Source organism: Rutidosis leptorrhynchoides, chromosome 6 (genome assembly GCF_046630445.1).
Source record: "Rutidosis leptorrhynchoides isolate AG116_Rl617_1_P2 chromosome 6, CSIRO_AGI_Rlap_v1, whole genome shotgun sequence".
Taxonomy (NCBI): domain Eukaryota; kingdom Viridiplantae; phylum Streptophyta; class Magnoliopsida; order Asterales; family Asteraceae; genus Rutidosis; species Rutidosis leptorrhynchoides.
The window spans coordinates 376,055,034-376,127,122 of NC_092338.1; the positions used below are offsets into that span (position 1 = coordinate 376,055,034).

Here is a 72,089-nt window from a genome sequence, read left to right on the forward strand (position 1 = left end):
TAGCATGTAAATTACTTGGATTTGTTTAAATCTCATGTTATATAAGTTGTTTGTGGTCCATAGTTGCCTCATGTTTATTAATTTAGGGCCTGTTTACTTATAACTTAATGGACTTATTTGGTTGAAAAGATTATTCGGTAAGAAATCTTAGGTGTTTACTTTCACCTTAATTATTAATTTTAACTAGCCAAGGAGATGTCTGGGACACCACAAAAACCCATGTACACCCCATACAGCCACTCATGTTCCCACCTTTACCCTTTTATCTTCTTTCCATCTTTTTTTTTTTCTATCCTTTTTTCATCTTTTGTTCGTGTTAATCATAAAAGAATGAGTACTCCGACTTGATTAAGAAAACTGGAATTTGAAGATGAAAGTACACCGATGACCGAAATTGGCGGGTGTTTTCCGATGATGGATGTGTCACCAGCGGTTACCGAAAAACGTGACAAATCTCAGTTAGAAAAGAAAACGAAGAATAAAGTGAAGAAATTGGAGATGAAAACCCATTCGCTTTTTGAACAGCTAAGGACTAAGGTCCTGGGTTTTAACTATCACTAAAATCCCTTATTTTTTACATGTATCATTATCATCTACTGGTATAATCTTCTTCACCATATTAATCTTAAAGAATACGCAGCAGTCCACATTGAATACACAACAGTCGATTTGTGATTTGGTGGATCTTTGGTTCTGTTTTGATGTTTTGAATACTGATTTGTGATTCTTGTTTTTGCGATTCTTGCTGTGAAAATTGAAATTGATCTTGTTTTTCTTCACATGGTTCCGTATAAAAATGGAAATAGATTGATTCTTGGAAGAGCTTCATTGTTTATACGGAGTAATTATTATGGAATATGGACACATTTATTTATGCTGATTAAAAGATACCAAATTGTGATGTTATTACATTTGTAGTCATTTTTATAGCATTTAAAAATTAAATTAATGCTCCAATTATTTTGTCTGAGGGTATAATAGTCCTTTTTATCATTCAGACGATTTATTCAACACAAAAAGTAAACATGATCATTCATTCACTGATTAATGGATATGGTCATTCTATATACATTCTGCCATCTTTATCCATATGTGACTTAATGAGATAACAAGTAAACAGGCCCTTAGTTTTCATGCATGATTTATTAATACAACAACAAAACTCAATCCCGCACCTGCGAGGTATGGGAGAGGTGAGATGTAGGCAATCCTTCCTCTACTCTAGCGTAGAAAAGAGGTCGTTTTTCTAACCACGGGTGGAGAAACAATTCTCCACCCACAAGAAGAGAAAGTCATCTCTCTCTCTACTCCAGGGTAGAGAAATTGCTTCCGTGAAAATCTCCGGCATGATTTATTATTATTATTATTATTATTATTATTATTATTTTCGAAAAGCGCCTAATTAGTAATGTTATTACATATCATATACAAGAAAAAGAGTCATTTTTTCTATAACAAAGATGAATTATTCGTTTTAAAATTTAAAGAAATTTTTATGTCATTTTCTCACAACTTTTCAAATTTATGTTACTTTTGTTTAGCTTGTTAAACAATAACTTAGTTGTTATGAAGGGGTGTTTCGATTTGTGTTATGAAATTTGATTATGCGTTTAAAATAATGATAATTAGATAATCAGTCGTAGTAAAACGTGTTGCACATTTATAGTGTTGGTTTTGATTATTGATGATGCGCGTAACCGCACAAGCGCTATGCACGCATCACACATGGCAAGGACGTGGTTACGCCACTATTTAGTGGGTAAATTACTAGTGTAAGGCGAATAGAAAAAAAACAATCTTAAGGCAGGTTGCGCACGGAATAACCATCATCGCGCGAATAACACTGTGTGAACTCGACATGCGCATAAAAGAACAAGTATGGGTTGAATAAGATAAAGATCATTACGAATGGCCGACAGGATCCCCACAACGTACGAATAACAGAAACTAGTATGACAGCATGATACAGCAGGGACCACACGTGTACATAACTTTATCTGACCAAATAGTACAGCGTGGCAATGGTACGTCTCTTTTGTCTTCTGACGTGGCATTAAAAGACAATGACATCCACCTATAAATAGACATAATACAACCCAATCTTCACCATGCCCATCTTCATTCTACAAACCTTTCCAAAAAACACACAATCAAATGTTCATCACATTCTGAGATCAATTAATCTCTCATCCACCCGCGCAATACATATAGCATCCAACCCACGGCTTCAGGTAACATTCGTTGAACATAGATCCTAACGCCGTCCCTGAGCCATCAATTCCGGCTAGACCGAACGACGGTGGGCTACGTTTAACCACCCCTTCCGAGATCATCATCTCGTATCAGGATTATTCACGGTATTCCTGACCGGAGAGTTAAACCCAAAGGGCCCTTAAATCCCCCTGATTTATCGATCAAGTGTAGACCGAACCCTGTGGATCATTTTATGCTTAATCAAATGGCGTCATCTGTGGGACAACAGACTTAAAAGGTTTGATAAATCTTTTTTCTTTTTTGTGCATAACATTCGCTAGTCCTCTTTGTTTCAGCCTTAGTCGCGCGCTATTAACAAGTGAAAGAGGGCAGACACCTGTATGACAAGCATCTTTCCATAGAGGGGTGGAAAGCGCAAAGCCAGTCAGATAAGCGAAAGGGAAACTGCAAAAATTTCCTTCCCCGTCATCCGACTGAACAACACTTCTTGCGAACAGACCATGGTACAATGATACCTACCCGAGTCAGGGTACGGGATAAGACGTTTGCATATGGACACAAGCAGTAGCGTGGATATAATGTACGAACAATGTTTCAGATAGTTACCGGAATTCGTCAGACGAACTATCAAACCTTCAGCCATGTTCCTCTCAGGGTTCTCAGGAGAATCGGCATGGCCAATAGGAACTTTGGATCTAAAGTTTAAGTTAAGAGATTACAAGGACAAACTTAAGAAATGAACTGAAGACGTCAAATTCTGCATTGTGCGCTCGCATTCGAGATACAACGCCATATTGGGAAGGATATCGCTCCAAAGGTTCGGGGCAATACCATTGACAATTCATGGGTTGGTAAAGTTTCTAACAAAACAAGGAATTGCTACACTCGAGTCAAAACCACTTGAGGCATTATGCGCCTCGGTTACGATAAAAGTTGAGGAAAAATCAAAAACTCAGACACCACAAGGCTGCATTGTCATAGTAAACCCCACCCACCCAGATCAGAAAGTAAAGATAGGAGCAAGCCTGACAAAAGAGACTTAAGTCAAACTGCGCAATATCCTCATGGACAACCTAGATGTGTTATGTTTGCGAGACGCATATATGACAGGCGTTCTGCGAGAAATTGTGCAACATCACCTTAACGCGAGCATCAACATGACGCCAGTTCGACAAAAGAAGGGGCCCATGGCACCTAAAAGAAGCAAGTGGTTGCGTAGGGAAGTGGATAAGTTGGTTAAAGCAAACATCCTGCAAAAGGTAAATTATCAAACATGGGTGGCAAACCCGGTCCTAGTCCCCAAGGCCGACGGGTCATGGCGCTTATGCGTCGATATCAAAGACATTAACAAGGTGTGCCCAAAAGATTATTACCCACTACCCAAAATTGATTGGAAGGTTGAGTCCCTCATAGGATTCAAATACAAATGCTTCCTAGATGCGTACAAGAGCTACTACCAGATCCAGATGGCACAGGAGGACGAAGAAAATACTGTGTTCCGTACAGACCATGGCATATAGTGTTACACAAAGATGCCATTTGGACTGAAAAACGCTGGGGCCACATATCAGCGCATGATCGATGCAACTTTCGCTAAACAAATCGGTCGTAACCTTGAAGCGTACGTTGACGACCTGGTCATAAAAAGCATCAGTGAAGAACAGTTATTAGCAGACATCCTTGAAACCTTTAACACATTGCGCAGCGTTAACATGAAACTTAAACCATCAATATGTAGCTTCGGGGAAGAAGAAGGAGCATTCTTGGGACACATTTTCACTACAAGAGGAATTAAGGCTAATCAAAAAAAGATCGAGGCCATTGAGCGCATGACGTCCCTGAAGACCAAAAAGCAGGTCCAAAGCCTCAACAGAAAACTTGCTACGCTAACTCAATTTTTGTCAAAAGCAGCCGAGCGCTCTCTTCCTTTATTTAGTGGTGTATGGATAATATCTAGTAGTGTACGAATCACTCCCATTTTTTACGAAAAGCAAGGTAACTTTTAATATATTTCCTCCGTCCCAATTTAACAGTCCCGGACAAAAAAAAAACAGTTTAAGAAAAAATGACTGACAAATGTCTTTTTGTCTACTTTCCAGTTTTACATCTTACTACTTTTTACTTACGTTTTTGTCTTATTAAAATAAAGTAAGGATATATAATAGTATTTTAACAAGTTATTCTTATCTATTTATAGAAGTTGACTATTACTTTGAGACAGACAAAAAAGAAAACCATGACTATCTAATTGGGACGGAGAGTATATATTAACAAAGATAGAAAACGACTTGAAATTCCAGCTTACAACAACAACAACAACAACAAAACTCAATACCACATAAGTGGTGTATGGAGAGGTGAGATGTAGACAATCCTTTCCCTATCCAAGAATAAAGACAAGTCATTTCTCCACCCATAGTGAAAACACTCTCAAAAGTAGAGAAAGTCATTCCTTCTCTATTTGACGAATGGAGAGATTGCTTCCGAGTGGACCTCCGACCAATAAGTAGGGAAAAAAATTTTAAAAATAAAATAACATTAAAAATAAAAAATAAAACTGAGACGTCATGAAAATAGTATAATCAAATTTCTATGGGTTTTAAATCATGCCTGAAATTTAATTTAGGCTTTAAGAGTCAGTCACATCGCCAATAAATTGACGCTTGCTGTCGTTTTGATAACTAGAGCCGCATATCTCACTTACAATATGTGGATGACACAATGTTCTTTGAGAAATGGATTAAAGGGAATATAAAAAACTTGATGAAAATCTTGAAGTTTTTTGAATTAGCATCCGAACTTCGAGTGAATTTCCAAAAAAGTAAGATTTATGGAGTCAGTGTACATGTAATGAGGTTCTTCATATTGCAAATAGCTTTGGTTGTCAAAAAGGTGAATTTCCATTTATGTATCTTGGTCTTCCGATCGGGGCGAGTATGAAAAAGTTAAGTGATTGGAAACCGGTCATTGAAAAATTTCATAAGAAATTGTCGGATTGGAAAGTTAGAGCGATATCATTTGGTGGACGATTGACACTTGTGAAATCGGTTTTAAATAGTCCTCTATTGTATTATTTCTCAATCTATCGTGCCCCGACGTGTGTGATTAAAGAATTTGAGTGCGTGAGGAAAAAAATCTCTTTGGGGCGGGAACATTAACGATAAAAAAAATATCGTGGGTTAAATGGGAACATGTACTCTTACCTTATAATGAGGGAGGTCTAAATATTGGATCTCTCGATTGCAAAAATTAGGCCTTACTAGGGAAGTGGAGATGGCGATTTCATAATGAACCTAACTCAATTTGGGTCAAAGTTATCACTAGCTTATATGGCCTAAATGGGGGGTTCGAAGTTGATTCTTCTCATCGACAACTCCCTAATAAAGGAACGTGGCAGAATGTTATCAATGCAGGAAAAAGGATCGAGAATATTGGGTTGGCTTTCAACGATTCGTTCATCAAAAAGTTGGGAATGGTGCTGCAACAAATTTCTGGGACGATACATGAATTGGTGGCGAAAGTTTAAAGGTTAAAATCAAAAGACTATATCAACTAGAATCGATAAAAGAAGCAACGGTGCAAGATCGAGTGCTGAATGTTGGAGGGACCCGTGTCGGGATTTGGAGCAGGAACAGAACGCCTAGTGGTCGCGCATTGGGAGAATTGGAGCAGTTAACTAACCTGATTTCCTCCTTTTTGTTTCATGACAGTGAAGTTGACACATGGAGCTGGAATTTTTCGAGTAACAGCAGGTTCACGACTAAGGATTTGTGTGAAAAAATCGAGGAAAAGATCAATGAAGGAGCTGCGACAAATATTGAAACCATTAGGAATTATTTGATTCCAAAAAAGATCGAGATCTTTATATGGAGAGCAAGATTGAGACGGTTGGCGGTGTGGGCAGACTTAGATAAACGTGGTTTGGATATTGACTCGGTACTTTGTCCCGTGTGCAACAATGACATCGAGACGGTGGAACACGCGCTAATACTTTGCACCGATGCAATGGAAGTGTGGGATAAAGTCTTCAAATGCTGGGGTTTCACTCATGTATCCAACTTTAGCATTGGTGAAACTTTCCTCGGAAGATCCACACAACAACTATCTCCCCTTCAAACGCAAGTATGACAAGCAGTCGAGTGGGCGTGCGGATACCTCATTTGGAAGAATCGGAATGAAAATATTTTCAAAAATAAATATTGGAACGGGGCACTAAATGAGATTCAAGTTAAATCATTCGAGTGGATTTCAAGAAGAATTAAAGGGAAATCGATTGATTGGCTATTGTGGTTAACGAATCCAAAAGAATGTGTTGTTTAGTTTAGGTTTGGGAGTGGATGCTCCCTCAACATCCATCTATGTTTCGTGATAGCTTTTTCTTGTAATCATGTTGTAATGACCATTATTGGTCCAAGTTGTATGGTTTGTTTATGCAATAAAGTTTCTTGGCTTTTCAAAAAAAAAAGAGCCGTATTGAAATTGCACCTTATTACAATTTATTTAAGCACAACACAACAAACGATATATACAATCAAAAGGGTGAGAAACATGATAAGTATGCTTCACATTATTTTATTTTTTTGAAAAGCAAATAAGATTTATATTAATCAACGAAAAAGGTACAAATTTGCCATTGTGGCAACTCAAATACAATACAAAGTACACTACTAATTATCAATAACACACGAGCAACAATTGCAAAGATTGCAACTAACACGATAAAGGATTAGAAAACCAATTATGCCACTCGAGCTTATACCGATTTTGTCTTCTCGAAATCCAATCAAATGTAAGTATTTGAATCTCCATGAGTAGTGAAGGAACCGCCTTGATTTTGTTCTTGAATATCTTTTCATTACGGTTCCTCCAAAGTAAATAGCATACAACCCAACAAACCGCTTGCCACCAATGTCTTTTGTTGTCGTGTGACGATCGCTCCAAATCCATATGGACGAACACGTCATTCATTGATTTCATTGCGAGGTATTTGACCTCTATATGATACGTTTTGTAAACATTGCATTCTTTTCAAAAGGTACACAATAAATGAATATCAATTTCTAAGGTTTTCAACGTTTGATGATTTCTACATATAGACAATCACCATAAATAATAGTTTACCATAATACATCCGTTGACAATGAAGTCAAAATAAGATACACGGTGATGATTTTGTGAATGCAAAGTTTTCTTGAATAAAGCATGTATGACTCCATGCACATAGCTTGTATCACATATAAACAAACAGTGGAAGACTTCTAGAAACCTGAGAATAAACATGCTTAAAATTGTCGACACAAAGGTTGGTGAGTTCATAGTTTTAATGTTGCGCATAATCTGTATATAAAGGTGGATCACAAGATTTCAGTTGTTCAATCCAGAAACGTTTATCAAAATATTCTACGAAATTGAGCACCCTGGTAACTAAACTTAATGTATATATAATTTGTACCCTTTGTATAATCATCTTAATAATACACGCAAACCAACGTGTACGCTTCTCAAATAGCATACGTCCGTTAAAAGGCTAGTGCTCTAGCTCGGACGGGGATATCAAGCCCTATGGATCCATATACTACTACTCGCGCCCACCAGTTCTTATAACTGGCAGTTAACAGTTACCAAAGCTAAGAGATTTTCGGTTCAAACTCAGTGTAGAATTTAGTATGTACTTGTATCCATTGCGTTTAAAATAAAGTGCATGTATTCTCAGCCTAAAAATATATATTGCAAAAGCAATTAAAAAGGAATCAATGAAACTCACCTTAGCAGCATATAAAGTCGTTCACCAAAATGTGATCGAAACTCGAATTACCAAATAACCGTAGATCTCAACCTAGAGAACATATGTTGGTCAATAAATGTCTATCAAGCTAGGTCAGGTCATAGTGTATCACAATCCTAATGCTCGAGATCGACATACAAAAGTTATCCAAAGTCGTTTCAAAAAGTCAATTTTGACAGTTGTTTAACAAAACGAGACGTACCTTATATAAGGATTCATTTACTCGGTTGGTAATATTCAAAAATCCAATTTATCAATCTCGTAAACAAGTTGTTTAAATCTTAATTGCAGATTCAAAAGCAATTTCAATTAACGTCAATCATAATTCAGTTGATCATATCTTTTAACCCGTTCATCGAATTTATTCGATATCTAAATGAAAAGTTATTGATTTTTCGCCAGCTTTCCGAAAACATGTATATCATATACCTTTTACCAGTAATATATGTATTTAATTCATGATTCATTATAAACTGTTTACCGACGAAATTTAGTATACAAGTATGTATAAATATATATTCGAGCACTAGACATGGATACACTATTAATATATAATAGATAAGATATAAATGCTTACATATCAATATTGTGATTTAATATTGTAGGAAGGTACGTAGACGTAACGGAGATGATAAATACTAGATTTGATTCACAAATATACCCCCGAACATTACCCATAACCTCCTTGGCAATAACCCATAATTTCCTTAGCTTTATCCCGCTCATAAAACTTGTTTTGAATTTATTCGAGCAAAACCTCGTCGTAGTATTTTATGTGTAATACTAATAATAAGAATAATATTAATAATAATAAGATTTAATATTATTAATATTCTTAATAATAATAATAATAATAATAATAATAATAATAATAATAATAATAATAATAATAATAATAATAATATAATAAGTAAATAAATACGGAGTAATGGAATGAATCAGAAACAGATATGCTCGAGCTTTTATAGGTGTGGCCTGAATTCAGACCCCATGCGATCGCATGGTTCTGAAGGCCATTTGCCATGCGATCGCATGGCCCGTTTTTCCAGCTCACATATTTTTGTAATTTAGCTCGTCGACATAATTTAATATAATATATTTAATTTATATAATTAATTATATATTATATTAAATTCACATGCATAGTTGACTTGTAATTTTCGTTCCGATAAGTCATACGTCGTTCCGGTTCCGGTTTTTCGAACGTCCTATCGTATACTGAGAAAACTTGTACTTTACATTTCGTGAATCGTACCTTTGTCAAAATATAGTCTTAAATCATCCATAAACTATACCACTATAGCAAAGTTACTGTAGCAAAAATATACCACTGTAGCAAAGTAAGTCATTTTTTACTGTAGCAATTCACTGTAGCAAATAGTGATTTTCAAAAACACTGTAGCATTTTGGGTACTGTAGCAATTTGAAAATGTTACTATCGTTTACTAAATTATATATATGTATATATCTTTTTAATATACATAAATCAGTTTTTAAATACACATTGGAAGTTATTTATAAATAAATTTTAATATTAAATATTTCAACTTATCATATATATTCAAATAGATATTTAAACCAATAAGTTTAATGTACGGTATCAAATAATTAATACATTGTTACCTTTTCAAGATATAGTATATATGTATCTATTTACATATAATTGTTCGCGAATCGTCGAAAACAACCGAAGGGTATTTAAATATATAAAAGTAGTTCAAAAATTTTGAGATTCAGTTTTACAGACTTTGCTTATCGTGTCAGAAATGTTAATCATACAAAGATTAAGTTTAAATTTGGTCAGAAATTTTCGGGTCATCACATGTCGGTAGCAAACGAACCGAAAGTACCGCTAAAAATGTCATCGAACCCGAAAAGTGTCATATTGTATCCCCACCAATTAAGGACTTTGTTCCACACTTCTTGAGCAAAATGACAAGAATAAAGAATGTGTTCAACCGACTCAATACCCCATCACATACCGGGCATCTCACGCTATGCAACTCGATACCCCTTTTGTGTAGTTCAATCCTAACAGGAATGTGCCCCCTTCTAGCTCGCCAAATGAAGATTTCCACCTTTTTTGGAACTAATATATTTCTAAAAGTCTCTAAGGCAGAATTTTCTCGAACCAATGTGATACTATCGATGAGATTAGACATCACCGTAACCGTATACCCCCTGTTTGCGTCTGCAGTCCACTGCCATCTGTCTTGTTTTTCTCGATCCAGATTAAAGCACGTAACTCTTGAAGCTCCACAGCAGTACGCCCAGTGGGATCACGAGACCAAGACCAACCAACCGAAAGCCCACCATTTGAGAACGAAACCATCATTTGCACTGTTGCTTCCTTGTCGAGTGATAGTCGAAATACTCTGTTGAACCTTTCCCTGAAGCGATCATTACCGTTCCAAGTGTCATCCCAAAAAGATGTATCCGCCCCATTCCCGATAGTGCGAGTGAATGAACTAGAGAAAGGGATCCCTAGTCCATCCACCAGTTTTCCTGCATTACAAATAATAGACCAAAGACTAGTGTTTGGTTACGGGCAAGCCCGTTACCAACCACAAGTCCCCCATTAGAACCATAAATGCTACGAATCACCGAGACCCACAAAGTGTTGGCTTCAGTTTTGAACCTCCACCACCACTTACAAAGAAGAGCAAGATTTTTACAATTAAGAGACATGATATTTAGACCTCCTTCTTCGTAAGGAAGAAGGATTGTTTCCCATTTAACCCACGACAATTTAGAATTTGAGCCCGACCCACCCCAAAAGAACAAACGTCTCACACTCTCTAGACATTTAAGCACATGAGGAGGGGCACGAAAAAGCGAGAAGTAGTAAAGCTGTAAACTAGAGAGAACCAATTTAACAAGTGTCAATCAACCACCGAATGATATCATTTATGCCTTCCACTCCGCTAACCGATTGTTGAACTTCTCGAGAACTGGCGACCAATCCTTCAATTTCTTCATCTTACAACCCACGGGGAGACCCAAATACATAAAGGGTAACTTACCCGCTTGACAAGAGCACCATGCTGCAAGAGCTTCCACCTCGGAATTACTAATACCAACCCCACATATATGACTTTTATTGTAAATCACCTTTAACCCTGACGCTTTTTCAAAACATTCCAACAAATACATTAAGTTACAGGCGTTACGTTTACTCCATTCCCAAAAAAAAAATCGTGTCATCCGCATATTGTAAATGAGAAATAATAATTTTCTCATTGCCAACTTCAACCCCTTTATACATACCTTTATCCACCGCCACTTTGGTAAGAATGTTAAGACCTTCCACCGCGATAATGAAAAGAAATGGGGATAGGGGGTCACCTTGCCTAACACCCCTTCTTAGACTAAATTTCCCTGTCGGTGAGCCATTAATTAAGATTGAGATTGAAGCCAATTGAAGGCAAGATGACATCCACTTACACCATTTAACCCCGTAACCCATACAAGTCATAACCTCTTGAAGATAGTTCCAATTAATCGAATCAAAATCTTTCTCGAAATCTACTTTGAAAATTAGACCGTGTTTTTTGTTACGTTTGAGATCGTCTACCACTTCATTCGCCACTAACACACCGTCTTGGATAAAACGCTCACTAAGAAAGTGTGACGCCCCGTACAAAACCATCGTGTACGATTCGTCAACAACAGGATCTTTACACGGTCAATTACTACATGCTGTTTGAAAACCAGTTTTGTATTCATAAAAAGATAGCGTTTACAAAAGATAACATGACACAAAGGTCGTTACAAAGTCATTATTTGAAAATAACATAAGTTACGAATGCAAGATAAAAGTTTCATGATTGAGACATCTCTAAGTAATGCAGCGGAAATCTAACACAGCAGGTCCATAACAGCAAGTCTATAACACCAAGGCAGCAAGTCTAACAGCGGAAGCAACATCGTCTAAGCACCTGAGAAATACACGCTTAAAAGTCAACACGAATGTTGGTGAGCTATAGTTTGTAATCAGTAAAGTAATGTAGACCACGAGTTATCGTATTCAAAACAGTATGAAAAGTATATGCTCGTCCGTGGGCACCCGGTAACTAACTTAACGTAATAGTAATACCCCCTAAAAGTACACTTGGTGAGTGCGTATGTCCTCGAAGTATCAAACACCCGTTAAATGCTAGCGCGACTAGCCCGAGTGGGGATGTCAAACCCTATGGATCCATATCTAATATTCGCGTTCACCGGTTCAAAAACCAATGATTAAACGTTACCATGCTAAGGGGAATGTTTATGCCGTTATGTAACGACCCGCACTTTTTCGATCGTTCTATACTTATAAGATTAATATTTACATAAATTAAACCTTACCAACATGATAAGCAATCCAAATTGTCGAGATTTATATTTCCGAAAAGAGTTTACACAACGTGTGACCGTCTAGTTTGACCGATGATATCACGAACTATATAACATATGATAATTATACGTTTGTGTATATATATGTATATATACATATTTAACATGATCTAAGAATGTTTTAATATCTCATTTTATATTAATAACAATAAGTTATAAGCATATTTTAAAACTACTAACTTAAGTTTTCAAAACGATAACTATACGTAATGTTTTTCGACGTAAATACTTATAACCTATATTACTTATACATGCATCGTATAGATATGTATTTTATCACTTTTAAAGGGCTTACATACATAAAACAATATAAGTATATTTACAAAAGATAGCTATATTTGAATCCTCGTTCCGTTTCCTCAAAGATTTCTATACATATACCTAGAGTATATGTACCCGTATCATACGCAGCTTCTAGATGTATTTACTATTGGTATATACCAATAAAAATCTGCTCCTTAGCAGCCTTAAATGATTAAGAAACATGTGGAACCAACCATTTGTCAAGTAGCATGAATTATTTAGCAAGAAAACAAAGTTAGGTATCTTTTTTTTCCTTTATAACCTAAAAACGTTTTTATGCATGCACACCATTTCTTCACCCCATTTTCTCATACTTACACTTCCATTTCTCTCTCAAAATACTCTTAACTTCATACTTGATCATCTCCAAGCATTTTCCCCATCATTTAGCTTCAAAAACCTTACTTAATCACCATAAGAAAACCATACAAAAACACTTCAAGAAATCCTTCCAAGAACACAAACTTACTTCCAATCTTTCATCCAATTCCATTACCCTTTTGGTTCTAGCTTTTTACTCCTCTTTTACAGCAACCTTGTCCAAGGAACTTGAGGTAGAATCTATGTTCATAACCTTATTCGATTCATATATATATAGCTATCTTATTTTGTGGTATAAAATTTTAACAACAAGAACATAGTTTGAATGTTTTCAAACTTGTTTGCAAACTAAATAGATCCTTCTAACTTAACTTTTAAAATACTTCAAGACCTGTAATATATCATAAATATATGCTAATTTAACAAGGTATAACTTGGTTTTTCAAAGAACACCTTAAAAACTGAATTTACGACGTCGGAGTGCAACCGGGGGCTGTTTTGGGTTGGATAATTAAAAACCATCTTAAACTTTGAATTGGAGGTTTATTTTCTGGAAAAATGATTTTTACTATGAATATGATAACACATAAAAATTTCATGATTTAACTCAAAGTATAAGTATTTTTAGAAAAATAATCATTTAAGGTTGTTTACATGATGGAAAATGATTAACTTCATAAGTTTCACTAAAGTTTGACCTATGACCTGTGATTTCGAATACAAACTAAGGTATTTACAGTTCATAGTCTTAAAGAGGGACTCGATCCAAGGAAGTGACAAGTTGAATCAACGAAAACGGAGTTGTAACAAAGAAACTATGACCAAAACGAGATCGGATATCTAAGACTTGTTTAACTTCGGGATTAATTGGGAAAAATTAAATAAAATCACATATTTCTAAGATAACATGATATTTTATATATATGTACTTATAATTCAATTTTATATGGTTCAGGATCACCCGCAAACAACACGAGAAGATTAATCATAAGATCCCATGTTTGTACGCAACACGTCATTTGACAACACCGGTACTTTATGTACGCAACACGTCATTTGACCACACCGGTACCGTGGGTCAAGATTAATCTCGACCAATACATATACGATGGGGTTTTATTTATTTCATTAGGGGGTTTATTTATTTCATTGCGGGTATATTAAACATCTAAAAATGAACCATTAAAATTGAATTACTAACAACGAACTGCTAACTACGGACTAAGGAATTATTCAAAGTATTAAAAGTATAACAAGTATATATATGTGACGTTTGTTTAAAAAGAAAAGGTATTGATATATTATATATGGATAGGTTCGTGATATCAACCGGAGACCAAGTCAAATTATATATATCTTCAAGACAACAGTGAGTATATAGTCCCACTTTTAAACTCTAAATATTTCGGGATGAGAATACATGTATTTTATGTTTTACGATATGGACACAAGTAACTGAAAAATATATTCTACGTTGAGTTGTACCACTGGCATACTTCCCTGTAGCTTGGTAACTGTTATTTACAGCGGTATTGTAAACGCGAATCCTGTTGATAGATCTATCGGGCCTGACAACCCCAACCGGACTGGACGACCAGTATTCAACGGTTGCACAGTACTTCGTTTCGTGACTACACTTGGTACGGTGTAGTAAGATTTCATAATAAAGGGAATATTCGACGTGATTAAATGTTAAGTATGGTTACCAAGTGCTCAACCACTTAGAATATTTTTATTAAAATGTTTATATATGAAATCTTGTGGTCTATATTTATATCGCTGCCGGCATTAAACCTATATCTCACCAACTTTATGTTGACGTTTTAAACATGTCTATTCTCAGGTGATAATTAGAAGCTTCCGCTGCATCATGTTGAATCTAAGCAGGATCTTGCGTACGCATATTTGTGTCAAAAATAAGACTGCATATCCAAGAACTTGTGTTGTAAAATATGCTAGAAATCGGGTTGTTATTATCATTTGTAAAGTTTGTAAGTCGAAGATTATCGCTAAACGATAATCATCTTTATTTTGTCCAAAGCTTGTATCAAAAATAAGGATCATGGTTTGTAATGTATAATATATGCAGTTTTTCTTTAAAAAATGTCGCATATAGAGGTCAATACCTCGCAATGAAATCATACGTTATCTAACACGTTCTTATGGTTAAGGACGGGTTATGACATGTGGTATCAGAGCGGTGGTCTTAGCGAACCAGGTTTGCATTAGTGTGTCTAACTGATAAGTCGTTAGGATACTGTAACGACCCGCACTTTTTCGATCGTTCTATACTTATAAGATTGATATTTACATAAATTAAACCTTACCAACATGATAAGCAATCCAAATTGTTGAGACTTATATTTCCGAAAAGAGTTTTACACAACGTTTGACCGTCTAGTTTGACCGACGATATCACGAACTATACAATATATGATAATTATACGTTTGTGTATATATATGTATATATACATATTTAACATGATTAAAGAATGTTTTAATACCTCATTTTATATTAATAACAACAAGTTATATGTGTATTTTGAAACTACTAACTTAAGTTTTCAAAACGATAACAATACGTAACGTTATTTGACATATATACTTAAGACTTATAATGTTATACATATATTGTATAAGTAATGTATTTAATTACTTTTAAAGAACTTAAATACATAAAACCATATAAGTGTATTCACAAAAGATAGCTATATTTGAATCCTCATTTCATTTTTCACAAAATTTCTATACGTATACCTAGAGTATTTGTACTCGTATCATACCTAGCTCCTATACGTATTTACTAATAGTAAATACACATCAAAATCACCACCTAACCAGCCATTATTCATGCCCTTAGAGCTAGGTAATTACTTTTGGATGAATACTTGACTAATTATACAAGAAAACAACTAAAACTTTTGTCCTTGTACACCATCAAAAACGCCACCATCACCACCTTAAATACTTCCATTCATTTCCCATTTTTGATTCACTTTCACTTCAATTATCTTAGCAAAAACACACACTCTTTCAAGAACTCTAAACTCCATAACACTTCAGCAACTTACCAAGAAGATCTAGCTTCAAAAACCATACTAAAACACCATAAGAAAACCATACAAAAACACTTCAAGAAAACCCTCCAAGAACACCAACTTACTTCCAATCTTTCATCCACTTCAATCACCCTTTTTGTTCTAGCTTCTTACTCCTCTTTTACAGCAAACTTATCCAAGGAACTTGAGGTAGAATTTATGTTCATAACCTTATTCAATTCATATATATATATAGCTATCTTATTTTGTGGTACAAAAGTTTAACAACAAGAACATAGTTTGAATGTTTTCAAACTTGTTTGCAAACTAAATAGATCCTTCTAACTTAACTTTTAAAATACTTCAAGACATGTAACATAACTTATTTATATGTTAATTTAACAAGGTAAAACTTGGTTTTTCAAAGTATAAGTATTTTTTAGAAAAAATGGTCATTAAATGATTTTGTTGTAACAAAAATGTTTAACTTCATATGTTTCACTAATGTTTCACTTATGCCGTATGATTTTGAATACAAACAAAGGTATTTACAGTTCATAGTCTTAAAGAAGAACTCGATCCAAGAAGATGGCAATTTGAATCAACGAAAACGGATTTGTAACGAAGAAACTATGACCGAAACAAAATTGGTTATCCTAGATCATTTCAACTACGGGATCAATTGGAAAAAAATGATATAAATCACATATTTCTAAGATAACATGATATTTTATATATATGTACTTATAATTCAATTTTATATGGTTCAGGATCACCCGTAAACAACACGAGAAGATTAATCATAAGATCCCATGATTGTACGCAACACGTCATTTGACAACACCGGTACTTTATGTACGCAACACGTCATTTGACAACACCGGTACCATGGGTCAAGATTAATCTCGACCAATACATATACGATGGGGTTTTATTTATTTCGTTGGGGGTTTTATTTATTTCATTGCGGGTATATTAAACATCTAAAAATGAACCATTAAAATTGAATTACTAACAACGAACTGCTAACTACGGACTAAGGAATTATTCAAAGTATTAAAAGTATAACAAGTATATATATTTATAACGTTTGTTTAAAAATGAAAACATATTGATATATTATATATGGATAGGTTCGTGATATCAACCGGAAGACCGAGTCAAAATATATATATCATCAAGACAAGAGTGAGTATATAGTCCCACTTTTAAACTCTAAATATTTCGGGATGAGAATACATGTATTTTATGTTTTACGTTATGGACACAAGTAACTGAAAAATATATTCTACGTTGAGTTGTACCACTGGCATACTTCCCTGTAGCTTGGTAACTAATATTTACAGCGGTATTGTAAACGCGAATCCTGTTGATAGATCTATCGGGCTTGACAACCCCAACCGGACTGGACGACCAGTATTCAACGGTTGCACAGTACTTCGTTTCGTGACTACACTTGGTACAGTGTAGTAAGATTTCATATTAAAGGGAATATGCGACGTGATTAATTGTTAAGTATGGTTACCAAGTGCTCAACCACTTAGAATATTTTTATTAAACTGTTTATATACGAAATCTTGTGGTCTATATATATATTGCTGCCGGCACTAAACCTATATCTCACCAACTTTATGTTGACCTTTTAAAACATGTCTATTCTCAGATGATTTCTAAAGCTTCCGCTGCATCATGTTGGATCTAACCAGGATCTTGCGTACGCATGTTTGTGTCAAAAATAAAACTGCATATCCGAGATGTTGTATTGTAAAATATGCTAGAAACCGTGTTGTTGTCATCATTTGTAAAGTTTGTAAGTCGAAGATTATCGCTAAACGTTAATCTTCTTTTTATTGTCTTAAGCTTGTAACAAAAATAATGGTTATGGTTTGTAATGTATAATATATGCAGTTTTCTTTCAAAAATGTCTCATATAGAGGTCAATACCTCGCAATGAAATCATACGTTATCTAACGCGTTCTTATGGTTAAGGACGGGTTATGACATGTGGTATCAGAGCGTTGGTCTTAGCGAACCAGGTTTGCATTAGTGTGTCTAACCGAGAAGTCGTTAGGATACATTAGTAAAGTCTGGACTTTGACCGGGTCTGATTTTTTAAAAAAAAAAAAAAAAAAAACCATTGCTTATCACTGTTGGTTAAAATTTATGTGTAAATATTATGTAAGTACTAATGGGTTAGTTGTTGTGTGATAGATGTCGGGCTCGAAACTTATTATCACATTCAGCGACTCCGAATCAGAACCTTCATATGGTGTTCCAGTCATTAACATATCCGATGACGAAAGTGGTATTTTTGGGGAAGACTCACAAATTCCGGATGAACCAACTATAGAAATATCGGAAAGTGAACCCGAAGAAGAAAGTGAACCCGAGGAAGAAATACTAGAAATTACGAAAGAAAAATTCGATCAAGGAAAGAAACGAAAAGCGAATGAATTAGAAAATTCAAATCCCGAACTTAGTGAGAATGATGTGGCACCAATTCCACTCAACACTACCACCCCTATTCCCGCTATTCCTATTAGTGCTATCCCCGCATCTAGTTCTTCGGCTCCTCAGCCAAAACGTAGGGAGACAGCTAGGATTCGCGTTGGGGGATTCCCTGGACATAAATGTCTTGGGAAATAGACCAAACGATGCGCTGCCGAAATTAAACCATGGAATCAAATAATGTTTTGTATAATATTATTAGTGTGGTTTATTTAATGTTCGATGTAAGATAAGCATATGTAAAATAGCGAAGTATGAAATGCAATAATTTTCCATGGTTAAGTATTATTTAGATTGTAGTAATTGGTTCTGTACTAAGCTATTAAATATGAACATTAACGGGTAGGTACTACCCTAGATATAATTATAAAACGCTAATAAGAAGAAAAGGCTTTTATAATAATACCTGGTTCATATTATTAACAAGCTATAATGTACTATAAATACACACTACATCTATAATAATCCATGTGAATGATTATTTTTTTTCATTAGGAAATGGCGCGATTAAATCGAATGACGGAACAAGAACTCGAGGAACTCATCAACCAGCGAGTGAACGACAGAATGTTATGGGTTGAGGCTGCAAGAGCTGCTGCAGTTAATCCAAATCCTCGTGTAGGATGCTCCTACAAGACGTTTCAAGCTTGCAAGCCATCATCATTCAGTGGAACGGAAGGACCGATCGGTTTAACCCGATGGATAGAAAAGATGGAGACGGTGTTTAAAATCAGTGGTTGTGATGAAAAAGACATGACCAAGTTTGCATCGTGCACTTTACAAGATAGTGCACTCACATGGTGGAAGAATTATGTGAAGGCGGTAGGAGGAGATGTAGCTTATGATACTCCATGGGAAGAATTCAAAGCGATGATAATCACCGAGTATTGTCCAAGGAATGAGGTTATTAAGTTAGAAGATGAGTTACGAAGTTTGAAGGTGGTTGGTACTGAAATCACCAACTACAATCAGCGATTCATGGAATTGGTTTTACTATGTCCTGAATTGGTTCCAACCGAAGCACGGAAGATTGAAATGTACAAAGGTGGTTTGCCCAGAAAGGTCAAGGCAAACGTTACGGCGTCGAAACCTAAGACAATTCATGAAGCTATAACCATGGCGAACGAGTTAATGGATCAGGTCATTCTGGATAAGAAAGCATTCACTACTGAGGTGAAGGTATCGAGTAACAAAAGGAAGTGGAACGGAAATTATGATCGAGGTTATCAACAGCAATCTTTTAAGAAACCAGAAACCCCGAAAGGTGCGGGTAGCGGTTCAGGCTTTGGTTACAAAGGACAAAGTCCTTTATGCAACCGTTGTCACAAACATCATTTTGGTTACTGTAGTGTGTTGTGCACTAAATGCAATCGACAGGGACATCTTGCTGAAGATTGTAAGGCTCTCGTTACAAATGCAAATGGTAACAAGACTCCTGCCACCAACGCAAATAGAACTGCTTTGGCTAACATTACTTGTTTTGGGTGTGGAAAACAAGGTCACTATAAGAGCCAGTGCCCGAATCAGAATGGCGGACCTGCACGTGGAAGAGCGTTTGTTATTAATGCTAGAGAGGCACGAGAAGACCCGGAGCTTGTTACGGGTACGTTTACCATTAATAACTTATCAGCATCTGTCTTATTTGATACTGGCGCCGATAGAAGTTACGTGTGTATAAATTTTTACACTAAATTGAATTGTTCATCATTACCTCTAGATGCTAAGTACATGATTGAGTTAGCTAATGGTAAACTAATTAAAGCCGATAAAATTTGTCGTGATTGTGAAATAAATCTAGCCGGAGAAACGTTTAAAATCGACTTAATACCCGTAGAATTAGGAAGTTTTGATGTAATAGTCGGCATGGACTGGATGTCCAAAATAGGAGCTGAAGTTGTGTGCGCCAAGAAGGCAATTCGCATTCCTCGTAAGAATAAAACGCCAGTAATGATTTATGGAGAGAAGGGTAACTCAAAGCTAAAACTCATTAGTTATTTGAAAGCTCAAAAGTGCTTGAAGAAAGGGTGCTATGCTATCTTAGCACATGTTAATAAAGTTGAAAAGAAAGAAAAAGAGAGGTGCATCAACGACGTGCCTGTGGCAAGAGATTTTCCTGAAGTTTTCCGGAAGAATTGCCGGGATTACCTCCATTTAGATCGGTAGAATTTCAAATAGATTTAGTACCAGGAGCTGCACCAGTGGCTCGTGCTCCATATAGACTTGCACCGTCCGAGTTAAAAGAACTTCAAAGTCAGTTAAAAGAATTACTGGACCGTGGATTCATACGACCGAGTACTTCACCGTGGGGAGCTCCAATTTTGTTTGTTAAGAAGAAAGATGGATCTTTTAGGATGTGTATAGACTATCGTGAATTAAATAAGTTAACTATCAAGAATCGATATCCACTACCGAGAATTGATGACTTATTTGATCAATTGCAAGGATCATGTGTTTATTCGAAAATCGACTTAAGATCGGGCTATCATCAACTACGCGTCAAAGAAGAGGACATTCCAAAAACTGCTTTTCGGACACGTTATGGTCATTACGAATTTTTGGTTATGCCGTTTGGATTGACGAATGCGCCAGCTGTATTCATGGACCTCATGAATCGAGTTTGTAGTCCGTATTTAGATAAGTTTGTTATCGTTTTCATTGATGATATTCTTATCTATTCCAAGAGTGAGCAAGAGCATGAAGAGCATTTAAGGTTGATACTGGAGTTGTTGAGAAAAGAACAACTTTATGCTAAATTTTCTAAGTGTGCTTTCTGGTTGAAAGAAGTGCAATTTCTTGGTCACGTTGTTAATAGCGAAGGAATTCAGGTTGATCCAGCAAAAACTGAAGCTATTGAAAAATGGGAGACTCCTAAGACACCAACGCAGATACGCCAATTTTTGGGTTTAGCCGGTTATTATAGAAGGTTTATTCAAGATTTTTCCCGAATAGCTAAGCCGTTGACAGCGTTAACGCAAAAAGGGAAGAAATATGAATGGACCTCGGAGCAGGAGAACGCATTTCAAATACTGAAGAAGAAGTTAACTACGGCGCCTATATTATCGTTACCAGAAGTGAACGATGATTTTGAAATATATTGTGACGCTTCGCGACAAGGTTTTGGTTGTGTTCTTATGCAACGGAAGAAAGTTATTGCATTTGCATCCCGACAATTGAAGATTCACGAGCGAAATTATACGACGCATGATCTAGAATTGGGAGCAGTCGTGTTTGCATTGAAGATGTGGAGACACTACTTGTATGGGGTTAAATTCACTGTGTTTACTGATCATAAAAGCCTTCAACATATTTTTGATCAGAAACAATTGAACATGAGGCAACGTAGGTGGGTCGAGTTAATAAACGACTATGATTGTGAAATTCGTTATCATCTCGGAAAGGCGAACGTGGTGGCTGATGCTTTAAGCAGAAAAGAACGAGAACCAATTCGAGTTCGAGCAATGAACATAAAAATTCGTATGAATCTCAACTCACAAATCAAAGAAGTTCAACGAGAAGCACTCAATGAAGAAAACATAAAGAATGAAATAATGAAAAAGTACGAGAAACAACTTGTTGTACGGGAAGATGGAATTCGATATTTTGCAAATCGTATTTGGGTACCGAAGTTGGGTGGATTAAGGAAGTTGATATTGAACGAGGCACATAAGACAAGATATTCGATACATCCTGGAGTTGGAAAGATGTACCAAGATCTTAAGACGCATTATTGGTGGCCTAATTTGAAGACAGACGTTGCAACATATGTTGGGGAGTGTTTAACTTGTTCCAAGGTTAAAGCAGAACACCAAAAGCCGTCAGGGTTACTTCAACAACCAGAAATCCCAGAATGGAAATGGGATGGTATTACCATGGATTTCATCACGAAGTTACCAAAGACTGCCTGGGGATACGACACCATTTGGGTGATTGTTGATCGTCTCACCAAGTCTGCACATTTCTTGCCTATAAAGGAAACGGATAGAATGGAGAAACTATTACGATTGTATATAAAGGAAGTTGTTTCAAGGCATGGAATACCTATTTCCATTATATCCGATCGTGATAGTAGATTTACATCAAAGTTTTGGCAATCACTACAGGAGGCCCTAGGAACTCGTTTGGATATGAGTACCGCGTATCATCCGCAAACCGACGGGCAGAGTGAAAGAACGATTCAGACTCTTGAAGACATGCTCAGGGCATGTGTGATCGATTTTGGAAACGGATGGGATAAATATCTACCGTTAGCAGAATTCTCGTATAATAATAGTTATCATGCGAGCATTGGAGCTGCGCCATTCGAAGCATTGTATGGAAGGAAGTGTAGATCTCCTATCTGTTGGAATGAAGTAGGAGATCGACATTTAACTGGTCCCGAAATCATACACGAAACGACCGAGAAGATAGTACAAATCAAGGAGAGATTGAAAACAGCCCGTAGTCGCCAAAAGAGCTACGCCGATGTTCGAAGGAAACCATTAGAGTTTCAGGTCGGGGACATGGTTATGCTAAAGGTGTCACCTTGGAAAGGTGTGATACGTTTCGGCAAAAGGGGTAAACTGAACCCAAGGTACGTAGGCCCGTTTAAGATCATCGAACGCATTGGACCGGTAGCTTATCGGCTCGAGTTACCGCAACAACTCGCCGGAGTACATAATACCTTTCACGTCTCAAACCTTAAGAAGTGTCTTGCAAAGGAAGACCTCACCATTCCTCTTGAAGAAATCCATGTCGACGAGAAACTACAATTCGTCGAAGAACCAATTGAAATCATGGACCGTGAAGTTAAACAGCTCAAACAGAGCAATATACCGATTGTTAAGGTTCGTTGGAATGCTAGAAGAGGTCCCGAGTTTACTTGGGAACGAGAGGATCAGATGAAACGAAAGTATCCGCATTTGTTTCTCGATGACGCAAAATAGGTACAAATTTTAAAATTTCGGGACGAAATTTATTTAACGGGGAGGTAATGTAACGACCCGCACTTTTTCGATCGTTCTATACTTATAAGATTGATATTTACATAAATTAAACCTTACCAACATGAAAAGCAATCCAAATTGTTGAGACTTATATTTCCGAAAAGAGTTTTACACAACGTTTGACCGTCTAGTTTGACCGATGATATCACGAACTATACAATATATGATAATTATACGTTTGTGTATATATATGTATATATACATATTTAACATGATTAAAGAATGTTTTAATACCTCATTTTATATTAATAACAACAAGTTATATGTGTATTTTGAAACTACTAACTTAAGTTTTCAAAACGATAACAATACGTAACGTTATTTGACATATATACTTAAGACTTATAATGTTATACATATATTGTATAAGTAATGTATTTAATTACTTTTAAAGAACTTAAATACATAAAACCATATAAGTGTATTCACAAAAGATAGCTATATTTGAATCCTCATTTCATTTTTCACAAAATTTCTATACGTATACCTAGAGTATTTGTACTCGTATCATACCTAGCTCCTATACGTATTTACTAATAGTAAATACACATCAAAATCACCACCTAACCAGCCATTATTCATGCCCTTAGAGCTAGGTAATTACTTTTGGATGAATACTTGACTAATTATACAAGAAAACAACTAAAACTTTTGTCCTTGTACACCATCAAAAACGCCACCATCACCACCTTAAATACTTCCATTCATTTCCCATTTTTGATTCACTTTCACTTCAATTATCTTAGCAAAAACACACACTCTTTCAAGAACTCTAAACTCCATAACACTTCAGCAACTTACCAAGAAGATCTAGCTTCAAAAACCATACTAAAACACCATAAGAAAACCATACAAAAACACTTCAAGAAAACCCTCCAAGAACACCAACTTACTTCCAATCTTTCATCCACTTCAATCACCCTTTTTGTTCTAGCTTCTTACTCCTCTTTTACAGCAAACTTATCCAAGGAACTTGAGGTAGAATTTATGTTCATAACCTTATTCAATTCATATATATATAGCTATCTTATTTTGTGGTACAAAAGTTTAACAACAAGAACATAGTTTGAATGTTTTCAAACTTGTTTGCAAACTAAATAGATCCTTCTAACTTAACTTTTAAAATACTTCAAGACATGTAACATAACTTATTTATATGTTAATTTAACAAGGTAAAACTTGGTTTTTCAAAGTATAAGTATTTTTTAGAAAAAATGGTCATTAAATGATTTTGTTGTAACAAAAATGTTTAACTTCATATGTTTCACTAATGTTTCACTTATGCCGTATGATTTTGAATACAAACAAAGGTATTTACAGTTCATAGTCTTAAAGAAGAACTCGATCCAAGAAGATGGCAATTTGAATCAACGAAAACGGATTTGTAACGAAGAAACTATGACCGAAACAAAATTGGTTATCCTAGATCATTTCAACTACGGGATCAATTGGAAAAAAATGATATAAATCACATATTTCTAAGATAACATGATATTTTATATATATGTACTTATAATTCAATTTTATATGGTTCAGGATCACCCGTAAACAACACGAGAAGATTAATCATAAGATCCCATGATTGTACGCAACACGTCATTTGACAACACCGGTACTTTATGTACGCAACACGTCATTTGACAACACCGGTACCATGGGTCAAGATTAATCTCGACCAATACATATACGATGGGGTTTTATTTATTTCGTTGGGGGTTTTATTTATTTCATTGCGGGTATATTAAACATCTAAAAATGAACCATTAAAATTGAATTACTAACAACGAACTGCTAACTACGGACTAAGGAATTATTCAAAGTATTAAAAGTATAACAAGTATATATATTTATAACGTTTGTTTAAAAATGAAAACATATTGATATATTATATATGGATAGGTTCGTGATATCAACCGGAAGACCGAGTCAAAATATATATATCATCAAGACAAGAGTGAGTATATAGTCCCACTTTTAAACTCTAAATATTTCGGGATGAGAATACATGTATTTTATGTTTTACGTTATGGACACAAGTAACTGAAAAATATATTCTACGTTGAGTTGTACCACTGGCATACTTCCCTGTAGCTTGGTAACTAATATTTACAGCGGTATTGTAAACGCGAATCCTGTTGATAGATCTATCGGGCTTGACAACCCCAACCGGACTGGACGACCAGTATTCAACGGTTGCACAGTACTTCGTTTCGTGACTACACTTGGTACAGTGTAGTAAGATTTCATATTAAAGGGAATATGCGACGTGATTAATTGTTAAGTATGGTTACCAAGTGCTCAACCACTTAGAATATTTTTATTAAACTGTTTATATACGAAATCTTGTGGTCTATATATATATTGCTGCCGGCACTAAACCTATATCTCACCAACTTTATGTTGACCTTTTAAAACATGTCTATTCTCAGATGATTTCTAAAGCTTCCGCTGCATCATGTTGGATCTAACCAGGATCTTGCGTACGCATGTTTGTGTCAAAAATAAAACTGCATATCCGAGATGTTGTATTGTAAAATATGCTAGAAACCGTGTTGTTGTCATCATTTGTAAAGTTTGTAAGTCGAAGATTATCGCTAAACGTTAATCTTCTTTTTATTGTCTTAAGCTTGTAACAAAAATAATGGTTATGGTTTGTAATGTATAATATATGCAGTTTTCTTTCAAAAATGTCTCATATAGAGGTCAATACCTCGCAATGAAATCATACGTTATCTAACGCGTTCTTATGGTTAAGGACGGGTTATGACAGATACATTAGTAAGTCTGGACTTTGACCGGGTTTGATTTAAAAACCATTGCTTATCATTGTTGGTTAAAATTTATATGTAAATATTATGTAGTACTAATGGGTTAGTTGTTGTGTGATAGATGTCGGGCTCAAAACTTATCATCACGTTCAGCGACTCCGAACCAGAATCTTCAGATGGTGTTCCAGTCATTAACCTATCCGATGACGAAAATAATATCTTTGGGGAAGACTCACAAATTCCGGATGAACCGACTATAGAGAACCCGGAAAGTGAACCCGAGGAGGAAAGTGAACCCGAGGAGGAAAGTGAACCCGAGGAGGAAAGTGAACCCGAGGAGGAAAGTGAACCCGAGGAAGAAATACAGGAAATTACAAAAGACGAGTTCGAACTAGGAAAGAAACGAAAGGCTAATGAATTAGAAAATTCAAATCCCGAGTTTAGTAAGGATGATGTGGCACCAACTCCACTAGACACTACCACCCCTATTCCCGCTATTCCTATTCGTTCTATCTCGGCATCCAGTTCTTTAGTCCCACAGCCAAAATATAGGCAGACAGCCAGGATAAGCGTTAAGCGATTCTTTGAACCTAAACGTCCTAGAAAATAGACCAAACGATGCGCTGCCGTATTAAACCATGGGATCATATAATGTTTTGTATAATATTATTAGTGTGGTTTGTTTAATGTTCGATGTAAGATAAGCATATGTAAAATAGTGAAGTGTGAAATGCAATAATTTTCCATGGTTAAGTATTATTTAGATGGTAGTAATTGATTCTGTACTAAGCTATTAAGTATGGACATTAACGGGTAGGTACTACCCTAGATATAATTATAAAACGCTAATAAGAAGAAAAGGCTTTTATAATAATACCTGGTTCATATTATTAATAAGCTATAATGTACTATAAATATACACTACATCTATAATATTCCATGTGAATAATTATTTTCTTTTCATTCTTATAGAAGAATATGGCGCGATTGAACCGAATGACGGAACAAGAAATCCAGGAACTCATCAATCAGCGAGTGAACGACAGAATGTTATGGGTCGAGGCTGCAAGAGGTGCTGCAGTTAACCCAAATCCTCGTGTGGGGTGCACTTACAAAACTTTTCAAGCTTGCAATCCCTCATCATTCAGTGGAACAGAAGGACCGATCGGTTTAACCCGGTGGATAGAAAAGATGGAGACTGTGTTTAAAATCAGTGGTTGTGTTGAAAAGGACATGACCAAGTATGCATCGTGCACTTTACAAGATAGTGCACTCACGCGGTGGAAAAATTATGTGAAGGCTGTAGGAGGAGATGTAGCTTATGATACTCCGTGGGAAGAATTCAAAACAATGTTAATCAACGAATATTGTCCAAGGAACGAGGTTAGGAAGTTGGAAGATGAGTTACGAAGTCTGAAGGTTATTGGTACTGAAATCACCAACTACAATCAGCGATTCATGGAATTAGTTTTGCTATGTCCTGAATTGGTTCCAACCGAAGAACGGAAGATTGAAATGTACAAAGATGGTTTGCCCAAAAAGGTCAAGGCAAATGTTACAGCATCGAAACCTAAGACAATTCATGAAGCTATAACCATGGCAAACGAGCTAATGGATCAGGTCATCATGGATAAGAAAGTATCCAATACTGATGTGAAGGTATCAGGTAACAAAAGAAAGTGGAATGGAAATTATGATCGAGGTAACCAACAACAATCTTTTAAGAAACAAGAAAACATGCAAGGTGCGGGTAGTGGTTTAAGCTTTGGTTATAAAGGACAAAATCCTTTATGCAACCGATGCCACAAACATCACTCTGGTTACTGTAATGTGGTATGCAACAAATGTAATCGAAAGGGTCATCTTGCTGAAGATTGTAGGGCTCTCGTTACAAATACAAATGGTACCAAGACTCCTGCCACCAATGCAAATAGAACTGCTTTGGCTACCATTACTTGTTTTGGGTGTGGAAAACAAGGTCACTATAAGAGCCAGTGTCCGAATCCAGAGAAGAATATCGGACCTGCACGTGGGAGAGCATTTGTTATTAATGCTAGAGAGGCATGTGAAGACCCGGAGCTTGTTACGGGTACGTTTACCATTAATAACTTATCCGCATCTATTATATTTGATACTGGTGCTGATAGAAGTTACGTGTGTAGAGACTTTCACGCTAAATTGAATTGTTCATCATTACCTCTAGATGCTAAGTACATGATTGAGTTAGATAATGGTAAACTAATTAAAGCCGATAAAATTTGCCGTGATTGTAAAATAAATTTAGCCGGAGAAACATTTAAGATTGATTTGATACCCGTAGAATTAGGAAGTTTTGATGTAATAATCGGCATGGACTGGATGTCCAAAATAGGAGCTGAAGTTGTGTGCGCCAAGAAGGCAATTCGCATTCCTCGTAAGGATAAAACGCCAGTAATGATTTATGGAGAGAAGGGTAAATCAAAGCTAAAACTCATTAGTTATTTGAAAGCTCAAAAGTGCTTGAAGAAAGGGTGCTATGCTATCTTAGCACATGTTAATAAAGTCGAAAAGAAAGAAAAAGAGAAGTGCATCAATGACGTGCCTGTGGCAAGAGATTTTCCTGAAGTATTTCCGGAAGAGTTGCCGGGATTACCTCCATTTAGATCTGTAGAATTTCAAATAGATCTTGTACCAGGAGCTGCACCGGTTGCCCGTGCTCCATATAGACTTGCACCGTCCGAGTTAAAAGAACTTCAGAGTCAGTTAAAAGAATTACTGGATCGTGGATTCATACGACCAAGTACTTCACCGTGGGGAGCTCCAATTTTATTCGTCAAGAAGAAAGACGGATCTTTCCGAATGTGTATAGATTATCGTGAATTAAATAAGTTAACTATCAAGAATCGGTATCCACTACCGAGAATTGACGACTTATTTGATCAACTCCAAGGATCATGTGTGTACTCAAAAATTGACCTAAGATCGGGCTATCATCAATTACGTGTCAAAGAAGAAGATATACCGAAAACTGCTTTTCGGACACGCTACGGTCATTACGAATTTTTGGTCATGCCGTTTGGATTGACGAATGCGCCAGCTGTATTCATGGACCTCATGAATCGAGTTTGTAGTCCATATTTAGATAAGTTTGTTATCGTTTTCATTGATGATATTCTTATCTATTCCAAGAGTGAGCAAGAGCATGAGCAGCATTTAAGGTTGATATTAGAGTTGTTGAGAAAAGAACAGCTATATGCTAAATTTTCTAAATGTGCTTTCTGGTTGAAAGAAGTGCAATTTCTTGGCCACGTTGTTAGTAGCAAAGGAATTCAGGTTGATCCAGCAAAAATTGAAGCCATTGAAAAATGGGAGACTCCTAAGACACCAATGCAGATACGCCAATTTTTGGGTTTAGCCGGTTATTATAGAAGGTTTATTCAAGATTTTTCCCGAATAGCTAAGCCGTTGACAGCGTTAACGCAAAAAGGGAAGAAATATGAATGGACTTCTGAGCAGGAGAGTGCATTTCAATTACTGAAAAAGAAGTTGACTACGGCGCCTATTTTATCGTTACCAGAAGGGAACGATGATTTTGAAATATATTGTGACGCTTCGCGACAAGGTTTTGGTTGCGTTCTTATGCAACGGAAGAAAGTTATTGCATACGCATCCCGACAATTAAAGATTCACGAGCGGAATTATACGACGCATGATCTAGAACTGGGAGCAGTCGTGTTTGCATTGAAGATATGGAGACACTACTTGTATGGGGTTAAATGCACTGTGTTTACTGATCATAAAAGCCTTCAACATATTTTCGATCAAAAACAGCTGAACATGAGGCAACGTAGGTGGGTCGAGCTGATAAACGACTATGATTGTGAAATTCGTTATCATCCCGGGAAGGCGAACGTGGTGGCCGATGCTCTAAGCAGAAAGGAACGAGAACCAATTCGAGTACGAGCGATGAACATAAAAATTCGCATGAATCTCAACTCACAAATCAAAGAAGTTCAACGAGAAGCACTTACTAAAGAAAACATAAGAAATGAAATAATGAAGAAGTATGAGAAGCAACTCGTTATACGGGAAGACGGAATTCGATATTTTGCAAACCGTATTTGGGTACCGAAGTTGGGTGGATTAAGGAAGTTGATATTGAATGAGGCACATAAGACAAGATACTCGATACATCCTGGAGTTGGAAAGATGTATCAAGATCTTAAGACGCATTATTGGTGGCCTAATTTAAAGACAGACGTTGCAACATATGTTGGGGAGTGTTTAACTTGTTCCAAAGTCAAAGCAGAACACCAAAAGCCGTCAGGATTACTTCAACAACCAGAAATCCCAGAATGGAAATGAGACGGTATTACCATGGATTTCATTACGAAGTTACCAAAGACTGCCTGGGGATACGACACTATTTGGGTAATTGTTGATCGTCTTACCAAATCTGCACATTTCTTGCCTATAAAGGAAACGGATAGAATGGAGAAATTATTACGATTATATATAAAGGAAATAGTTTCAAGGCATGGAATACCTATTTCCATTATATCTGATTGTGATAGTAGATTTACCTCAAAGTTCTGGCAATCACTACAGGAGGCACTAGGAACTCGTTTGGATATGAGTACCGCATATCATCCGCAAACCGACGGGCAGAGTGAAAGAACAATTCAGACTCTTGAAGACATGCTCAGGGCATGTGTGATCGATTTTGGAAACGGATGGGATAAATATCTACCGTTAGCAGAATTCTCGTATAATAATAGTTATCATGCGAGCATTGGAGCTGCGCCATTCGAAGCATTGTATGGAAGGAAGTGTAGATCTCCTATCTGTTGGAATGAAGTAGGAGATCGACAATTAACGGGTCCCGAGATCATACACGAAACGACTGAGAAGATTGTACAAATCAAGGAGAGATTGAAAACAGCCCGTAGTCGCCAAAAGAGCTACGCCGATGTTCGAAGGAAACCATTAGAGTTTCAGATCGGTGACATGGTTATGTTAAAAGTGTCACCATGGAAAGGTGTAATACGTTTCGGCAAAAGGGGTAAACTGAACCCAAGGTACGTAGGCCCGTTCAAGATTATTGAACGCATTGGACCGGTAGCTTATCGACTCGAGTTACCGCAACAACTCGCCGGAGTACATAATACCTTTCACGTCTCGAACCTTAAGAAGTGTCTTGCAAAGGAAGATCTCACCATTCCTCTTGAAGAAATCCATGTCGATGAGAAACTACAATTCATCGAAGAACCAATCGAAATCATGGACCGTGAAGTTAAACAGCTCAAGCAGAGCAACATACCGATCGTTAAGGTTCGTTGGAATGCTCAAAGAGGTCCTGAGTTTACTTGGGAACGAGAGGATCAGATGAAACAAAAGTATCCACACTTGTTTCTCGATGACGCAAAATAGGTACAATTTTAAAATTTCGGGACGAAATTTATTTAACGGGGAGGTAATGTAACGACCCGCACTTTTTCGATCGTTCTATACTTATAAGATTAATATTTACATAAATTAAACCTTACCAACATGATAAGCAATCCAAATTGTCGAGATTTATATTTCCGAAAAGAGTTTACACAACGTGTGACCGTCTAGTTTGACCGATGATATCACGAACTATATAACATATGATAATTATACGTTTGTGTATATATATGTATATATACATATTTAACATGATCTAAGAATGTTTTAATATCTCATTTTGTATTAATAACAATAAGTTATAAGTATATTTTAAAACTACTAACTTAAGTTTTCAAAACGATAACTATACGTAATGTTTTTCGACGTAAATACTTATAACCTATATTACTTATACATGCATCGTATAGATATGTATTTTATCACTTTTAAAGGGCTTACATACATAAAACAATATAAGTATATTTACAAAAGATAGCTATATTTGAATCCTCGTTCCGTTTCCTCAAAGATTTCTATACGTATACCTAGAGTATATGTACCCGTATCATACGCAGCTTCTAGATGTATTTACTATTGGTATATACCAATAAAAATCTGCTCCTTAGCAGCCTTAAATGATTAAGAAACATGTGGAACCAACCATTTGTCAAGTAGCATGAATTATTTAGCAAGAAAACAAAGTTAGGTATCTTTTTTTTTTCTTTATAACCTAAAAACGTTTTTATGCATGCACACCATTTCTTCACCCCATTTTCTCATACTTACACTTCCATTTCTCTCTCAAAATACTCTTAACTTCATACTTGATCATCTCCAAGCATTTTCCCCATCATTTAGCTTCAAAAACCTTACTTAATCACCATAAGAAAACCATACAAAAACACTTCAAGAAATCCTTCCAAGAACACAAACTTACTTCCAATCTTTCATCCAATTCCATCACCCTTTTGGTTCTAGCTTTTTACTCCTCTTTTACAGCAACCTTGTCCAAGGAACTTGAGGTAGAATCTATGTTCATAACCTTATTCGATTCATATATATATAGCTATCTTATTTTGTGGTATAAAATTTTAACAACAAGAACATAGTTTGAATGTTTTCAAACTTGTTTGCAAACTAAATAGATCCTTCTAACTTAACTTTTAAAATACTTCAAGACCTGTAATATATCATAAATATATGCTAATTTAACAAGGTATAACTTGGTTTTTCAAAGAACACCTTAAAAACTGAATTTACGACGTCGGAGTGCAACCGGGGGCTGTTTTGGGTTGGATAATTAAAAACCATCTTAAACTTTGAATTGGAGGTTTATTTTCTGGAAAAATGATTTTTACTATGAATATGATAACACATAAAAATTTCATGATTTAACTCAAAGTATAAGTATTTTTAGAAAAATAATCATTTAAGGTTGTTTACATGATGGAAAATGATTAACTTCATAAGTTTCACTAAAGTTTGACCTATGACCTGTGATTTCGAATACAAACTAAGGTATTTACAGTTCATAGTCTTAAAGAGGGACTCGATCCAAGGAAGTGACAAGTTGAATCAACGAAAACGGAGTTGTAACGAAGAAACTATGACCAAAACGAGATCGGATATCTAAGACTTGTTTAACTTCGGGATTAATTGGGAAAAATTAAATAAAATCACATATTTCTAAGATAACATGATATTTTATATATATGTACTTATAATTCAATTTTATATGGTTCAGGATCACCCGCAAACAACACGAGAAGATTAATCATAAGATCCCATGTTTGTACGCAACACGTCATTTGACAACACCGGTACTTTATGTATGCAACACGTCATTTGACAACACCGGTACCGTGGGTCAAGATTAATCTCGACCAATACATATACGATGGGGTTTTATTTATTTCGTTAGGGGGTTTTATTTATTTCATTGCGAGTATATTAAACATCTAAAAATGAACCATTAAAATTGAATTACTAACAACGAACTGCTAACTACGGACTAAGGAATTATTCAAAGTATTAAAAGTATAACAAGTATATATATGTGACGTTTGTTTAAAAAGAAAAGGTATTGATATATTATATATGGATAGGTTCGTGATATCAACCAGAGACCAAGTCAAATTATATATATCTTCAAGACAACAGTGAGTATATAGTCCCACTTTTAAACTCTAAATATTTCGGGATGAGAATACATGTATTTTATGTTTTACGATATGGACACAAGTAACTGAAAAATATATTCTACGTTGAGTTGTACCACTGGCATACTTCCCTGTAGCTTGGTAACTGTTATTTACAGCGGTATTGTAAACGCGAATCCTGTTGATAGATCTATCGGGCCTGACAACCCCAACCGGACTGGACGACCAGTATTCAACGGTTGCACAGTACTTCGTTTCGTGACTACACTTGGTACGGTGTAGTAAGATTTCATAATAAAGGGAATATGCGACGTGATTAAATGTTAAGTATGGTTACCAAGTGCTCAACCACTTAGAATATTTTTATTAAAATGTTTATATATGAAATCTTGTGGTCTATATTTATATCGCTGCCGGCATTAAACCTATATCTCACCAACTTTATGTTGACGTTTTAAACATGTCTATTCTCAGGTGATAATTAGAAGCTTCCGCTGCATCATGTTGAATCTAAGCAGGATCTTGCGTACGCATATTTGTGTCAAAAATAAGACTGCATATCCAAGAACTTGTGTTGTAAAATATGCTAGAAATCGGGTTGTTATTATCATTTGTAAAGTTTGTAAGTCGAAGATTATCGCTAAACGATAATCATCTTTATTTTGTCCAAAGCTTGTATCAAAAATAAGGATCATGGTTTGTAATGTATAATATATGCAGTTTTTCTTTAAAAAATGTCGCATATAGAGGTCAATACCTCGCAATGAAATCATACGTTATCTAACACGTTCTTATGGTTAAGGACGGGTTATGACACGTTATATAACCCACACATATGTAAAGTTTAAGTACTCGTGTCAAGTAAGTAAAACATAAAAAGTGCATGTATTCTCAGTCCCAAAAATAGTATAAGTAAAAAGGGAAGCTATAACTCACAGTGAATAAGCAGTAAAAGTCGATACGAAACGTATGCAGGTAGTAAGTCGGTCCGAAAGGTCGTCAACCTAAGTCAAAGGTCACTAGGTCAGTATGTTGTCCCAAAAGGTTAAAAGTGAATAAATTAAGTTTAAGTGTCATCATCGACATCATCATTATCATCATCATTCATCAACACTAAGGTAAGTTTAACAAGAATAGAGATCGAAACAAAAGGCTGACTTCGGACAGCTTTTACGACCTCTATACAAATCGAAAAGACGCGTAGTCAGTTGCTATGGCTCCGTATGTGAGTCCTCTAACCGCTGACCAATTTTCAGAACCTAACTCGTCTTCGTTTGACCGTGGCGACGGTTTAAGTGCGAGTAGGTCAAAAATTTCAGCACAACGTTACAAGGGCGTAGTGACTTTCGGAAGGCCATAAATCCTAAACCGTGTATCGGATTAAGTTGAGGTGATAATGCTAAAAACGAACATATATTTCATAGCATTATTCCTCAAGAAAGACAAGCTTTTAGTTGCAATTGTTCTATTTACAAGTAATATTCGTTTAAATAATAAAAGGTGAAGACAAAAGACAGATTCGACGAATTGAAGACGCAAACGACCAAAAAGCTCAAAAGTACATAATACAATCAAAGTGGTTCCAATTATTGATAAGAAACGTCTCAAAATTACAAGAGTACAGGATTCAAATCTCAAAGTACAAGATATTAAATTGTACGCAAGGACGTTCGAAAATCCGGAACCGGGACCAGAGTCAACTCTCAACGCTCGACGCAACGGACTAAAAATTACAAGTTAACCATGTATATAAATATAATATAATATATAATTAATTCTTAAAATTAATATATATATTATAATATATTTATAATTCGTCGGCAAACAAAGAGTCAAAGCTGGGTGAGCTGTAATTTCAAACTCCGCGACTTGCGGAGTTTGAAGAAGGAAAATGCCGCGAGTCGCGGAGTTCCCCTGGACTCAATTCCCTATAAAAGCCAACGCAGTTCGACGAGTTTTAAGATCATAAATCAATCTCTCTCTATATATGTATACGTAATATTTATATTTATATTTTATATTTTAATTTTAATTTTAATTTTAATTTCTAATAATAAGGGTATGTTAGCGAATGTTGTAAGGGTGTAAGTCGAAATTCTGTCCGTGTAACGCTATGCTATTTTTAATCATTGTAAGTTATGTTCAACCTTTTTACATTAATGTCTCGTAGCTAAGTTATTATTATGCTTATTTAAAACGAAGTAATCATGATGTTGGGCTAATTACTAAAATTGGGTAATTGGGCTTTGTACCATAATTGGGGTTTGGACAAAAGAACGACACTTGTGGAAATTAGACTATGAGCTATTAATGGGCTTTATATTTGTTTAACTAAATGATAGTTTGTTAATTTTAATATAAAGATTTACAATTGGACGTCCCTATAAATAACCATATACACTCAATCGGACACGATGGGCGGGATATTTATATGTACGAATAATCGTTCATTTAACCGGACACAGGAATGGATTAATAGCCACTAGAATTATTAAAACAGGGGTGAAATTATGTACAAGGACACTTGGCATAATTGTTAACAAAGTATTACAACCTTGGGTTACACGCAGTCGATAACCTGGTGTAATTATTAAACAAAGTATTAAAATCTTGTTACAGTTTAAGTCCCCAATTAGTTGGAATATTTAACTTCGGGTATAAGGATAATTTGACGAGGACACTCGCACTTTATATTTATGACTGATGGACTGTTATGGACAAAAACCAGACGGACATATTAAATAATCCAGGACAAAGGACAATTAACCCATGGGCATAAAACTAAAATCAACACGTCAAACATCATGATTACGGAAGTTTAAATAAGCATAATTCTTTTATTTCATATTTAATTTCCTTTATTTTATATTTAATTGCACTTCTAATTATCGCACTTTTATTTATTGTTATTGTATTTAATTGCACTTTTAATTATCGTACTTTTTAATTATCGCAAGTTTATTTTAAAGCACTTTTATTTTTCACAATTTCATTATCGTTATTTACTTTACATTAAGTCTTGTATTTATTTTTAATTTTGGTTTTAACTGCGACTAAAGTTTTAAAATCGACAAACCGGTCATTAAACGGTAAAAACCCCTCTTTATAATAATAATATTACTTATATATATATTTGTATTTTTATAAATTTAAACTAATATAGCGTTAAGCTTTGTTTAAAGATTTTCCCTGTGGAACGAACCGGACTTACTAAAAACTATACTACTGTACGATTAGGTACACTGCCTATAAGTGTTGTAGCAAGGTTTAAGTATATCCATTCTATAAATAAATAAATATCTTGTGTAAAATTGTATCGTATTTAATAGTATTTCCTTGTAAAATATAAGCTATTTTATATACACCTAGCGAGAACATCAAGTATTTTTGGCGCTGCTGCCGGGGAACTCAATTTCTTGCTTAAACGCCGGAAGCGCAACGCTAAATAAAAAAAAATTTATTTTTCGTTTACTTTTATAAAATACGTTTTTGTAAAAATACGTTTTAAATATTCGAAAACATAGAAAAGAAAACAAAAAAAAATTTAAATATTTTTAAGAGATTGTTAAATATTTAAGTTTTATAAAGTTTCTTTATTTTTATTTTATAAAAATATAAGTTTTATTTAAATATTTTGTTTTTATTTAAAACATAAAATCAAAAACCGAAAAAAAATTTATATATAAATCTAGTTTTAAGATTTTTATTTATAAAATTGTAACATATTTTTATTTATATTCTAGTTTTTAAAATATAAGTTTTATTTAAATTATATAAATATTTTAATTAAATTAAAAACAGAAAAATAAAAAAATATATATAAATAAATAAAAAAACCGAAACCTGTCAAACGAAGCTACCTAATCTAAATTTTCGAACCCCGCGACTCGCGGAGTTTTCCAGCTTCGGGCACCGCAACTCGCGGAGCCGCCCTGACACACGTGACCAGAAACCCTAATCGCAATTAATACGGGGTAATTATTATTATTATTATTTAATTTAAACCTAATTAGGTTATTTATATTATATTAATTAGATTAGTTATTTTATTATTTGTATTATTTAGTTAAATTAGTTTAAATAAAATATAAAATTAATAGTTTTATAAAATAAATAATATAAAAATAATATTTTTATAAAAAATTGTACTTTTTACAACTTTTAGTATATTTTTATATTTTGTCTCTTTTTAATTGTTTTAGCGTAATATTTGTATTTTCGCTCGTATTTAGTTATTAATTCATAGTTTTTGCCATAGTTATTTTTTTTATTTAGATTTTTAGGCTTTGCCGTAAAATCCCTTAAGTGCTTTTTCTTTAGACTAAGATTTAAGTGCTTTAGAATTTTGCGACGTCTTTTTAAGTTTTAGTACCTTTTTAAGTCATTTCCATTTGAGATATAGTTTTACTTGTAAGCTTTAATATTTTTAGACACCTTTTACCTATATATCAATTATCATTCCAATTAGTAATCTCAATTTGCGATTATAATTTTAAGTTAGTGGTAGTAATAAGGTTGGGTTAGTCGAGTGTTTTAAAGTTTTATAAGTCACTCTTTTTCTTTCTTATTTTTCGACGCCTTTTATTTTTCAACTCTTTTCTTTTTCTTCCTTATTTCTCGACGCGCTCTTTTTCTTTCTTATTTCTCGCTATTCTAGTTTTTAGGACATAGATTTTTATTCTACTTCTTATCTAAATTTCTTAAAATTACAAAAATTTATTTTAAGTGGTTAAATTGATAGACATCAAAATTTTCTGGTTCGTAGTAATAGTTGGATTTGTACTTGGACCGGGTTATTGGAGCCAAACAGTACTCAATTATATTGAGACCAAATGAATCCTGCCCCTCTGCTGCATCTTTTGGCTATTCGAAACGTGGGCAAAATCAGAAAAGTCTATTGATTGGATAACTTATATAATTTTTCTTTCCTTTTTAAAAACTAATAGGATATTCAGTGAATGCACCGAGCAAGACGTTCACCACCTTTTGTACGTTCACCACCTGTAACTAGATCAAGACATCTAGCTAATATTGTCACCGTTGATAATCCATTTTTTGTGAACCCGACCTCACAATTGAGAATCCGGAGAATATTCAGGGACGATTCATAGATCCTGAACCACTAAACTTTCCTCCGAAAACACCAATCATTCAAACAGAGATTGTTTAGGAACGAACCATTAAATCAGATTCCTCTAGTGATTCCGATTCAACAAATTCAATTCTGGAGAATCTGGAACCTTTAAGTATGGAAGACCGAATGAGAGCTAAACGCACTGGCCAAGGTCACGCAATTACTCATCCAGACATTAATGCGCCAGATTATGAAATTAAAGGACAAATTCTACACATGGTGACTAATCAATGCCAATTTAGTGGTGCGCCGAAGGAAGATCCAAATGAACATCTTCGTACCTTTAATAGGATCTGCACTCTATTTAAAATCCGAGAAGTGGAGGATGAACAGATATATCTCATGTTATTTCCCTGGACTTTAAAGGGAGAAGCCAAAGATTGGTTTGAATCGTTACCTGAAGGGGCGATTGATACCTGGGACGTTTTAGTTGAAAAATTTCTTAGACAATTCTTTCCGGCATCTAAAGCCTTAAGACTTCAAGCAGAAATTATTACGTTCACACAGAAGCCAAATGAAACTCTATATGAGGCGTGGACAAGATTTGGAAAATTATTAAGAGGATGTCCGCAACATGGTTTAGACACCTGTCAAATAGTACAAATATTCTACCAAGGTTGCGACATCACTACAAGGAAAGACATCGATATAGCAGCTGGTGGTTCTATTATGAAGAAAACCGAAACTGATGCTTACAAAATTATTGATAACACTGCTTCCCACTCACATGAGTGGCACCAAGAAAAAGATATCGTTAGATCATCTAAAGCAGCTAGAGCCGATTCTAGCCATGACTTAGATTCCATTTCAGCAAAGATAGATGCTGTCGAGAGACGAATGGAAAAGATGACTAAAGATATACACTCAATACGAATTAGTTGTGAGCAGTGTGGAGGACCACATTTGACAAAAGATTGTCTCAGTATTGAACTAACAATGGAACAAAGAGAGAATGTTTCATATCTAAACCAAAGGCCTGGAAATAATTATCAGAATAATTATCAACCGCCAAGACCGATTTACAATCAAAACCAGAATTATAACCGAAATATTCCATACAACAACCAACAAGGTCCTAGCAATCAACAAGTATCCAATAATACTTACAACCAGCAAAGACCTAATTTTCAAAACAAACCACCACAAACCGATGATAAAAAGCATAATTTAGAAGATATGATGACGAAGCTAGTTGAAACTCAAACGCAGTTTTTCACATCCCAGAAACAAACTAATGAACAAAATGCTCAAGCATTTAGAAATCAACAAGCTTCTATTCAAAACTCGGAACAAGAAGTAAGTAACCTAGCAAGGTTAATAGGTGAAAGAAAACCGGGAAGTTTACCTAGTGATACAAATGCAAACCCCCAGAATGAAACAGCTAAAGCCATTACCACAAGAAGTGGTACAACACTTAAACCACCTGAAATACCTGTAATTTCTGATGAAGCTATTCCTACTCCAAGAGAACCACAATCTGAACAAGATAAGGAAAAAGAACCGGTAGTTTAAAAGGTTAATGAAGATAACACAGTTAAGGCTAAACCTTATGTTAAACCATACCAACCACCACTTCCTTACCTAAGTAAAATGAAAAAAGAAAGACTTGAAGCCGAGCAATCCAAATTCTTGGATATGTTTAAACAGATAAATGTAAATCTTCCTTTCATTGATGTGATTTCAGGAATGCCTAGATATGCTAAATTCTTGAAAGATCTAATCACAAATAGAAAGAAAATGGAAGAACTCTCGGCCGTTACTATGAATGCTAATTGTTCAGCAGTGCTGTTGAATAAGATACCAGAAAAATTATCTGATCCAGGAAGTTTCACAATTCCATGTTTTCCGGGTAGTCTTAGTTCAATAGAAGCATTGGCAGACTTAGGTGCTAGTATAAATTTAATGCCGTATTCACTATACGCTAAACTAGACCTTGGAGAATTGAAACCAACAAGAATAAGCATACAACTAGCCGATAGATCAATAAAATATCCTAGAGGGATAATGGAGAACATGCTAGTTAAAGTTGGTACTTTAGTATTTCCAGTAGATTTTGTTGTTCTGGACATGGAAGAAGATTCTCAAGTTCCTCTCATATTAGGAAGACCATTCTTAAACACGGCTAAAGCAATGATAGACGTGTTTGGTAAGAAACTGACCCTAAGTATAGAGGATGAGAGTGTTACCTTTTAAGTTGATAGAGCAATGCAACAACCGCAATCTGCAGATGATACATGTTATTATATTCAAACTATAGATTCACATGCAGAATTGTTAGAAGAATTTCTAGAATTACAAGGAACAGGAGAATGTTCTTTAGGAGAAGGAACTGAACCAATTGATGAAGCTGAAATGTTAGCTACACTAATAGCTAATGGATATGAACAAACAATAGAATAAATTCAAATGCTAAAAGAAGAAGACAGATATCGATATAAATCATCGATAGAAGAACCTCCGACACTAGAGTTAAAGCCACTTCCAAACCATTTGGAATACGCTTATTTACATGGTGAATCTGAATTACCTGTAATAATATCGTCTTCTCTTACTGAAAATGAGAAATCACAACTTATTTCTGTGTTGAAAGCTCATAAACCAGCTATTGCATGGAAGATTCATGATATAAAAGGAATAAGTCCTTCGTATTGCACACATAAAATCCTTATGGAAGAAGGTCATAAAACGTATGTGCAACGCCAACGAAAACTAAATCCTAATATGCAAGATGTAGTTAAAAAAGAAATTATTAAACTGCTAGACGCAGGTTTAATTTATCCAATTTCTGATAGTCCATGGGTAAGCCCAGTTCAATGCGTGCCTAAGAAGGGTGGCATGACTGTCATTACAAATGAGAAATATGAGCTTATTCCTACTAGGACTGTAACAGAATGGTGTGTATGTATTGATTATAGAAAATTAAATGACACCACCAGAAAAGATCACTTCCCCTTACCTTTTATTGATCAAATGTTGGAAAAATTAGCCGGAAACAGTTACTATTGTTTTCTTGATGGTTTTTCAGGATATTTTCAAATACCAATAGCACCCGAAGACCAAGAGAAAACTACATTCACATGCCCTTATGGTACTTTTGCTTACAAACGCATGCCATTTGGACTTTGCAACGCCCCTGCAACCTTTCAAAGGTGCATGGTGGCGATTTTTCACGACATGATAGAAGAATGCATGGAAGTTTTCATGGATGACTTTTCAGTCTTCGGTGATACATTTGAAACATGTCTAGCTAATCTGGAACGAATGCTTATTAGATGCGAACAATAAAATCTAGTACTTAATTGGGAGAAATGCCATTTCATGGTTAAAGAAGGCATCGTTCTTGGTCATAAAATTTCAAAAGAAGGAATTGAAGTGGATAGAGCTAAAGTAGATGTAATTGCTAAACTTCCACATCCCACCAATGTTAGAGGAGTTAGGAGTTTTCTAGGGCATGCCGGTTTTTACCGACGTTTCATAAAAGATTTTTCTAAAATTGCCACTCCTATGAATAAACTCCTAGAAAAGGATGCTCCATTCATCTTTTCAGATGAATGCATCAAATCTTTTAATATTCTTAAAGAGAAACTCACTAATGCGCCGATCATGATAACACCAAATTGGAATCTACCATTTGAACTAATGTGCGATGCAAGTGATTTTGTAATGGGAGCCGTTTTAGGACAAAGGATTGAAAAACGATTTCAACCTATATATTATGCTAGTAAGACTTTACAAGGAACACAAACAAATTACATAACTACTGAAAAAGAACTCCTTGCTATTGTCTTTGCTTTTGACAAATTTCGTTCATATCTCGTTCTAGCAAAAACGGTGGTCTATACCGACCATTCTGCTCTTAGATACCTATTTTCGAAACAAGATACCAAACCAAGACTAATCCGTTGGATCTTACTCTTACAAGAGTTCGATATTGAAATCCGAGATAAAAGAGGAACAGAAAATCTCGCCGCTGATCATCTTTCTCGTCTTGAAAATCCCGAATTAGAAGTTCTAAATGAATCGGCCATACAAGACAACTTTCCTGATGAATATCTATTGAAGATAGATTATAATGAAATTCCATGGTTTGCAGACTATGCAAACTATTTAGTATGTGGATTCCTTGAAAAAGGATTATCGTACCAAAAACGAAAGAAATTTTTCAGTGATATAAAACACTATTTCTGGGAAGATCCACATTTGTTTAAAAGTTGTCCCGATGGAATAATACGCCGATGTGTATTCGGAGATAAAGCTAGTAAAATTTTAAACCATTGTCACACAGGACCAACAGGAGGGCATTATGGGCCTCAACTAACAGCAAGAAAAATTTATGATGCTGGATTCTATTGGCCTACAATTTACAAAGACGCATACCTTCTTTGCAAATCCTGTGATGCATGTCAAAGGGCCGGAAAAATAAGTCAACGTGATGAAATGCCACAAAATGTCATTCAAGTATGTGAAGTATTTGACATTTGGGGTATTGACTTTATGGGTCCATTTCCAAAATCTCATAATAATCTCTATATTCTCGTAGCCATTGATTATGTATCTAAATGGGCGGAAGCACAAGCTCTCCCAACTAACGATGCGCGAGTTGTAGTCAATTTTTTAAAACGTCTTTTTTGCAAGGTTTGGAACACCGAAAGCTTTAATAAGTGATCGGGGAACTCATTTCTATAATAATCAACTTGAGAAAGTTCTCAAAAGATATGGAGTAACTCATAAAATCTCCACCGCATATCATCCACAAACAAGTGGACAAGTTGAAAATACCAACCGAGCTTTTAAACGTATTCTAGAGAAAACCGTAGGATCAAATCTGAAGGAATGGTCCATTAAATTGGAGGATGCACTCTGGGCTTTTAGAACAGCCTACAAAACTCCAATTGGAACCACACCTTTTAGACTCGTTTATGGAAAAGCACGTCATCTTCCAGTAGAAATTGAACACAAAGCATTTTGGTCTTTGAAGACATGTAATCTTGATTTACATGTAGCTGGACGTCTACGGTTAAGTTAACTAAACGAATTAGAAGAATTAAGACATGAAGCATACGAAAATTCATTAATCTATAAAGAAAGAACGAAGAAATGGCATGATAAAAGAATCAGAAGTTTAAAAGAATTTAAAGAAGGAGACAGAGTTCTTCTTTTCAATTCACGATTCAAGCTATTTCCTGGAAAATTGAAATCAAGATGGTATGGACCATTCATAGTCAAAAGAGTTTTCCTATACGGAACGATAGAATTAATAAATTCAAATGGAACTGAATTTAAAGTTAATGGTCACAGAGTTAAACATTACATAGATAGTCCAATGGAAGTTGACAATGAAGTTAATCACAATTTCGATACCACAGCTAACTAAGTGTGGGGAGAATCAAGTCTTTTAAAGGATAATATGTATTTCTGTTAGAGTTAGATTTTCTGTTTTCATGTAGTTCTCGAAAATGGAACCCGAATGGTCTTTCCCTAGCAGACCCTAAAGAACTAGTCTTCTCCCCCCATTCTGAATTTTTATTTTTTTAGGTTTTTACGAAATGAAGACTTCCTGTGAACTAAACCATGGTCTAATGCTACATGCTTTGATCACTAAACGTAATAATGACACACTTCCGAGTGAAATAGTATCAGTAATCAGAGAAAGATTGGACGGAGTAAGAAAAGAATCCAGATGCAAAGATAATAAGTTACAATTTGGTAAAGGAAAATCAAAATCCGCAGCGAAAAGAAGAGCACGACACCTAGAAAGATGTCACAAATGCGGAAAATGGTCACATGGAGGTAAATGTTCAAATAATCAAACCTATTCAAACACCGAATTTGTTACTTTATGCAGAGACGGACTGTTCATATGTTTAGAAGAAAAAACACTGAATGCTCGAGGTTACGCCTATGTAGCTATGATTAACCAATTAAACTGACTATCTTATGAGTGGGATAGATCGTATAACTAAGAATACTATCTCACAGGTAAGTCTGTACAGTTTTTATTTTTTTTATTTTTATTTTTAACCTTTTGATAATAAACGCTAAATTGTTCGCTATAAAGTATTAAATTGGTATTGAATAAAATTAGGTTTGGCGACCGAAATTATTGATATCATTCAAAAATTTATTACATCACTGCGAAATTTAACGTTTATTCTTAAGGTATAAATATCTTTAATCAATCAACCCAAAATATTTCAAAAATTCGTCATGAGTTAAATTAGGTCATGGAACCGAAATTACTTTACCGAAAAGAGGGGCGCATATTTTTGATATTATTTGATTGATTAAAGTGGGATAAAAGCCAAAAAGATTTTTAATTTTATTTTTACCATGTTTTTAAAATTAACATATAAATCTTAAATTAATATTGTGAACTTTGTAAGATCAATATATTTAAGTTTGTCAATATTTGAAAATTTTTAATATTTTTAATATAAGTTTGTATGTATAACAACAAAATTAAATATAAGTTTGGTGTGAATTTATAATATGAATTTTTAAATTAAGTTTGGTGTGAATTTTTAATTTTTAAAAATATGAATTTTTAATTTTATGCATTTTAAATTTAAGTGGTGTGAATTTAAAAACAAAAATTTACTTTATTTCGCTAAGTTAAAAATATGATTTGTAAAATTCGTCGTAAGTTGAAGACTAGGTCTTTGAACTGAAATTGCTTTACCCGAGGGAGGGACAAGAACTTTTATTATCATTATTTTTAATCTTATTGAATTAAAGTATGCCAAAAACATTAAAAAAAACCCAAAAATCTTAGCTTTTAAAACAATCGCTACAAAAAGACAAATTTTAAAATTTTGTCGAAGGACGGACTAGGACATCGATCCGAAACGACCTCGTCCTAAAACAAAGGAAAACAAAATTTTAAATTTATTTTATATATGTTTTATAAGTTAAGGCTTAAAAAAAAAAAAAACCAAACACCGCGACTCGCGGTATTTGAAAGGGAAAAATGCCGCGACTCGCGGAGGACCGAAAATACAGAAAAAAAAATAAAAGGCCGAACAGATCAGTTGCACCCACACCACACCCCATTTTACTGCGAAAATACCGAAAAACACACACCAAATTCGCAATTTTTGACCGTTTTTCATCAAATCTTTTACTAAAATCATGTTGAGAAGGATGCTATCAAGGAATTACTCAAGGAAAACGGTAAATTTCTACACCTAAACACCATTTAATCCGAAAATTAGTGTTCTTGAGCAATTTTATACCCAATTCGATTTTGATGCTTTTTAGTGTAATTATGCTTAAATTGTTTATGTATTATGCTTGTATAACCTAGATTGATGCTATTTAACATGATTAGAAGCTTTAAACTTCAAATTTTGAGTAATCTAGGGTTTGTGTTCTTGAGCAAATTTGGGGCTTTTTGATATAAATAGATTATGGCCGATTTTTGTCATGAATTATTGCTAAATTAAGTAGTGTAACATGTTTAGGTAGTTAAATGATCCAAACTTTGAGCCTAAACATGATTTTGAGAATTAAAATGGACTTTTTCAAGTCTAAAATTCATGAACTTGATTTTTAAGAGATAATGCCATTTGAAACTTGTTTAATTGCTAGTAATGATTATTTTGACATGTTATTTGAGTTGAATACTTATGAACTTGGCGAACATTTTCGTATATGCTTATTTGAAAAAGTGTAGATTTGATAAAATATGAAAATGAGCTTAAGTTTGATATAAATTGGACATGTCATTATAATTATTTTGATTGATGATTTTTATGACACTAATGCATATTTGGATGCACAAAACTTGTGTTTGATGTGTTTTGCAGACTGAAAGGGGTGAATCTTCATCCCAAGCTCGCAATGCTCCTGCTGAGAATGCGGAACAACAAGAGGTTGATAAATACTACAAACAAGATATACCTCATCCAGTTATGACATTTTCTGATATGCACTTGGAAGATTTGCACCCGAACTTGAGATTTGACAGACTTTGGATAGATTATCCAAAATACCAAAGGGGCTTGCATACTCTTCATTCTAAAGTTGTTGAAGTACCTAGGGTAATAGAATGGGGACCATTAGAAGCTGTAGAATTGGCCGGGCCAATTAGAGAATTACTTACACAGAGGTATGGTAATTCTACTTTTAACGATTGGGTACGATTATTCAGCATACGTAGACCTGTATATAAAGTATGGTGTGAAGAATTATTATGTAGTATAGAAATAAATGATCGGGTAGCTAGTTTAACCGATCGATCTTTTATTAGATTTTTGTTAGGAGGTTCGATGCGCCACATGTCTTTACTAGACATGGCTCAGGCCTTACGTATATATACGCCTGAGGAGTTAGCGTCTGCCGATTGTAAAGGGTTGATATTAAATGGTAGAAAGATTGATGAAAATTTTGATACGCATGGTGTATGGAGTCAAATGACTAGCCATCACCGATTTAAAGGGGGAAATTACTCTTATTTGGATATAGATAGAGCAGAGTTAAGAGTAATTCATAGGTTTTTAGCTAATTCGATTACACAAAGAGGTAAGAATAAGGAAAAGGTAAATGAACAGGATTTGTTTTACCATATGTGTATTCGAGACCCACAAAGCGCTGTAAGTATACCGTATTGTGTGGGTTATTATTTATCAGCTATGGTTAGGGGGATGAGACCGCACAGTATAATAGGAGGTGGTATATTTATTACACTAATTGCTGAGTATCTCAATGTGGATATAAGTCGGGGGGATTATTAGTCGAAGAACCAGAACCCCGCGATACAATAGGTTTAAATGTATACCATGGTGCAAAGGTTTTGAAGAGGTGAAATAATGCCGCAGTACAATACCATGGTAGACATCCACAGGTTGAGAGAAACCAACATCCAGGTAATGTGGGAGGGGGAAATGAAATGACAGAAATGCAAAGGTTTATAGCTTCACAAGAGTATGAAAATGCTAGACATCGAGCATTTGAAGATTGGCAAGTTCATCAAAACCAAATCATAGCTCATTGCCAGCATGTAGGTAGAAACTATATTCCTACTCCATCACCCGTATTTCCTCCCTGGTCTATAGAGATCCAACCACCGTATCCTATGTATAACCCAGCCGAAGCATTTTATAACACATATGGTTAGGCATGGAACCCCTACTGGTATCAGTATCATCCCTAGTCTACTTAGTTTTATTTATTTTATAATTTGTAATGTTGATACATTTAATACTTATGTTGGAATTGTATTAGTTTTTATAATTTACTAATTTTTATTTTTAGATTTTAATAATGTTTGAATGTGGGGTAATATACCAAACTTCAAAAATATGTATATATGTTTGTAGTTTATCTTATGTACACAACAGGGTAAAACAACGCATTTTCAAAGACTGGCATTAAGTTTAGCAAAAGCAACTAATTTTGACGACAAGATGCAAAATAAATGTGATATAACAACAAGAGGGAATGAACAAATGATATGCACCATTTATCATTCACATTCAGCAAACAAACACAAATATGTTTGGAAACTTTGGTAAAATTTAATCATTTCTACGCTAATCACCCTCAATAATTTAAATTGTTACTGATTTCTTGCAAATGAGGGCATTGCAAGATCTTAAGTGTGGGAAGGGGTTAAATTCTTTCGGATTTTTAAAATTTTTACTTATACACTTGGTTACCATTAAAAATACTAGTAAAGCAGTAGTTGTATTAGAATCTAGTGCTCTCTGATAATAAAGAACAGCCCTAGTCTTATATACTGACTACCCAATTCTAGTAAAATTTTTCAAAATTTTCAACTAAATGAATTTAAAATCATGTTTATACATATTTATGAACGATAAAACTAGGTGTTAACACCGAAATTATTGTTACCTTGGAAATGACATAAATTGAGAAACAAACCAAAATGTTAGAATTCATTTAAGAATGGAATAGAGGAGAACAAAAAGGAAAATAAAAACCAAGTGTGGGAAAATTCACCAAGTTATCTTAAACATATGTCACATATTTTTGTACAAATAATTGAAAATACTTTTGTTTTGGACGATAATTAAATGTTTTACCCGATTTACTGTAAGAAAGATGGATCTACACGATGAATCAATTCCATCATTAAAAGGAAGTAAACGCGCTTCTTGATTTAGGTCATGAAGTTGTCGTCCAGACCAGCTGTAGGTTGACGAAAAACCTAGAAAATTCATCACTAAAATCCGCAGGAAATCCACGGACCTCAGCATAAAACAGGGTCGCCAAGTGGTCAGACTTATCCTAACCATGAGAGGATCTGTCTTGTAAAATGGGGAGGACGCCGTGCAAATTAGCTTGATAAGACTAATGAATCAGATCCCCAGAAAAGATAATCTCCTTAAAGATCAAAAAAATCAACTTTTAAGACTGATATTACTCAATCCTTGAGATTGACCTTAAAGATTGAGAATTACAAACTCATGGAATTCAATGATATCTAAACTCGAGCTTGAACGAGAAAATATTTTGATTAAAATTACAAATCGATTTATTTTCTGAAAACCTATTTTCAATGCGTTCATTACCATTGAACGTAAAATCCTAGGAATTCACCTGGAATTCATTAGGTCACCTGAACTAAATCGGGTGTCAACCGTAAGAACGGTGGTTGCATAGCATGGTCAAAGACAGGACCTTGTGCCAGACCGAAAAATTATAAGGGTGAGCTTTACTATTGCTCCTACCAAGGATAGTAATTGCGTCCAACACGTTATAAACCATAATTAAAAGCATGTCAGAGAACATTGCCTTAACAGTTGCTTGTTCAATGCTTTCCTTTACAACCGGACGGTAGTTTACCAAAAGGTAATATTCAGAGCAAGTATACTAGACGTGTTGCCTTCCTAATACAAGGTTAGCAAGTGGGTGACACAAAACCGCAAGTTTTGAGCTAAAATTTTCAAATATGAAACCCACCAAACCCACAAAAATAATTTGCAAACACCGGTGAAGGGTTATTCCGGAAAACTTATCTAGGGTAAAAGCTAGATTTAATTTTCAGAAGATCAAATGTTTTCATAAAGATCCAATTTCCTTAATGGATCTAAATTTTTATAGTCATGTGGGACTGTAAACCATATCGTTACTACCATTGTTTATACCGCCGTATAGAAATCACTGATGTACAAAGTGTGAAGAATAAAGAAGTGATTCTAGTATTTCAAGACTATATTGCTTGAGGACAAGCAACGCTCAAGTGTGGGAATATTTGATAATGCTAAAAACGAACATATATTTCATAGCATTATTCCTCAAGAAAGACAAGCTTTTAGTTGCAATTGTTCTATTTACAAGTAATATTCGTTTAAATAATAAAAGGTGAAGACAAAAGACAGATTCGACGAATTGAAGACGCAAACGACCAAAAAGCTCAAAAGTACATAATACATTCAAAGTGGTTCCAATTATTGATAAGAAACGTCTCGAAATTACAAGAGTACAAGATTCAAATCGCAAAGTACAAGATATTAAATTGTACGCAAGGACGTTCGAAAATCCGGAACAGGGACCAGAGTCAACTCTCAACGCTTGACGCAACGGACTAAAAATTACAAGTTAACCATGTATATAAATATAATATAATATATAATTAATTCTTAAAATTAATATATATATTATAATATATTTATAATTCATCGGCAAACAAAGAGCCAAAGCTGGGTGAGCTGTAATTTCAAACTCTGTGACTTGCGGAGTTTGAAGAAGGAAAATGCCGCGAGTCGCGGAGTTCCCCTGGACTCAATTCCCTATAAAAGCCAACGCAGTTCGACGAGTTTTAAGATCATAAATCAATCTCTCTCTATATATGTATACGTAATATTTATATTTATATTTTATATTTTAATTTTAATTTTAATTTCTAATAATAAGGGTATATTAGCGAATGTTGTAAGGGTGTAAGTCGAAATTCTGTCCGTGTAACGCTACGCTATTTTTAATCATTGTAAGTTATGTTCAACCTTTTTACATTAATGTCTCGTAGCTAAGTTATTATTATGCTTATTTAAAACGAAGTAATCATGATGTTGGGCTAATTACTAAAATTGGGTAATTGGGCTTTGTACCATAATTGGGGTTTGGACAAAAGAACGACACTTGTGGAAATTAGACTATGGGCTATTAATGGGCTTTATATTTGTTTAACTAAATGATAGTTTGTTAATTTTAATATAAAGATTTACAATTGGACGTCCCTATAAATAACCATATACACTCAATCGGACACGATGGGCGGGATATTTATATGTACGAATAATCGTTCATTTAACCGGACACGGGAATGGATTAATAGCCACTAGAATTATTAAAACAGGGGTGAAATTATGTACAAGGACACTTGGCATAATTGTTAACAAAGTATTAAAACCTTGGGTTACACGCAGTCGATAACCTGGTGTAATTATTAAACAAAGTATTAAAATCTTGTTACAGTTTAAGTCCCCAATTAGTTGGAATATTTAACTTCGGGTATAAGGATAATTTGACGAGGACACTCGCACTTTATATTTATGACTGATGGACTGTTATGGACAAAAACCAGACGGACATATTAAATAATCCAGGACAAAGGACAATTAACCCATGGGCATAAAACTAAAATCAACACGTCAAACATCATGATTACGGAAGTTTAAATAAGCATAATTCTTTTATTTCATATTTAATTTCCTTTATTTTATATTTAATTGCACTTCTAATTATCGCACTTTTATTTATTGTTATTGTATTTAATTGCACTTTTAATTATCGTACTTTTTAATTATCGCAAGTTTATTTTATCGCACTTTTATTTATCACAATTTCATTATCGTTATTTACTTTACATTAAGTCTTGTATTTATTTTTAATTTTGGTTTTAACTGCGACTAAAGTTTTAAAATCGACAAACCGGTCATTAAACGGTAAAAACCCCCCTTTAAAATAATAATATTACTTATATATATATTTGTATTTTTATAAATTTAAACTAATATAGCGTTAAGCTTTGTTTAAAGATTTTCCCTGTGGAACGAACCGGACTTACTAAAAACTACACTACTGTACGATTAGGTACACTGCCTATAAGTGTTGTAGCAAGGTTTAAGTATATCCATTCTATAAATAAATAAATATCTTGTGTAAAATTGTATCGTATTTAATAGTATTTCCTTGTAAAATATAAGCTATTTTATATACACCTAGCGAGAACATCACGAGGCCTAAACGAAAAGTCATCTACTCGAAACGAACAATCTGAAAATTAATTTTTCAGAAGCCCAGGAGTCTGATCATACCCCAAAAAACAGCAAACAAGTGCTCCGGTGAGGTTCTTGGTACTTGATGCTCATCACGGTTCTCATCCTTTATGCTTGTAAGCTTCAAGTGTACAACTCTTTGATGTTTTAGCATCGATTTGACCAAAGTTCAACCATCAACACACAACTAAGAGTAAAATCTATCATTCTACAAGTTTTGAACATCAAGATTGCCTCTTTATTGTATAAATCCAATAAAGCTTCAACCTTTGTCCATTTTACACAAGTTCATGCATCTATATCATATGTGATGATGAAGACTTGATCTTTATTATCACAACAAACACAAAAAGGTTCCAAGTAAGTGAGATCTACAATAATAACTTAGATCTCAAGTATTAAGAAAACCCTAAGCTAGAAAGCTTGGATCTTTACAAGATTAATGAGACCATAAGCTAGAAAGCTAAGATCTTTAACAAAATAATGAAAGTAATGAGACCATAAGCTAAAAAGCTAAGATCTATAACATAATAATGAAACCCTAAGCTAAAAAGCTTGGATCTTTAGTGTTCTTGAAGATCTTGAAGCATAAAGCTTAGATCTTTAAGATACATGAAGATTACAAACACAAGTTTGAATCTTTATAACAAAATAACAAGATTAAAGCTAAAAAGATTTAGATCTACAAAATAAGTGGAGTTTCTAAGGTAGAAAGCTTGATTCTTTCATGTTCTTAAAGGATTCAAACCCAAGTTTGAATCTACAAGATGTAATCAAGATCAAAAGCTAAAAGCTAGATCCATAAAATGATGATGATGATGTCGTGTGGATGAATGGGAGAAGAAGAAGAAATAAATCAAAAACTTACACTTTTTAGAGTGAGAAAGACTAGAGAGAGAATTAGAGAGTAAGTGTGTGTAAATTGCAAATGAGATCAAGTGTGAAATGAGTAAAATAAGGCTTGTATTTATAGGTGGTGAGGTGAGGGTGGGGTGGTGATGGCCTTGGGTTAGTGGGGGGGGGGGGGACAAGGGGGATAACTTTTTACTTTTTGGTTAATGGTTATCTAAAGTAGGTGCTTATGCTAGGATCTCATGCAACATTAAGGATAATGCTTAACAAAAATGCTAGTATGTTCCCTCTAATAAATGGGCATTTGTCTTTCATTAATATGGGTCACTAACTTATTTAAATTGGTCTAATTAAATAGTCCACTAGCTAGTGTAGGTTGGGCTAAAGTCCAACAAGGTAGAAAGTCCAACAAGACTAACTAGTGTGCTCTAGTAAATTACTAAGCGTAATTAAGCATCCAAAAACCCAAGTAATTGTTATTATAAAATAACAATTAGTATTTCGTAGTCGTAATATTTCGGTTACGACAAAAGTTAAACGTGTACATAGTACGCAGTTCGTTCTAAACGTCAAGTGACACTAACGGTCATAAAGGCTTTCGGGGTTCAAGTTAAGTAACCTACGTACTTAAAGGAACATTTTAATATATAAACGAAAGTAATCCACATGTAGAAAGTTCCCAGAGCATAATATAGTTCAGTACGCACAAATACGCAGTTTCGCAGAAAGCACAAAGCACAAAAGCAAGTCGAAGAAGTCGAGTCGTTACAGAAAGGCACTTTGTTCCAATCCCACAAGACGCGGCACTACTCTCCGAATCCTAAGAGACAACATTTTCGCGATTATTTTGTAGTAACTACCAATAAGACTAATCGGTCGGTAATCCCCAAAATTCAAAGGGTCCGCTTTCTTAGGGATAAGTGAAATGAACGAAGCATTGCACCCCTTGGAAAATTCGCCATGAGCCCAAAACCAATTAATAGCCTCGATTAGATCCTCTTTGATGATATACCAAAACTTTTTGAAAAATCCCAAATTAAATCCATCCGACTCTGTGTAACAACCCAACCCGTTAACCAAACAATAACGCGGATAAATTTTTTTTTTTGCTGGAACAGCATATGGCGCGGCGCGCCAAAGTGGCCTGTCCAAAAAGTCATTAAATGCGAAAATGTTTGACCACTTCCCGACGTATTTAGACAAAACGCTTTTAACCATACATTAATATATGTAGAGCTAACACGTTCCATTAATAAAATTAGTCTTACGAAGACCGGGCCCACATCGGCCGTTTTACGACTTTCGTACGAAAATACAAGTTTTCAACCACATGATTTGTAATACAAAATAAAGGCCGAGCATGGCGATTGGGGATACGCTACCCAATCCTAATCAATCCAAAAGCAAGCCTTCTAAAACAACTACGCAAGTCCACTAGTCCCCGCTTACCCGAGCATCCGCATCCATGCAATCTATAAAAAAGTCAACAACGAGAGGGTAAGCTAACGCTTAGTGAATGCAATACTTATACATATACATATGTAATTTACCTACACGCATCCACTTACAATACCATGCAAACAAAATGCATAAACGAGCTAGCAACACCAAACATACGACTAGCAACAACGTTAGTATATAAATCACCACAATAATATACTAAATCACAATAATGCATAAATATAACAAACCGTTCCTCGCTATGGCACTACCGACTTGTAGACGACTAATAACGTCGAGTCTCACTCGTATGTTGTCACCGACTTGTGACTCATCAAAGGGTGTCACCGACTTGTGACTCATCAAAGGGTGTCACCGACTTGTGAACTACCCACCAATATCTATGGGTCACCGACTTGTGAACGCCATGTGACATCACCGACTTGTGAAGCGCCACTAAGTGTCACCGAATTGTGAACACTATAGGGTGTCACCGACTTGTGAATCACCCAAGGGTATCACCGACTTGTGAACCCCCATCAATACATATGGGTCACCAACTTGTGAACCTCTATGTGGCATCACCGACTTGTGAAGCACCACCTAGTGTCACCGGCTTGTGAACACTATGAAGTGTCACCGACTCGTGAATCACTTCCCCGACTTATGGTGACACCGACTTGTGAAACACCAACCAACTACTAAGGGTCACCCCCCCGTGAACCACTATGAGGTGTCACCGACTTGTGAATAACCTGTCGAGACACTACCGACTTGTAGTTCCCATCCCATCATACCAACAAATATGTCACCGTCTTGTGACACAACGCCCAATACTCACGATGTGGCCCCAAAGGCCCACATCGCGTACGAGTAAATAAACAACATACATACATGTATAAATATTCCACTCACCTTGTCGCCTTGAAGAAATGCCACCGAATAATCCGCAACACATCGATGGAATGTACCTATTCCATTATCACAAACACAACAACATAATTAGGGTGGATTTACAAATCAACCCAAATTGACAACTAGTGCAATTTCGACCCAAATGCACTTCCAAGCACAAACCGTGCCCAAACTAACCAATAATCACTAACACAAGTGAGAATGGTCCTAATACGCCAATTAGACCCAATCATAGGTGTTAAACACCTATCTTGCCCAAAATGGCACTTAAACACTAATTTGACCCATAAGAAGTCAATATCGCGCCATTATCAAGTTTTAACAACAAAATATATTTAACTCGGTTTTATACTTCAACTTAATCCATTTTAAGTTTATAAACCTTATTAAATCGACAATTGAGTTATAATCATCACCAAACCCTAATCTTTGACTCTAGTCAAAGTTAGTCAACCAAACATACCCAAAAGAGTTTCAACACTAATAGAATCACTAATACTAGAGATTACACACTACATACAAGCCTTAAACATGGTTAAATCATTAACCAACCCTAAACCCACCAACATCAACAATAACTAGTTACAATTACCCATTTCACCTCCTAAATGAGTTTTATAACTAACTAGTTCAAAACCCTAAACTTGAATATCAAATTACAAAGATGAAGTTCGGAGTTTGAACTTACCAATACCGCCAAAATGATGCCGTTGACGAGTAGAACAACTTTAATACCGGAGGTTTGACCCGAAACACCCTTCTTCTTCTCCAATTGGAGCTCTCTCTCTCTAAAACTCTCCTCTCACTCTAGGGTTTGAAGATGAGAGTGTTTGATGAGTGAAAATGAGCTCCAATGGAGTTCTAGGTCAGTCTTGATGACCTCAAACCGATCCTAATTGAAAAGACCAAAGTACCCCTCATTTAAACCTTTTAAAAAGGCTGAAAATTGCCTCTGCAGCAATCGGCGCGCCGCGCCAGAAGGTGGAGCGCCGCTCTAAATAACTGGAAATTGTGGTCGAGCCCAAAACAGGTTTCAGCAACTTGTTTTGGCCATAACTTTTCGACCGTAACTCCGTTTTCGATGAATCAAATATCGTTGGAAACGTAATAAGATATTCTATCCAATGGTAAGGCTTTGAAACATCAACTCAAACTTTATTTGGGGTTGAAAAGATACGTACACACCTTGTCACTTCGGACAACGTCCAGTTTCCTTCAACGTTCGAGCAAGCAACACGTACACTTCATACACGCATCGTACACCATAAATACATTATGTACAATAAATATTTGGGTCTTACAACTCTCCCCCACTTAAAATCGATCACGTCATCGTGATCTTCTCCATTTAACCAATCCGGACCTACTCAACGATCCTCACTCAAGTCCCAATACGAACTTTCCTAGACAATTCTTCCCAATGGATCACTTTTAACAACTAAAATCGTCAACCGTGATTTATCAAAACCACAATCCGAGCACTAAAACCTGCTCAATTTCCCATATCGGGAAAAACTCAACCAACCTCGTACCGAGATATAAATTCCTTAGCGTACCTTTACCACGGACAACGCTAAAAGTGACCAAGTCTCAACCTAAAGTCAACAATCCGAACGTTGAAGATCGAACCACATGAATCCTCACGGATTACTCTTACCACTAAACATCCTTTGTAGTGTGCAATACAACCAATACGCCACTATCCTAACATCATAAGCAACGAATAGAACCAAAAGCGCCCAAAACGACTATGGCAACGCTAATCCTAAGGTGTCCAAAATCGACTATTGTCACACCCGTAACAACACGTGAGCGAAACACGGCTATCGCAATCACTAATCACACAACATGGTCCTCAAGATCCCACTCTCGGCGTATAAAACCACCAATAGATCACACATCCAACAATCATGAAGACTGGCCGAAAACTACACACATCAAAGATAGTCAACATCCGTGACTCTTCTTGCACACATACTTGGTCAACGTAAACGCCTCTCGAACGGCATACCATTTTGATAATGCTAAAAACGAACATATATTTCATAGCATTATTCCTCAAGAAAGACAAGCTTTTAGTTGCAATTGTTCTATTTACAAGTGATATTCGTTTAAATAATAAAAGGTGAAGACAAAAGACAGATTCGACGAATTGAAGACGCAAACGACCAAAAAGCTCAAAAGTACAAAAGACAATCAAAAAGGTTCCAATTATTGATAAGAAACGTCTCAAAATCACAAGAGTACAAGATTCAAAACGCAAAGTACAAGATATTAAATTGTACGCGAGGACGTTCGAAAATCCGGAACCGGGACTAGAGTCAACTCTTAACGCTCGACGCAACGGACTAAAAATTACAAGTTAACTATGTATATAAATATAATATAATATATAATTAATTATATTAATTATATATATATTATATATATATATTTAAAAACCGTCGGCAGCCAGAAACTCCAAGGGTGTAAACTGAAAATACCTCTCCGCGACTCGCGGAGTTTGAAGGCTATTTGGCCGCGAGTCGCGGAGCCCCAAAAATCATTCCTGGCTATAAATCAACCCGAATTCTGATCAAAATATCATCATTTTTTTCTTCTCTTCATACGAAGTAATATATATTTATATTTATAATTTATATTTTAATTTTAATTATAATTCTAATAATAAGGGTATGTTAGCGAATGTTGTAAGGGTGTAAGTCGAAATTCTGTCCGTGTAACGCTACGCTATTTTTAATCATTGTAAGTTATGTTCAACCTTTTTATATTAATGTCTCGTAGCTAAGTTATTATTATGCTTGTTTAAAACGAAGTAATCATGATGTTGGGCTAATTACTAAAATTGGGTAATTGGGCTTTGTACCATAATTGGGGTTTGGACAAAAGAACGACACTTGTGGAAACTAGACTATGGGCTATTAATGGGCTTTATATTTGTTTAACTAAATGAAAGTTTGTTAATGTTAATATAAAGATTTACAATTGGGCGTCCCTATAAATTACCATATACACTCGATCGGACACGATGGGCGGGGTATTTATATGTACGAATAATCGTTCATTTAACCGGACACGGGAATGGATTAATAGCCACTAGAATAATTAAAACAGGGGTGAAATTACATTCAAGGGTAATTGGTGTAATTGTTAACAAAGTAGTAAAACCTTGGTTTACACGCAGTCGATAACCTGGTGTATTCATTAAACAAAGTATTAAAACCTTGTTACAATTCGAATCCCCAATTAGTTGGAATATTTATCTTCGGGTATAATAATAATTTGACAAGGACACTTGCAATTTATATTTATGACTGATGGACTGTTATGGACAAAAACCAGACGGACATATTGAATAATCCAGGACAAAGGACAATTAACCCATGGGCATAAAACTAAAATCAACACGTCAAACATCATGATTACGGAAGTTTAAATAAGCATAATTCTTTTATTTTATATTTAATTTCCTTTATTTTATATTTAATTGCACTTCTAATTATCGCACTTTTATTTATTGTTATTTTATTTTATCGCACTTTTAATTATCGTACTTTTAATTATCGCAATTTTATTTTATCGCATTTTTATTATTCGCAATTTCATTATCGTTATTTACTTTACGCTTTAATTTAAAGTCTTGTATTTATTTTATATTTTACATTAGGTTTTAACTGCGACTAAAGTTTTAAAATCGACAAACCGGTCATTAAACGGTAAAAACCCTCCCTTTATAATAATAATATTACTTATATATATATTTGTAATTTTAATAAAAGTAAACTAATATAGCGTTGAGCTTTGCTTAAAGATCTCCCTGTGGAACGAACCGGACTTACTAAAAACTACACTACTGTACGATTAGGTACACTGCCTATAAGTGTTGTAGCAAGGTTTAAGTATATCCATTCTATAAATAAATAAATATCTTGTGTAAAATTGTATCGTATTTAATAGTATTTCCTAGAAAAATAATAGCTATTTTATATACACCTCGTTCGACATCAAGTATTTTTGGCGCCGCTGCCGGGGACAACTCTTAAAAGCCGGAAGCGCAACGCTAATATATAAAAAAAAAAAAAAAAAGATTTTTTTTTAGTTTAATTTTATTAAAAGTCGTTTTTGTAAAAAATACGTTTTAATTATTAAAAAATATAAAAAGAAAAACAAAAATATAAGTATTTTTAGGATTTTGTTAAATATTTAAGTTTTATAAGTTTCTTTATCTTTATTTTAATTTATAAAAATATAAATTTTATTAAAAATCGTTTATTTAAACTAAAAACAGAAAATAATAAAAAAAAAAAAAAAAATAATAAAGAAAAACGCGTAAAAACAAAACCTGTCAACTGTTTTTCTGAACCCCGCGACTCGCGGGGTTTTCCTCTTTATTTGCCGCGACTCGCGGAGGCCCTCTGACACACGGACAAAACCCTAATCACGGGTTTTAATTTATTATTATTATTATTAATTACTTAATTATTATTATTATTATTAATTTTAGTTTTATTTTTACTTTTTACTTTATATTTATGTATTTTGTTTAATTAGTTTAATTAAAATTGTAAAATTTGTAGTTTTATTAAATAAATAATATAAAAATAATATTTTTATAAAAATTGTACTTTTTACAACTTTTTGTATATTTTTATATTTTGTACCTTTTTAATCGTTGTAGCGTAATATTTGTATTTTTTAGCTCATATTTAATTTTAAAATTAGTTTTTACTATAGTTATTTTTACTCCTAGATTTTTAGGCTTTGCCGTAGAATTCCTTAAGTACTTTTTCTTTAGACTAAGATTTAGGTGCTTTAGAATTTTGCGACACCTTTTTAAGTTTTAGTTTCTTTTTAAGATATTTCCATTTGGGACTTAGTTTTTCCTGTAAGCTTTAAGATTTTTAGACCTTTTACTATGTATCAATTATCATTCCAATTAGTAATTTCAATTTGCGATTATAATTTTAAGTTAGTTGTAGTAATAAGGTTAAATTAGTTAAGTATTTTTAAGTTTTTATAAGTTTCTTTTATTTTTCCGTCACCTTTTATTTTTCAACCATTTTTCTTTTTCGACATTTTTCGACGCGCAATCTTTTTCTCTCTTATTTCTCGCTATTCTAGTTTTAGGACTTAGAATTTTTTCTACTTCTTATCTAAATTTCTTAAAATTACGAAAATTTATTTTAAGTAGTTAAATTGATAGACATCAAAATTTTCTGGTTCGTAGTAATAGTTGGATTTGTACGTGGACCGGGTTATTGGAGCCAAACAGTCCTCAATTATATTGAGACCAAACGAATCCTGCCCCTCTGCTGCATCTTTTGGCTATTCGAAACGTGGGCAAAATCAGAAAAGTCTATTGATTGGATAACTTATTATAATTTTTCTTTCCTTTTAAAAACTAATAGGATATTCAGTGAATGCACCGAGCAAGACGTTCACCACCTTTCGTACGTTCACCACCTGTAACTCGATCAAGACATCGTTTAACAAATATAACCGCCGTTGATTTTTCTTTAGAATCGTCATCCAGTCGACCAAGTACTTCAGTTCAAATTTCCGATAATCCATTTTTTGAACCCGACCTCACAATTGAGAATCCAGAAAATATTCAGGAACGGTTCATAGATCCTGAACCATTAAACTTTCCTCCGGAACCACCAATCATTCAAACAGAGATTGTTGAGGAACGAACTATTAAATCAGAACCATCTAGTGATACCGATTCAACAAATTCAATTATGGAGAATCTGGAACCTTTAAGTATGGAAGACCGAATGAGAGCTAAACGCACTGGCCAAGGTCACGCAATTACTCATCCAGACATTAATGCGCCAGATTATGAAATCAAAGGACAAATTCTACACATGGTGACTAATCAATGCCAATTTAGTGGTGTGCCGAAGGAAGATCCAAATGAACATCTACGTACCTTTAATAGGATCTGCACACTATTTAAAATCCGAGAAGTGGAGGATGAACAAATATATCTCATGTTATTTCCCTGGACTTTAAAGGGAGAAGCCAAAGATTGGTTGGAATCATTACCTGAAGGGGCGATCGATACATGGGACGTTTTAATTGACAAATTTCTTAAACAATTCTTTCCTGCATCTAAAGCCGTAAGACTTCAAGCAGAAATTGTTACATTCACACAGAAACCAAATGAAACTCTATATGAGGCGTGGACAAGATATGGAAAGTTGTTAAGAGGATGTCCGCAACATGGTTTAGACACCTGTCAAATAGTACAAATATTCTACCGAGGATGCGACATCACTACAAGAAAAGACATAGATATAGCAGCTGGTGGTTCTATTATGAAGAAAACCGAAACTGATGCTTACAAAATTATTGATAATACTGCTTCCCACTCACATGAGTGGCACCAAGAAAAAGACATCATTAGATCATCTAAAGCAGCTAGAGCCGATTCTAGCCATGACTTAGATTCCATTTCCGCAAAGATAGATGCTTTCGAGAGACGAATGGAAAAGATGACTAAAGATATTCATGCTATACGAATTAGTTGTGAGCAGTGTGGAGGACCACATTTGACAAAAGATTGTCTCAATATTGAATTAACAATGGAACAAAGAGAGAATATTTCATACATCAACCAAAGGCCTGGAAATAATTATCAGAATAATTATCAACCGCCAAGACCGATTTACAATCAAAACCAGAATTATAACCGAAATATTCCATACAACAACCAACAAGGTCCTAGCAATCAACAAGTATCCAATAATACTTACAATCAGCAAAGACCGAATTTTCAAAACAAACCACCACAACAAACCGATGATAAAAAGCCGAATTTAGAAGATATGATGACGAAGCTAGTTGAAACTCAAACGCAGTTTTTCACATCTCAAAAACAAACCAATGAACAAAATGCTCAAGCATTTAGAAATCAACAAGCTTCTATTCAAAATCTGGAACAAGAAGTAAGTAACCTAGCAAGGTTAATAGGTGAAAGAAAACCGGGAAGTCTACCTAGCGATACAAACGCTAACCCCCGGAATGAAACAGCTAAAGCTATTACCACAAGAAGTGGTACAACACTTAAACCACCTGAAATACCTGTAACTTCTGATGAAACTATTCCTACTACACAAGAACCACAACCTGATCAAGATAAGGAAAAAGAACCGGTAGTTGAAAAGGTTAATGAAGATAACACAGTTAAGGCTAAACCTTATGTTAAACCATACCAACCACCTCTTCCTTATCCGAGTAAAATGAAGAAAGAAAAACTTGAAGCCGAGCAATCCAAATTTTTGGATATGTTTAAACAGATAAATGTAAATCTTCCTTTCATTGACGTGATTTCAGGAATGCCAAGATATGCTAAATTCTTGAAAGATCTAATCACGAATAGAAAGAAAATGGAAGAACTCTCGGCTGTAACTATGAATGCTAATTGTTCAGCAGTGCTGTTGAATAAGATACCAGAAAAACTATCTGATCCAGGAAGTTTCACAATTCCATGTTTTCTGGGTAGTCTTAGTTCAATAGAAGCATTGGCAGACTTAGGTGCTAGTATAAATCTAATGCCGTATTCACTATACACTAAACTAGACCTTGGAGAATTAAAACCAACCAGAATAAGCATACAACTAGCCGATAGATCAATAAAATATCCTAGAGGGATAATGGAGAACATGCTAGTTAAAGTTGGTACTTTAGTATTTCCAGTAGATTTTGTTGTTTTAGACATGGAAGAAGATTCTCAAGTTCCTCTCATATTAGGAAGACCATTCTTAAACACGGCTAAAGCAATGATAGACGTGTTCGGTAAGAAACTGACCCTAAGTATAGAGGATGAGAGTGTTACCTTTTCAGTTGATAGAGCAATGCAACAACCACAATCTGCAGATGATACATGTTATTATGTTCAAACTATAGATGCACATGCAGAATTATTAGAAGAATTTCCAGAATTACAAGGAACAGGAGAATGTTCTTTAGGAGAAGGAAATGAACCAATTGATGAAGCTGAAATGTTAGCTACACTTATAGCTAATGGATATGAACCAACAACAGAAGAAATTCAAATGCTAAAAGAAGAAGACAGATATCGATATAAATCATCGATAGAAGAACCTCCGAAATTAGAGTTAAAGCCACTTCCAAACCATTTGGAATACGCTTATTTACATGGTGAATCTGAATTACCTGTAATAATATCGTCTTCTCTTACTGAAAATGAGAAATCACAACTCATTTCTGTGTTGAAAGCTCATAAACCAGCCATTGCATGGAAGATTCATGATATTAAAGGAATAAGTCCTTCGTATTGCACACATAAAATCCTTATGGAAGAAGGTCATAAAACGTATGTGCAACGCCAACGAAGACTAAATCCTAATATGCAAGATGTAGTTAAGAAAGAGATTATTAAACTGCTAGATGCAGGTTTGATATATCCAATTTCTGATAGTCCATGGGTAAGCCCAGTTCAATGCGTGCCTAAGAAGGGTGGCATGACTGTCATCACAAATGAGAAAAATGAGCTTATTCCTACTAGGACTGTAACAGGATGGCGTGTATGTATTGATTATAGAAAATTAAATGACGCCACCAGAAAAGATCACTTTCCCTTACCTTTCATAGATCAAATGTTGGAAAGATTAGCCGGAAATAGTTACTATTGTTTTCTAGATGGATTTTCCGGATATTTTCAAATTCCAATAGCACCCGAAGATCAAGAGAAAACCACATTCACGTGCCCTTATGGTACTTTTGCTTACAAACGCATGCCATTTGGACTTTGCAACGCCCCTGCAACCTTTCAAAGGTGTATGATGGCGATTTTTCACGACATGATAGAAGAATGCATGGAAGTATTCATGGATGACTTTTCAGTCTTCGGTGATACATTTAAATCATGTCTAGTTAATCTGGAACGAATGCTAATTAGATGCGAAAAATCAAATCTAGTACTTAATTGGGAGAAATGCCATTTCATGGTTAAAGAAGGCATCGTTCTTGGACATAAAATTTCAAAAGAAGGAATTGAAGTGGATAGAGCTAAAGTAGATGTAATTGCTAAACTTCCACATCCCACCAATGTTAGAGGAGTTAGGAGTTTTCTAGGGCATGCCGGTTTTTACCGACGTTTCATAAAAGATTTTTCAAAAATTGCCACTCCTATGAATAAACTCCTAGAAAAGGATGCGCCATTCATCTTTTCAGATGAATGTATCAAATCTTTTAATATTCTTAAAGAAAAACTCACTAATGCGCCGATCATGATAACACCAAACTGGAATCTACCATTTGAACTAATGTGCGATGCAAGTGATTTTGCAATGGGAGCCGTTTTAGGACAAAGGATTGAGAAACGATTTCAACCTATATATTATGCTAGTAAGACGTTACAAGGAGCACAAACGAACTATACAACTACTGAAAAAGAACTCCTTGCTATTGTCTTTGCTTTTGATAAATTTCGATCATATCTCGTTCTAGCAAAAACGGTGGTCTATACCGACCATTCTGCTCTTAGATACCTATTTTCAAAACAAGATGCTAAACCAAGATTAATCCGTTGGATCTTACTCTTACAAGAGTTTGATATTGAAATCCGAGATAAAAAAGGAGCAGAAAATCTCGCCGCTGATCATCTTTCTCGTCTTGAAAATCCCGAATTAGAAGTTCTGAATGAATCGGCCATACAAGACAACTTTCCTGATGAATATCTATTGAAGATAGATTATAAAGAAATCCCATGGTTTGCAGACTATGCAAACTACTTAGTTTGTGGATTCCTTGAAAAAGGATTATCGTACCAAAGACGAAAGAAATTCTTCAGTGATATAAAACACTATTTCTGGGAAGATCCACATCTGTTTAAAAGTTGTCCCGATGGAATAATACGCCGATGTGTATTTGGAGATGAAGCTAGTAAAATTTTAAACCATTGTCACACAGGACCAACAGGAGGGCATTATGGGCCTCAACTAACAGCAAGAAAAGTTTATGAAGCTGGATTCTATTGGCCTACAATTTACAAAGACGCACACCTTCTTTGCAAATCCTGTGATGCATGTCAAAGGGCCGGAAAAATAAGTCAACGTGATGAAATGCCACAAAATGTCATCCAAGTTTGCGAAGTATTTGACATTTGGGGTATTGACTTTATGGGTCCATTTCCAAAATCTCATAATAATTTATATATACTCGTAGCCATTGATTATGTATCTAAATGGGCGGAAGCACAAGCTCTCCCAACTAACGATGCACGAGTTGTAGTAAACTTTTTAAAACGTCTTTTTGCAAGGTTTGGAACACCGAGAGCTTTAATAAGTGATCGGGGTACTCATTTCTGTAATAATCAACTTGAGAAAGTTCTTAAAAGATATGGAGTAACTCATAAAATCTCCACCGCATATCATCCACAAACAAGTGGACAAGTTGAAAATACTAACCGAGCTTTAAAACGTATTCTAGAGAAAACCGTAGGATCAAATTCAAAGGAATGGTCCATTAAATTGGAGGATGCACTCTGGGCTTTTAGAACAGCCTACAAAACTCCAATTGGAACCACACCTTTTAGACTTGTGTATGGAAAAGCATGTCATCTTCCAGTAGAAATTGAACACAAAGCATTTTGGGCTTTGAAGACATGTAATCTTGATTTACATGAAGCCGGACGTCTACGATTAAGTCAACTAAACGAATTAGAAGAATTAAGACATGAAGCATACGAGAATTCGTTAATCTATAAAGAAAGAACGAAGAAATGGCATGATAAAAGAATCAGAAGTTCAAAAGAATTTAAAGAAGGAGATAGAGTTCTTCTTTTCAATTCACGATTCAAGCTATTTCCTGGAAAATTGAAATCAAGATGGTCTGGACCATTCATAGTCAAAAGAGTTTTCCCATACGGAACGATAGAATTAATAAATTCAAATGGGATTGAATTTAAAGTTAATGGTCACAGAGTTAAACATTACATACATGGTCCGATGGAAGTCGACAACGAAGTTAATCACAATTTCGACACCACAGCAAACTAAGTGTGGGGAGAATCAAGTCTTTAAAGGATAATATGTATTTCTGTTAGAGTTAGATTGTCTGTTTTCGTGTAGTTCTCGAAAATGGAACACGTATGGTCTTTCCCTAGCAGACCCTAAAGAACTAGTCTTCTCCCCCCATTCTGAATTTTTATTTTTTTTAGGTTTTTACGAAATGAAGACTGCCTGTGAACTAAACCATGGTCTAATGCTACATGCTTTGATCACTAAAAGAAATAATGACATACTACCGAGTGAATTAGTATCAGTAATCAGAGAAAGAATGGACGGAGTTAGAAAAGGATCCAGATGCGAAGATAATAAGTTACAATTTGGTAAAGGAAAATCAAAATCCGCAGCAAAAAGAAGAGCACGACACCTAGAAAAATGTCACAAATGCGGAAAATGGTCACATGGAGGTAAATGTTCAAATAATCAAACCTATTCAAATACCGAATTTGTTACTTTATGCAGAGACGGACCGTTCATATGTTTAGAAGAAAAGACAATGAATGCTCGAGGTTACGCCTATGCAGCCATGGAAGACCAATTAAACCGACTATCTTATGAATATAATAGATCATATAACTAAGAAATCTATTTCACAGGTATGTCTGTATAGTTTTTATTTTTATTTTCATTTTTAACCTTTTGATAATAAACGCTAATTTGTTCGCTAAAAAGTATTAAATTGGTATTAAATAAAATTAGGTTTGGCGACCGAAATTATTGATATCCTTCAAAAATTTATTACATCACTGCGAAATTTAACGTTTATTCTTAAGGTATAAATATCTTTAATCAATCAACCCAAAATATTTCAAAAATTCGTCATGAGTTAAATTAGGTCTTGGAACCGAAATTACTTTACCGAAAAGAGGGGCGCATATTTTTGATAATATTTGATTGATTAAAGTGGAATAAAAAGACAAAAAGATTTTCAATTTTATTTTTACCATGTTTTTAAAATTAATATTTAAATCTTAAATTAATATTGTAAACTTTGTAAAAACAATATTTTTAAAATTGTAAATATTTGAAAAATTAATATAAGTTTGGTGTAAATTTATAATATGAATTTTTAAATTAAGTTTGGTTTGAATTTTTAATTTTTAAAATATGAAATTTTAATTTTATGCATTTCAAATTTTAAGTTTGGTGTGAATTTTTAATTTTTAATATTAATTTTGAATTTTATATTTATGTTGTGTGAATTTAAAAACAAAAATTTACTTTATCTCATTAAGTTAAAAATATGACTTTTAAAATTCGTCGTAAGTTGAAGACTAGGTCTCTGAACCGAAATTGCTTTACCCGAGGGAGGGACGAGAACTTTTATTATCATTATTTTCAATCTTATTGATTTGAAGTATGCCAAAAACATTAAAAAAACCCAAAAATCTTAGCTTTTAAAACAATCGCTACAAAAAGACAAATTTTAAAATTTTGTCGAGGAACGGACTAGGACATCGATCCGAAACGACCTCGTCCTAAATAACAAGGGAAACAAAATTTTAAAATTAATTTCTTAATTGTTTATAAGTTAAAGATTATATAAAAAAAAAAAAAAAAAAAAAAAAAAAAGGGGGTAAACCTCCGCGACTCGCGGAGTTTTGAGTGAAAACCTCCGCGACTCGCGGAGGGACAAAATTACAGAAAAAAAAATATAAGGAGCTGCTCGATCAGTTTACTCCCACCACCAAAAACACAGAAATTTTCTGCGAAAAGAACCCCCGAAAACCCACGAATTTCACCCCCAAAAATCTCAATTTTTAACCGTTAATCTTCAAATTTTTTGCTATAATCATGTTGAGAAGGATGATATCTAGGAACTACTCAAGAAAACAGGTACAATTACACCCCAAATCACCTTTAAATCCGAATTTTAGTGTGTTCTTGAGCATATTTTCATAATTTGAATTTTGTTAATTTTTAGTGTAATTAGTGTTAAATTGTTAGTATATTATGCATGTATAACCTAGATTGATGCTTGTTAACATGATTTGAAGCCAAAAACTTCAAAATCTTTAGAATCTAGGGTTTGTGTTCTTGAGCAATTTGGGGCTTTTTGATATAAACAGGTTATGGCCGATTTTTGTCATGAATTGTTGCTAAATTGAGTAGTGTAACATGTCTAGGTAGTTAAATGATCCAAACTTTGAGCCTAAACATGATTTTGAGAATTAAAGTGGACTTTTTCAAGTCCAAAATTCATGAACTTGATTTTTGAAAGATAATGCCATTTGAGACTTGTTTATTTGCTAGTAATGATTATTTTGACATGTTATTTGAGTTGAATGCTTATGAACTTGGCGAAAATTTTCGTATATGCTTATTTGAAAAAGTGTAGATTTGATAAAAATGTGAAAATAAGCTTAAGTTTGATATAAATTGATAATGTCATTGTAATTATTTTGATTGATGATTTTGCTGACACTAATGCATATTTGGATGCACAAAATTTGTGTTTGATGTGTTTTGCAGACTGAAAGGGGTGAATCTTCATCCCAAGCCCGCCATGCTCCTGCTGAGAACTTGGAACAACAGGAGGTAGATAATTACTACAAGCAGGATGTACCTCATCCAGTCATGACCTTTTCAGATATGCACTTGGAACAGTTGCACCCGAACCTGCGATTTGACAGACTTTGGATAGATTATCCAAAATATCAACGGGGTTTGCATACTCTTCACTCTAAGGTTGTTGAGGTACCAAGGGTCATAGAATGGGGACCCTTGGAAGCTGTAGAATTGGCCGGGCCAATTAGGGAATTACTGGTACAGAGGTATGGTAATTCTTCTTTTAATGACTGGATATGTTTATTCACCATACGCAGACCTGTATATAAAGTATGGTGTGAAGAGTTGTTATGTAGTATAGAGTTGAATGATCGGGTAGCCAGTTTAACCGATCGTTCTTTTATTAGATTTTTGTTAGGCGGTTCGATGCGCCACATGTCTTTACTGGACATGGCTCAGGCTTTACGTATATATACGCCTGAGGAATTAGCGTCTGCCGATTGTAGAGGATTGATACTAAACGGTAGGAAAATAGATGAAAATTTTGATACACACGGTGTGTGGAGTCAAATGACAAGCCATCACCGTTTCAAAGGAGGAAACTACTCTTATTTGGATATAGATAGAGCCGAATTAAGAGTAATACATAGGTTTTTAGCTAATTCGATTACACAAAGGGGTAAAAACAAAGAAAAGGTAAATGAACAAGATTTGTTTTACCATATGTGTATTCGAGACCCACACAGCGCTGTAAGTATACCATATTGTGTGGGTTATTATTTATCAGCTATGGTTCGAGGGATGCGTCCACATAGCATAATAGGAGGTGGTATTTTTATTACTTTGATTGGTGAATATCTCGGTGTGGATATAAGTCGGGGGGGATTATTAGTAGAAGAGCCGGAACCCCGCGACACTATAGGTTTAAATGTATACCATGGTGCTAAAGTTTTGAAGCGGCGAAATAACGCCGCAGTACGATACAATGGTAGACATCCACAGGTAGAGAGAAACCAGGAACAAGGTAATGTAGGAGGGGGGCAAGAAATGCATAGGTTTATAGCTTCTCAGGAATACGAAAATGCTAGACAGAGAGCATTTGAAGATTGGCAAGTTCATCAGAACCAGATCATAGCGCATTGCCAACATATAGGTAGAAACTATATTCCTACACCGAAACCCGTCTTCCCTCCTTGGTCGATAGAGATGCAGCCACCATATCCTACGTATGACCCTGCCGAAGCATTCTATAGCACTTATGGTTATGCGTGGAACCCCTATTGGTACCAATATCATCCTTAGTTTACTTTTTATTTTTATTATTTTGTAATATGTAATTTTTGATATGTTTAATACTTTTGTTAATATTGTAATCATTTTTATAATTATCTAACTTTTATTCTTAGATTTTAATAATTTTTGAATGTGGGGTAATAAACCAAACTTCAAAAATATGTATATATGTTTGCAGTTTATCTTATGTACACAACAGGGTAAAACAACGCATTTTCAAAGACTGGCATTAAGTTCAGCAAAAGCAAGTAATTTTGACGACAATGATGCAAAATATATGTGAAATAACAACAAGACGGAATGAACAAATGACGTGCACCATTTATCATTCAGCAAACAAACGCCAATATATTTGGAAACTTTGGTAAAAATTTAATCATTTTCACACAAATCACCCTCAATAATTTAAATTGTTACTGATTTCTTGCAAATGAGGGCATTGCAAGATCTTAAGTGTGGGAAGGGGTTAAATTCTTTCGGATTTTAAAAATTTTTATATTAAACACTTGGTTACCATTAAAAATACTAGTAAAGCAGTAGTTGTATTAGAATCTAGTGCTCTCTGATAAAAAAGAACAGCCCTAGTCTTATATACTGACTACCCAATTCTAGTAAAATTTTTCAAAATTTTCAATTAAATGAATTAAAATCATGTTTATACATATTTATGAACGATAAAACTAGGTTTCAAACACCGAAATTATTGTTACCTCGGAAAGGACATAAATTGAGAAACAAACTAAAATGTTAAAATTCATTTAAAATGGAATAGAGGACGATAAAAAGAAAAATAAAAAGCCAAGTGTGGGAAAATTTACCAAGATATTTTTAACATATTCCACATATATCTGTAACAAATAACTGAAAATACTTTTGCTTTGAACTAAACTAAACTGTTTTACCCAATGAAAGAAAAGAAGAGATGGATCTACACGATGAATCAATTCCATCATTATAAGGAAGTAAAGTCTTCCGAAAAAGACACGCGCTTCTTGATTTAGGTCATGAAGTTGTCGTTCAGACCAGCTGTAGGTTGACGAAAAATCTAGAAAAGTCATCACTAAAATCAGCAGGAAATCCACGGACCTCAGCATTAAACAGGGTCGCCAAGTGGTCAGATTTATCCTAACCATGAGAAGGATTTATCTCGTACAATGGGGAGGCACCATGCAAAATTAGCTGGATAAGACTAATGAATCAGATCCCCAGAAAGGATAATCTCCTTAAAGATTAAAAATCAGCTTTTAAGACTGATATTACTCAATCCTAGAGATTGACCTTAAAGATTGAGAATTCAAACTCATGGAATTCAATGATATCTAAACTCGAGCTTGAACGAGAAAATATTTTGATCAAAATTATAAACCGATTTGTTTTCTGAAAACCCATTTTCAATGCGTTCATTACCATTGAACGTAAAATCCTAGGAATTCACCTAGAATTCATTAGGTCACCTGAACTAAATCGGGTGTCAACCGTAAGAACGGTGGTTGCATAACATGGTCAAAGACAGAACCTTGTGCCAGACCGACAAATTATAAGGGTGAGCTTTACTATTGCTCCTACCAAGGATAGTAATTGCGTCCGACACGTTATAGACCATAATCAAAAGCATGTCACGGGACATTGCCTTAACAGTTGCTTGTTCAACGCTTTCCTTTACAACCGGACGGTAGTTTGCCGAAAGGTAATATACGGAACAAGTAAACTGGACGTGTTGCTTTCCAAATACAAGGTTAGCAAGTGGGTGACACAAAACCGCAAGTTTTGAGCTAAAATTTTCAAATC

The 72,089-nt window shown here is 34.8% G+C and overlaps 1 protein-coding gene across 1 annotated transcript in view; it reads left to right on the forward strand.

The window, feature by feature from the left end:
- The window catches only part of LOC139853177 (probable bifunctional TENA-E protein), a 21,039-nt gene extending 20,986 nt beyond the window's left edge, over positions 1–53 (forward strand). The window contains exon 3 of the mRNA XM_071842558.1: positions 1–53. This exon is cut by the window's left edge and continues 344 nt beyond it. The gene's annotated coding sequence lies outside the window, so the exon portion shown is untranslated.
- Positions 54–72,089: the final 72,036 nt, after the last annotated feature.